This window comes from Sturnus vulgaris, chromosome 1 (genome assembly GCF_052056855.1).
Source record: "Sturnus vulgaris isolate bStuVul1 chromosome 1, bStuVul1.hap1, whole genome shotgun sequence".
In the NCBI taxonomy this organism is placed as follows: Eukaryota; Metazoa; Chordata; class Aves; order Passeriformes; family Sturnidae; genus Sturnus; species Sturnus vulgaris.
Window position 1 is genome coordinate 43,311,429 of NC_142243.1, and position 62,856 is coordinate 43,374,284.

A 62,856-nucleotide genomic window follows, 5' to 3' on the forward strand; every position below is an offset into this window, starting at 1 on the left:
GTCTCAATGCTTTACTAAGGAACTGTAGAGGAAACCCTGGTACTTCACCCTTTCTTTGCAGAAGGTGCAAAAGAGATGGGAAATTAGGGCCATGGGGATCTAGCAGAATGAAGAGAGATTTGGGCTCAGACTGAGTCTGACACTGGGACACAGAAGATGCTGAAAAGCAGATAAGGTGCAAAACTGAGTTTTGCATCTGGTTTCAAAGCATGACATGAACCCAAGCAGTATCCCTACAGGGGACAAGCAAGAGTCCCTAACTCAGAGAAAAATCTGGACGTGGGTGATTTCTTTCAGTTCACTGTGTGTGGGAACTACTCTTGTATCTCAGGTTTTCCTCATTGTTCACAGGGAAATAAGCCCACCCAAGTCATTTATGGAATGCACTGAATTTTCATAAATATGCTGAAGAAGCTGCATACCCCCAATGCAGTAATTAGAGTAAATTAATGCTGCTGGGATGCCTTTGTCACCGTTTGTCTGACTCAAGGCAGAAGGCAGAGAGGTCACATCCTGAAGGGAGAGTAATCCTTTATAAGCAGCGTTTAAGATGCCAGAGAAAACAATAACATCTGCAGAGGAACCACACGTTCCCTGAGTGCACAGGCTTTATACTTCCCACAAATACCTATTGTATCCTCCTTGTTGTCATGACTCAAACAAGCATATGGAGGAAGGGACAAGGAGTTATTAAGTCCTTCAGAGGTGATTACTCATTCCTCCAATTTAACATTTTAGATAAACGCTACAAACTCAGAACACAGTATTGTTTTTACAGAGCATGAGCTGAGTCAAATGAGTTAGGGTTCTCTTTTCATTTTTTAATTTCTAAGGGCTATTTTTAAAGCTCTCCCATGTTCAGCCAGAAAAAAAAAATTACCACACGTGTTCTATGTCCAAGACATTTTATGTGTTCTTACCATCCTCCACCAGCTTTTGGAAACAATTGAACCTCAGCCCCATGTGAAAACAGCTACTGACAGCCCAGCCGTGTCCCAAATGCATAGGTGAGGGTGAACCTTCCAGGTGTCACAACATGGGTGGCCCAACAGGGTTCCATCCCACTGGGTTCCATCAGCAGCTGGTATAACAACTTGGACTCCAACATCGACTTTCTACCTGTATTTTGCCCAGACACCTCTGCTCTCTTCAATCAGTTCTTCCCAAGGCAGAGACATCCCTTTTATAAGCCTTATCTTTTCTTCCTCTCTCTTTCTCCTTTCTAGATGCAAACCCCAGCATTCCAATGAATCTGAAACACCTTTTTTTTTTACTATCACCATGTAAATCAAGAGATTCAGATGTCTATTATTTAGTATCCCACTAATCCTGCACCATCTGCAATCTTCACTAGCAGATAAATGCGTGTGTGTCTGTGTATCCTTAACTTGATCACTGTTTGAAAATACAGGATGTTGGACGAAGAACAATTCCACCCCACCACATATAAAAGCTGATGTCTCATTTTGGGATCTGTTGTTGAGACAGTTTCTCATCTAGCATGTAAAGCAGTCCCTGTAAATTATACCATTTGCCAAATAAGAAGGGCATACGGGGCTGTGCCCGTTGCTTTGGAGACACGCAGGTGTGCCCTGCCAGCACAGATGCCATGCTCTTCTGGGGAGGGTGATGAGTCTGACTGACCACAAAACCACGGTAGCTGGCAATCATCACACCCGTAGCTCCTCACTACTTCTTAACAAAGGCTTTGCCTAGCCATCCACTTGTGCTGATGCTTTGAGAGACTCCCTGGAACAGAGGCTAGACAGAGTTAAAGGAATAAAGTAGGTATCTATTAAAAAGGCCTTCAAAGGATACCCCTTGGGCAGTACAAGAGCCTGGCTGAGGCTGCACCCAAGATGGACTCCAAGTCACTAGTTTTCACACTTTGATAAGTTTTGGTCCACTTACATGTTTGGGTTAATTGTCCAATTACAGCTTCAAGTTATGAAGTCCCATGTTCCCAGTTTGCTTTCCTCAATTCACTCTTGTTTATACTTTTTGGGCCTGAAGCCTCAACGGTGTCCTTGGTTTTCAGGCTGGAAAAGGATTGTTTTGTCTGTCTAAACTGTGAGGAGAACTTGCTAACAGTTATATGAAGTTCAGAGTTATATACTAATTCGGTACAGAATCTGGATAATATGACAGCTAAAACTTAAGGCATCAGTGCTACCACACTTACTGAAGGCAGCCAGGAAAAGTCACTGGAAACTCTGTATCATCACAGAAGGAATTCCTGAACAGTTGCAAAATTAGTGCAACATTAGTTACTTGGCCTTCGAGGGGCTAAGATTTAGGATGGGGGTTCAGAGAGATGCATGGCTGATTCCCTTGGCCTCCTGAGCAGGAGTTGTCTAAGCTCATGTTCTGGGGGTGCTTGGGGAGAGAAAAGGAGGTGTGGTGGGGCTCTGCAGGGAGCAGCTCAGCTCGTCCCTGCCCGCTCTTGCTGCTCACAGACAGGGCCAGGGTGAGCACAGGTTCTCCTGCACCATCCAGAGCTCCCTGCATGGCTTAAAACTGCAGACAGCTTTCAGGAAGCCTGAAGGGGAGCACAGACAATGCCAGGTGGGAGCACAGATATTCACGTTAGCAGCTACTGGCACTGCATGCCCTGCCTCCCCACAGAGTGTGACTGTGGCTCTCCAAGACCTTGCCAGAGGTCCATTCCTACCTCTGCATGTGAACAGGCCACATCCTGGGGGCAGAGCTGCCTTCCTGGGTTTGCTATGTGCCAGTGTCCCAAGCCCAGGGGACATCAAGCTAGCATATGACTTCATTTTCCTCAGAGCATCTCAGCAAACACCTCCAGCTCTAACCTGCAGGATCACACAGAAGCAAGGGGAAAATGAACACAGACTGATGCATGGAACATTTTTATCCCCCGAAAAACGTGAGAGACAGAAGCAATCTCTTTCTTTTCCTGGAAGGAGTTATTGGCATATGCTAGAGTTGGAACCACAAAGACACTCTATTGGCTGTGTATGTACCTTTGCACTAGGGAATGTCCTTTGTCACTGTGATGCCAGGATGGGGGAAGCGTATGCATTAACACATGGAGCAATCAGGCAGCATTTAATCTGAGAGCTCTGAATTGTGGCTGTTGAAATTAGGGTCTGACCAACATATGGGCTCATGAATCTTTCCTGACAGCCCTGCAGTTACAAAAGCAAGAAGTGGAGCCTCCTGGCTATAAGTTGGTCATGAATAAATTTGGATTGACAATTAGAAGGTTTCTAATAATCAGAGGATTAGGTTCTGGGAACTTTCAGACAGGAGAGGGAGTGGGCTGTGAACCTTCGTCACTCCCAGTAGAGCAGCATAGGAGAAGAGAGGAGGGAACTGAACGACATGGACGTTTCATCCTGTCCATGCCCCCAGGGATGGCTTTATATCATCTGCTAATGGCACAAAGCAATAGTCCTGGAGTTGAATTTCTCAGAAGTTTTGAGTGGAGTGGCCAGAAAGAAAGGTCAGATTGTCAGGGTCTAGTTTGTCGGGCATGTTATCCTTCCAAGGACCATGAAAACACCGAATTTCCTGTCTGAGCAGTGACCACACAGGGTTGGTGGCAGTGCCTGTGACCTTGGGCACTGTCATCCTGTGGCATGGTGCTGAGACTTTCTTCTGACCACAATCTCAAATTTTCTATAGGATGCTGGAAATTATTTTGCAGCATGGAGTGTGGATGCTTTTCACTCTCCTGTTGGAATAATTGTCCTGTGGCACAATTGCCTGCATTGACATTTAAATGCAGCTGCCTCCCACTCCAGACCTGCCACACTGTCAGCAAAGACCCAGCACGCCCAGAATGAACATCCTTTCTTCCAAAGTCACGTTCAAGTGTCTGGGAGTTGAGGAAGCCTGCTCACATCTGGGATGAGGATCTGTATGCATCACCAACAGCGGCAGCTTGTCAGCCTCTCCCTGGACCTTGAAAAATGCTTCAAGCAAGCAAAAATGATGCCACTTTCAGCTAGTCAGACTTAATTTATTTCATTATGCCATGAACTCTGGTTTTTTTTGCATTATCCACAGAGACTTCCAGGATGAGCTAAGACTCACATGTGCAATGTGAATGAGACAAGCAGTAGAAATAAATGATAAAGAAGGAACCCCTCCCTGTAAAGTTATTCAGGGATTCCAGGCAGGAAGAGAAGGAAGAAGGAAAATGCCCTCAAGTCTATCTTCCATCTCTTCTTTAGAACATTTTTACATAGCACCTGACTGTGGTAATAACACAGCTAGCAATGGCCCCTTCTTTTGTAAATAGGAGGCTCAAACAGTGGCTATAAAAAGTCTTGACTGGTGAGTTCTTGTGGAAAATACTCAGATGTTGTGCTTTCCCACTGTGTGTCCTTAGGTAAAGCTCCAGCAAATCTCAAAGATAATATTCTTTCATGCTATTTAAATATGCAAACCATTACTTTTTTGAAGTATCTCTCATTTTCATCAGAGCAGAGTTTCTGATAAGATCCTGCCACATCCATCAAGGCACATCCAAAGTGGATGTGAGGGAAGAGCTCAGCTCTGCTGAGGGCTGTGATGAGCAGGTCAGGGCCTCTCCTCACTATGTGTGAGGAACAGTTACAGAAATGAATAATCCTGAAAAATACTCTCCAACCAGGGATCACCAGGGAAATGTTAGAAAGTACTTCCTCTGTAACAAGAACTGGGTCAATGCACTTCAGGAAGGAGGAAGTGGCTCTGTGCTGGTGGCACTGACATAATTTTCATGTTGGTGGCCAGCACAAACAGCTGACTGCAAGTGGAAGACTTCTCTAATTTGGGTGCATACAGTGGTCTGAAAGCTTATGGAGGAGGTGGAGAGTTTGCCAGAAAGGTTTGCCTGGAGCCCACTCAGTTTTATCATCATGAAAGGGAGGTGAGGAAAAGATGACCAACTCTTTGTTTATCTAAAACAAGAATTGTAATACAGGGACAGCTGCACACAGTGAAGGTTGGGCCACATTCCCACTTAAGGACACCAGGAAAGCTGCACAACCCTCAGGAATGAAGCTTGTGCAGGGGAAAGGGTGTGGCTACATCACCAGTACCCACGGGGCCTTTGTCAAGACAGGGACAAGGACTGCAGGACAACCAGGGGTGTCGTGTTTAAACTGGTAAAAGCTGATCTTTCCGCTTCAGTGAAGGAAATCCCAGTACAAACTCAAAAGTACCCGAGTGTGACAATAGTATATGCAACTTCAAACTCAAAACAACATTAAAAATTCCCAAATTAAATCCCCAAACAAACCAACCCAGCCCCCCTCCGTTCCCCCGGAATTATAGAATGGAATAACAAAAAACTGAAGACCTGAAATGAGTAGAACACTGTAATTTGCTCCACTTACCACTTGCTTGCAAGCTGTACTCACTCATATACCAATAATTCTGTGAATAGAAATTAGCACCCCTTCATCTCGAGAAAAGGCAGGCACGTGCAGCTTTCAGAGACACTTTATCAGTGTGCACAGGAGAAAAGCAGAGAAACCTCATGGGGCTGGAAATATTTAAGGGGCACTGTAATTGAAGCAAGACAAAATAAATAGAGCTATAAACTAGACCAGCTTTGTCACAAGTCCAACAGTAAATGCAGAGATTTCTCTTTCAAGTCTATTACATCTCAATGAAAAAAATGAAACACATTCAGATGCCAAACACAGTAACAGACATACTAGTCAAGAACCAAAAGCATGCAAATACAGCATTTTTCGAGAAGAAGAAATATGCATCACCAGCAAATCAGTTGGCCCAGAACTGTGGCTGGTTCATGGTAAGAGCAGATTTTATACCTTTTAACTACAGATCATGCCAAGGGGTCCAATCCTACTCCTAGAATTGCTCACGTCTCCCAGACTGTGCAGCACAGAGATTAGGACTGGCTTTGCCAAGTACTGGTATTGGTTTAGGAAACTCAGCAATTACCTGCTGATCTCAGGGATGGGGTAGATGCCCTGCTCTGCCCCCAGCAAGCGCACTACACATTCTGCATGAAGTGATTTGAGAAAACAAACACAAGGACTTCACTTTAAACTCTTTCTAAACAGCAGACCCCATTTCTTTATGCTCAGCTCCACAAAGCAAAATAAGAAGCATATCCATAGTCCAGTAAAGTACACCTTAGTCAACTATAAAGGCAGAATGAAGAATTGGCTAAGCACGTCCACTGCTCTCAAGTGTTTGTGCCACCCCTTTTGTTTGGCACCATTCCTTGCACGGGAAGGCAGCACAATTGCCTGGCCTTAGGAAATAACCTTACTAAGAGTGAACGTTGCCATCGTGTGGTAACCTTCAGAAATAAACTGCACTCCTGTAGTTCTTCATCTTCTCCGTAGCTTTACGAAAAGAAGAACCAGCCCAGAGATCTGGACAATGTTCATGGACTGAAAGGAAGGTGGCTTGCCCACAATACAGACCTACAGGTTGCAGAGAGGTTTCATGAGTTGCTGAAAGGGGCACCAGATGCTGCTAACATGGAACACCCAGTCAGAAATGCACTGATATATTGTTATTGCTCTTTTCCCCTTTCAGACAAATTGTAAAAAGCAGTACTTCGACAGAAAAACTCCTTGTTAGGTGTGGTGTTACGGAGCCCAGCTTTCTTTTAAGGCACATAATTCTCTCTCTCTCCCCAGCAGCGCCTAAATCTTTAAAGTCCTGCTCTCGTGGTGCAGTGCTAGGGCAGACACAACCCTCTACATGTGTTTTACATTACCAAGTCGCTCTTTAGGACAATCCCAGCTCCCAAGGATTACTGTACGCTTTGTATCATGGAAAATTTTCAGCTGCCTCAGCAGCTGCCGAGTGGTAGGAATAAAAACACTGGATAAACTGCTGCAGTCATAGGCAAAGGTGTTCTGGGGAAGATAGTACCTTTAAAAACAAGTAAATGGTGTGTGTTCAAAAACAAGAGAAAGCATTTCTGAGCTCCTTATGATTGAAGGCATGTCTAATTTCTGTACAGGCACTTTTACCATTTTTTCTCTCAGTCTTATATAACCAAGCTTAACAGTAGTACATAAAAAACTCAAGAACCGTAAGGGACAAATCTTTCACCTTAAAGGACCTCCAGGTTGTTAGAACTTTGAAGTTACTTTCAAGTTAAAGAGTTTCAGAGTAGGTGGATTTAATCACTTCAAAATCCAATTTAAAATCAAGGTCTCCAGACACTTGAACATGCCTTTTAGTTCCAATTTGCATAATTTCTGATTTTTTTTTTCCCTTAGCAATCCCTTCCTATCAACCATGTGCTTGAACTCTATTTCCAAGGATACATAAATAGCTCAAGACAACATTGTATACTTCTAAGGGTTTGGGTGAAAGTAGCACTAACCATGTAAATAGTTAAACCACATTTTAACATATGCTTATCAGTGTATTTGACAACATATACTTGAGTATGTATATGACAATATAAAGGTCTCATAGTCTTCATTTTTTAAGATATATACTTCCTCCTCCAATTTATATTTGACTGAAAAGGTAATTTGCTGTTAAATTACCAGATACCTCAGACTTACAAGATTTCTCCATTGAATGTGAAGAAAATCTCTCTTGCCAAGAAACAAGAGGAGGAAACATAGGGAATTACATGGATGTTGGCACTGAGATTTGTAAACATTATTTTATAATGCAAAGACTAAATTGAGCAGTTGTGTTTCAGATGAACTGGTATTTAGGTCATGCTCTTTTACTTGATTAAATAGTGGATTTAAATTATAAATTATAAATTATAGTTTAAGGAATTGGAGTTAACCTCAGGTCTTGACACAAAATCTTACCCTTAAACATTCTGAAAAGCAAGCATACTGAAATACATGCCGACAATTTTCATCTTGTTAATACATCACAAATTACTGTAACTGTGCTTACAAGGCAACTATGGTGTTTGACATCTGAAGCCAGGTCAATAGTTTGAAAATGTGGAAGTCTTTTAGAAAATAATTTAGTGTTTGAACAGCAATTTGTCAAGTCTTTCAAACACTGACATTGTACTCTAACCAGAACACATCCTTTCAGCATATACCTGAATTTACACAGAACTATTAGTGTAATTCTTTTCATGTATTTTACACTCAAGACTGGGCAAATAATTTTGTATTTGGTTGAATTTGTATTGGTTGAATTCCCAACCAATTCCAATAGCAGACTGCTTTTAAATGTCAGGATCTGACCTACTTCAAATAACTGGGAATGCAATTCTTTCAACTGGCATTAGGTATAGATTACTAGGCATAGCATGCCAAAAGCATTTCTGCATGCTCCTGGGGACTACTAGAATCCAACACTTGGACAAATTAAAAAATGAGACAGACAAGAACTCTTGGTCAGAAATAAAAACAAACATATGATTGCAATTTAAATCAAATGTTTGTAATTTTAAAATCAGAACAAGGACACAGAGTTATACATAAGGAGAAGTTCATTTTATTTCTGTGCCTTCTGTGCCTTCGGTGCTGGTGCCTTCTCTGGCTTCTTAGCCTTGGGTGCCTTCTCTGGCTTTTTGCCCTTTGTTGCCTTCTCTGGCTTCCCTGGCTTCCCTGGCTTTCCTGGCTTCTTGCCTTTTTTAGAAGCCATCCTCTGGAGCTTCTTCATTTCATGCTTGATGATTCTGTTTCTCTGTTAAAAAAAAGAAAATGTTTACACTTTATCAGAATGAAAAGAGCAAGAGTGCCTTAATTCAAATTCTAAGCTTTCAGATTCTGCCTCTTTTCATTCTCACCCTTTACCATGCATTATATTTGAAATGTCAAATTCCACCTAAAACTGTTCCAATCTACCACGTGGACATTATCATTCTAGCTGCTAGCTCTGGCATCTAAATATTTCGTATGTAATGATTTTCATTAGAGGGTGAAATACTAACAGCAACCCACCCAGAATATTTGATTTTATCAGCAGGCAGTTCCTTCCTCAGCTGTAACTTGGGAGGACTGACACATGGATTATACAAGTTCAAGTCTGACCAACTACAGAAGAGAAAGTGGAGACACACAAAGAAGCATGGAAAATTCAAGGTGTTCACACCCATAGTGTCACTCCATAACCCAAGCCAGCTGTGAACGTAAGGCTACTCATACTGGATGTGACTGTAAAGTGAGAGTTACAAGCATTAACCCCATAAAGAAGCAGCACTCAAACACTTACCATTCTCTTCGCTTTCATCACCTTGTAGCGATCAAAGTCAGTCATCTTGGCTTTCTGTGTGGAAAAAAAAAAAAAAAAAAAAATCAGTCACGAAACTCTGATATATACAAATAGTAAAACTCAGCATTCCAAAGCATTCCAAAAGTAACTGATCATCTCCAAATGAGGTTTAGCTGCACTTCTGGATCTAGCTCACAATTTAAGGCCTTTGCACCACCCCACGATGCAAGAAAAGAGGTGCAGGAAGAGGCTGTTACAGAAATAACTGAACAAAACCACATTCACTGTTAAAATACAAGAAGTCTAAGCTAAGTTAAAAACCTATGCATTGTCTATCTTTAATCCTAGCTTGCTATTGAGAACGTGCAGCCTTTAGACTGTATCTAATTTTACAAAACAGGAGCAGTACACGTGCTCCTCATCCAGTGAAACACTGTTACCTTTTCTCGGGCTTCAATCTTCTTTGCCCATCTTGTCGCTGACCATTTTTCATTTATATTTTCCTTCTCCCAGGCAAGTCGCACACACTTCTGACGAGCACTGCATTGGAACAGTCACAAAATCATATTCACAGTCTTTATTAAAAAAAGGTTCTCCCTGATGCTGGCCTCCCAGATTTTATTCAAGGGAAGATGACTCTACTAGATTACTTCAGACACCTTACTTCAAGTCAACGTTATATGCATCTCTGTGGCCTAATTAACGCTTTGTTGACTAAATGCTCTGCTAGCACTGACAGAACCACAGGATGGGTCAGGTTGGAAGGGACCACAGTGGGATCTCCTGGTCCAACCTCCCTGCTCAAGCAGGGCCTTCCCAGAGCACATGGCACAGGATTGTGTCCAGAGGGCTCCTGAGCATCTCCAGTGAGGGAGACTCCATCACCTCTCTGGGCAACCTGTTCCAGTGCTCAATCACCTGAACTCCAGGAGATCCACATCTCTCCTCTCCTGAGGAGCCCAGAACCGGACACAGCACTCCAGGTATGGCCTCACCAGGACAGGATCACCTCCCTCACTCTGCTGGCTGCATTCTTCCTAATGCCCCCACGATACCGTTGGCCTTCTTGGCCATAAGGACACTGCTGGCTCAGGGACAGCTTGTTGTCCACCAGGTCCCCCAGCTCTGCAGAGCTGCTTCCCAGCAACTTGGCCTCAAGTCTGTACAGGTGCTCGAGATTATTGTTCCCAGGTGCAGGACCTTGTGTCTACCCTTGCTGAACTTCCAAAGTTTCTTCTCTGCCCCTCTCTCCAACCTGTCGAGATCCTTTTGAATGGCAGCACAGCACTCTGGGATACCAGCTGCTCCTCCCAGTTTTGTGTCATCAATGCACTTGCAGAGGAGGCCTCTACCCCTTCATCCATCCATACTCATTACTGATGAGTAAGTTAAACAATACTGGGCCCAGTATTGAACCGTGGGGGGACACCACAGGTGACAGGCCTCCAACCAGACCCCACGCCACTGATCAAGGACCGCGGGGATCTGCTCCCAATCCACCTCACTGTTCAAATGAGCAGCTATTCCTACCACTGCTTCAGGATCAGAAGCACTGCCCTTTTTTTGGTTATAAATTACAGAAATTCATATACTGAGTTAAAAGAACAGAATGAGTTCAGCTTCCTGCAATTCCAGTGTAGTTCTGCAGGCAGGGAACTTATGTAATGTCTGAAGGTGACTTAAGCAGTAGCAAAAGGAAAGCTGCAGCAGCATTTACATTGCTTTTCCCCACCCCATCCACCACAGAACTACCTGTGAGATGCCTCAACTGCTGTGAGACCTCCTTTGCCCCTGAACAGCAGCTATCAGACACTACTGGCAATGAAAACCTTAACATATTCAACTATGATATCACAGTCTGCCCATTTTTTACTGTTAACCCACTACTGCTTGAACTTTCTAGACTTAGCAAGGATCAGTCAAGTCATGAAGTGACAGTGTGGGGTTTTTTTACACAGGTCAAAAAAGATGCCAACTCACCTGTGTGGGAACTTCAGGACGAAGTCGGTCAGCTGCATGCACTTGAAGGGCATGGCCTGCCTCCTGACACCACTGCAGGGGCCATCCACCAGTGCCTGAAGAAGGGAAACAAATATCAGGAGTTTGCAGCAGTTTTCCCAATGCGTTTGATTTAGACAACTGCTTCCTAATAATGTATGAACAGTATCTTGACAACACTGACCCAAAACTGAAACACATCCTGTGCAGACAAAAGGGGAGACTGTTAAGTCTTGCCCTTACAACTCAAGCCTCACAGCAAAAAATTTAAAGGCCTTTGACGAAAAAACAAACTGAATTTAAAAAAAAAAAAAAAAAAAAAGGCACATAAAACTAGAATGTGCACAGGAAGAGTCCCCTAGGCCAAATATTCACTTTACACATTAATGCCACTCCATTCATAAGAAACACAGCAGAGAGGGGGATATATCACTTGCTGGCAGGAAAAAGCATGCTCCTAAAGTTTTCAAATAAAACACCTGTTAAATCCTATCCGTCTATCAAATACTTATCTGAAAACAAAATTTCTGTTGAAGTCAATACACACTAGTAAACAAGCTTCTGTTAAGGCAGAAAGGAGGAAATGCAGGTGCAGCACTCACAACTTACCCTATTTTGGTCAATAACATCCACGATGGCCACCAGTTTGCCAGCATGTGGCCCGAAGGAGATGAAGGCAACTCTGCCGATCTCCACGAAGCGCTTGAAAACCTGGGAGAGCAGGCAGGAATGGACAGAGAGTTAGGCATGGACACAGCCAAGGCCGTTTTCAGATTCAAGGCTCCGAGAGCCTTTAGAAGAGCTTCCCCCAAAAAAAGAATCACAGAATGGTTTGGGCTGGACAGAGACCGTAAAGATCACCTAATTCCCAATCGCCCTGCTGTGGTCAGGGACATCTTCCATTTCACCAGGCTGCTCGGAGCCCCATCCAACCAGGTTTTTAACACTTCAAGGGATGGGGCATCCACAATTTCTCTGGACAACCAGAGAAATTCAGTGCTTGAACACCGCCACAGTAAAGAGTTTTTTCCTACTATCTAATCTAAAACGTCTGTCTTTCTGTTTGAAACCATTTCCCCCTGCCCCATCACCGCATGTTCCTGTAAATACTCCTACCCCCTCTTTCCTCTAAGCTCCCTTCAGCTCCTAGAAAGCTTTCCAATTGCACGAAACCCTTACGCTTGAGCAAAGAGGCCACGGTCCCGCCGCGCTCCGAGCCCGGCCCTGCCCGAGGCCGCACAACACGCGGAGCGCGGCCCCGGCCTGGCGTGGGTGAGGCGGGCGCGGGCTCCCCGCCGCCGCCGCGGCTGCCGACGCAGGGAGGAGAGGACGGGAGCGCTGGGGCGGCAGGCGGGATGCGGGGGAGCGCAGCGGGACCGCGGCGGGGCCGCCCGGCCGGCGGAGCGGGGCATGGCAGCACGTACCATGATGGCGGCGGCAGCAGAGAGGGCGGGGCGGTCCCGCCAGCGCCGGAAGCCGCCGCGGCGCCGCCGCTGCGCGTGCGCGGGGCGGAGCGGGGCGGGGCGGCCGCGGGGACGCGCGCCGTGGACGTGGCTGCATCGTGCGCATGCGCTATGGCGTCCCAGCGCCCGGCGCGTTCGTGTCTGTTCCCATTGCTGCCCGTGTCCGTGTCCGTGTCGGTGTCGGTGTCGGTGTCGGTGTCCCTCCGTCGGACTCCGCGGCGCAGGAGGTCTTTTCCACAAGAATCAGTTCTTCCCTAACTACCTGCAGGTCATCCGTAGGCACTGCATTAAACTGCCCCTCTCTGGGGTCCTCCGGCGCCCACCGTGAGCCCACCCCGTACTGCAGAGTGTGGGATACACCGAGGTTGTCTGAAGTCAGAATGTTCTTTGATCTGAGAGGTTGTGTGCTCGTGCCGCTTCCTTCACAATGGCTTGTATGGGGCTGTATTTTGGATTTGTGCTGAGCACAGGGTTGATAATGTAGACATTTTTGTTATTGCTGAGCAGGGCTTGCACGAAGCCAAGGCCTTCTCTGCTTTCCACACTGGCAAGGAATTTGGGAATGCATGGGAGTCTGGGAGGAGACACAGCTGGGACAGGTGACACAGACTGACCTAAGGCATATTCCAGGACTTACGGCATCATGCTCAGTTTATAAAGTGGGGGAAGAAGGAGGAAGGGGGGACATTTGGAGTGATGGTGTTTGCGTTCCCAAGTCACCAACCACTAGGTATGATGGAGCCCTGCTCTTCTGGAGATGGCTGAAGAGCAGCCTGCCAATGAGGAACAATGAATTAATTATTTGTTTTTATTTATTTATGTGTGTGTGGTTTTTACTTTCCCTATTAAACTGTTTTTATCTCAACTCAGTTTTCCAGCTTTTATCCTTCCATTCTCACCCTGATCCTGCTAGTGGAGGAGTGAGCAAGCGGCTGCCTGGGGCTTGGTTGCTGGCTGGGGTGAAACGACCACAACTTTCAAGCTTAATCAGCAGGACAGAAGACGTTATCAGTAGAACAGGCAGCTTATATACGTATACATATACATATACATATACATATACATATACATATACATATACATATACATATACATATAATATATATTTTTAAAATAAAATTTAAAAAAGGAAGAGTGGCTTGCTTTTACCCATCAAGATTTTCTTGCTGAGAACATGGCATTCAGGACATAATGAGTCCTGTCCACTTCAGAACTTGGATCAGTTTTGCAGCATGCAAATTTCCACCCCATAGAACAGCATTTCAGAGATTTCTTACCCATCTTTTAACAATAGCTTTTCTACCAACATGAAAATTCTGGTAGAGGGGGGGAAAAAACTTGCTAAAAATAAAAAATACACTTGGCTTAACTTTTCACAATTTTATTAGTCTTCATATGCAGGCAGTGAAAAGTATAAAAAGATAAATAACCTCTGGTTTATACACATTCCCAAGTGTGGTCACCTTCCCTGTCTCTCCCAGAGACCCTTTCAGTTCTAGATAGCAGGACAGGGATGTGGCCTGTTGATCTGATTCCAGCTCGCACTTCAGGGAGGAATCAGCTGTGGTCACTGAAGCTGCTTGGCTGGAAGTTCAACACCCTCAGCTTTCCCACCTGAAACTGCCAGGAGAGGTACAGCAGAGCAGGTGGGTATCCTGGTGACATTGAGGGTGACTATATACATAAGGACAAGAGGAAACTACAAAAAGAGTAGAACAGGTGGTTCACAGGAAGAATTTCATTCTTTGAACAGATACTGGGCCTATCCAAGTACATCTGGAAGCCCAAATGGTTTTGGAACAAATGTACTTGTTCTTTAGCTGCCAGCTCTGCAGAGACTAACTTCAAGTGTGTTCCATTTGTGTAAAACCACATCTGAATGGCCCTGCCATTCACAAAGCAAATATTTTGTAGGGCAAGTAAATATTCCAGAATACAATTGTCCACAGAAATTTGGCAACTAAAGAAAACATTTTAATCCTCTCATCCAACTGTCTGGGTTTTTTTTCCCCTGTAACTGCAGTTACAGATCCATCACATAAAATATCTCATGACAGGGTCTGTAATGTCCATGCACTCTGAAGTAAATTTTATACTTTATCAGATATAACTTTGATGCCACAGAGCTCTTCATCATCTTATAATACCTTTTACTTTATTGCTACTCCAGTAAGACTGACAAGACTTAGCATTATATCAATAGAGAAGGGACAAAGCCCAATTGATCTGCTTGAAAAATCACTTTTTTCTTCTTTTCATTTGAAAAGATATTTAGCTCCCTTCAAATTATCTGTCAGCCTGTGAAAAAAACACAAAAGAAAACAACCCCAACCCCACAACCAAACATGAGTAAGAAGACAATATAAGAACTAAAGACTGAAATAAAAAACGTTATTTATGGGTAAAAATACTGGCCACTGTTCTCTTATCTATCACCTAATTAATACTGGGAACAGATGAAGTTGAGATAGTCCTATGATTTAAGGGAGTATGAGGTTTGTTGAAGAATGCCTGGGCTTTCAAGGAAGCCAGCTGTTTGCTGCATGAAGGCAGCAGCACTTGCAGGAAAGCTCTGGAGTCAATATGTTCGGCAGAAGCATGTGCCAGGCGGATCCCAGTGCTGATGAAAGACACTGGAAATGACTGCAGCTCCAGCCATACATTCCTGAACCCACACAGAAGAGGTGTTTTACTGGCCTGGAGACTGGCTCCTGGTTCCTCTTGGCCTTGAAAGAAGCACTTAACACGTTAATGGAATGTTCACATCTGAGACTCTATCCAGAAAGCTGAAATAACACATATATGTCAAATCAGTATGGATGGCTACTGTCTGAGACCAACAACATGTGGGGTATAAAGGTCAGAATTTCAGTATGAGAACCTGCAAAAAGTGTTTCTGTTTCACTGAAAACTCCAGTGTCTTTTGGAGGCAACTGTGAGATATTTAAATTTAGGTTCAGTTACTAAACTGTGAAAGCATTTTGTTCCACCTCCAAAACAAATCTTATGTACCACACTAGAGGCATTTTGGGGTCTCCTTGGTACCAAAAGATACAGCTCTGTTTAAGACAGGCTCAAAAGTCCTGAGAGGTCTTGACAGATTATTACATCTTTTTGTGATGGGGATCAATCCATTTGGAACAGCAATAAAAACAATTCTATCACAGCTCTTCCTTTCAGTTCTTGTCATTATCCAGTGCTTGTTCCAGTTTCAGAAATTAGATTACTTCAGGGCTTTTAGTGTCAGCACTGCACACAAGGACAGCTACCATGTTCCCACCTCCCACAGTTGCTACTGCTTGTTTAATTGCCACTGTGATCAAGTCCATCACTACTTGAGCTCACCAGTTAGCACAGTTAATGAACAACAACAAAAAAAAAGCATACCTGGCAGGAAAAGTCAAGTAATGCCTTATAAAGCAAAGTGACATGTTTTCTCCGCTGCACACTGGACAAATTAGGTTTACAGAAACAATGACCAAAATATTTCAAAAGCACTCCAATTCACCATAACACAGATTCCTTTGTGCCTCTTCTCTATTTATGCTTCTGGTCCAGAAGTCATTTTTCCTGTATAAATTTTTTGAAAAATTGGGGGCAAAATAAAGTTCTACTTAATAACACTGTAAAGTTTTTGTCTTGTCTTCAGCAAAGTTCGTTCATTCTGGAATAAATACATGTTCAACGCGAGGGATGTTCTTCCTGTGATGAGATACAATACACAAGTAGACAAGGAAGAGGAGGCACAGCAGTGCTGTAGCTGTGAGGAAGATGAGGAGCCCAGCAAACAGGGAAGGTTTCAGAGGTAACTGGATCAGCTTTCCTTCTGCTGGAATCATGTTGGTGAGGCTTAACATGTAACCGAGTGACCACGCTATACTGCTGTTACCAACCTGAAATAAAGACAGAAGAGTCCTATTCCCATGGAATTTTCAGTCAAAGAGAGTGGACTCCAAAAGCTCAACTGCTGTTAATGGAACTGTCCTTTTAATTAGGAAGGAGAAATCTTTAGTGGTATATACAAAGAAGATACAGAACCATTTAAAATTACTCTTTTTCTGTAGTTCCAGAGGATGGTAATAAAATTGATCACTGCGTTAAAGAAGTGAGAAACAGGTATTGGGTGGGTACAAAGATGTGTGGTCTATATGCAGACAGCCAGTTACGCAATTTTCTGTGCAATAAACACGTTTTAAACAAACAATTATAAAACCCCATCACTACTATGCCAATTCCTAAAATTAGTCCCTCACCTTAGCCAAATCCCAGGATGTCATTTGAGTTCAAGCAAACAAAAAAAGTCCCACAAATAGTTGCACCGAACTGTACAAAGAGGAAGCCAGGATAAAGTTCCCAAAGTAGGAACTCTGTTTATCATCTTTTATTCCACGTTTAGTTTTGAGCCTGCAAATAAACCAAAACTAGGTTCTTCCATTTAAAAAATAAACAAATGAAACACTACTTCAAAATGGACAAAACAACAGCAAAGGGGGTATGTTTGTATTTGCTCCATGGTCCTCCTGCTTTGCTGTCTTTCTCCACTTCTAATTTGAGCAACAGAGTTTACCACTGTCCCTTTCATTAAGTCATCATCCTGGCACTTGATAAGCACAGGATCAGAAGGTAAAGTGTCCTTTCTCTTCCTCTCAGCATGAAGTTTAAAACTTTGAATTTTTGCAAATCATCTAGCTCTGGATCTCGCCCAGATCTTAGCATTAGGCCAAGGTTCTTTTCATTGGTTGTGTTCACTAATTAAAAGCAAATATATACTCCTAGCATGAACAAAAAACCCACCCTCCAGTCATAGTGAGATTGTGCTGTTATCTCTGGGGTATCTTAGTTGATCAGCCAACATTAGATCTTACTATTTTACTAGGGGTAGATCTAATTAATAGAATGTAGTTTTGCCTTTTGGAGTTTCATGATTACCCAAGTGTAAAATCTAGGCAACAAAGGCATTAATTTTATATTAGCCTTTTGGGGTTTTGTTTTGCTCAATATTTTTATAGTCTTGGCTAAATATAGGAAAATTACTGTTTCTGGTTGCTCTTATCTGATGGGGAGAATACAATATATATTTAAATATCAAGACAAATCTACACCTCACCCCCCTGCCCACTCCAGATTAAGATCTCAAAGTAAACTCTATGCTGTTTTTCTGGTGGAACAGCTAAACATTGGACACTCCTCCAGAGCTGCTAATGATTGTCCACCAGAGGTCAAAATAAGGCAAGAAAATCCTACTCGATTCCTTAGTGTACGAGTAATAGATGTGACTGCTCAGAAAACACTGCTTTTGATTTCTCATTCACAGCTTGCCAGCATCCCCTGCATCTAAGGGGATTTAAGAATACACCATGCAGATCTACAGCCTATTCTTTTGTTGGTTTTGCATGCAAGTGCTGAAGCATTTCCAAACTATATGGACATTAGGAAACAGTCTGAGATAGGGTTTTAGAGTAAGGCTTTGTGCAGTACCAGAGAGGAAAACAAAAGCATTTATTGCACAGATATTGTAAGCCTTCTCTGTCACCTGAAAGGCAATACCCTGACAAAATACCTTCTTATTCCAGAGAGCCAGATTATGGCACAGATGGATGAGCTGGGTGAGGATGAAAACTGTCCTAGTTGCTTCATCACCACTCACTGACTACAAACCACTTTGCCAGTTCCTCCAAGGCTCTGCCAGGAGACAGCAAAGCAGAGTTCTGCTCTCGGGGTTAGCTCAAACTGACCTTGACTGGTGAGCTGCTTTAGGCAGATAACTGCCTAGAGCAAAATACTTGGGAAATGTTTAAAACACAAATGTTTGATCTTTGCTAAAAGCTCATTAAAAGAATCTGTGTAGTATCTCCAAGTAATGCTGTGACCCCTGAAAACAGGCTGAGATTGCTCTTGAGGTTTGAAAAGTGGCTTTGTCTTATGCCAAACATTTGACAGTCATTTATTAAGGCTGTTTATAACCATTCTGTTTTTGCAGGCTGCTCCATCTTCTGTCTCCTCCTCGAGCTCTTTGGATTAAAATGACAGTAAGAGAAAATTATTATTGCTCACCTCCTTTTGAAAATGTATCTGTGGCCAAGTTTCTGCATTGAAGTTGTAACCATGTACAAGCAAGTAATAAATGAAATTGGCTGAGAAACAGTAGGATCTAGCATATATTTCTTCAAATTTGGGCAGCATGAACTGGAGCTGAAAGCAAAAGGGGTTTTTAAAAAAATATGTTAATTATGGAAAAAGCAAATGCTTTGGGGTTTTCTAACTAGAGAATATTTGGGTTCTAATTAGAAGTTAGTAGTATTTTTCAGAAACACCAAATAAACGTGTAGACAACTATTAAAAGGGATTCAGAAATACTCTAAAAGTGAAATAGCTTATGTAGTAAACAATGAAAATAAACATAAAACTGCACATTGAAGATTGAGGATGTTATGTTAGGGATGTTAACCATCTCTACAGCATGGTTAGGACTGTGAAATGAAATTTTGAAACCTATTCCAAGTGTTAAGCATGACAGAAATACCACACGGTTTGAAGCACAGTGGAAAAACAAATGCTGATACAGACCTTCTGAAAGGTTCTGAACAAATAGCCAGTCCATATTATTTTTATATCCCTCTTTTAGGGGTTTAAAATGGAAAAGAAAAACCCCAACAGCACCAAAAACCAACCAACCAACGCAATTACCTGTGCCCAGCTCTGTGAACAGAAAAACCACATACTTGAATTGAAGTCATCTAGGGAAAAGTGCCCAGATAAATTCAAAGCATTAATTGTATAGTAGAATCCAGAGAAAGCCTATAGAAAAGGAGTGGATGACAGGTTACTTTCAGAACTACAGAATTCCAAAGCAAGCCAACTCAAAAAGAAACACACTGTATTTGCAAACCTACCACAAAATTCCCTTTTGCTTTTGGCTGATGTATTCCAATAAATGGACATTCCTCTCTGTCTCTGCAAGCAGTGAAGTTAAACAATAAAGAAACCATCTCCTGGCACAGACCTGGGTCTCCTGTTCCATGGAAATTCACAATCTGGTTTGGGTAGTAATTTGCTGGTCTCAGAGACTGTGTACAAAGGCTGCCAAGGAAGTACTTCATCGTTAATGCTGTGTTATAGTTTTGAGGGTAACAGGGATTATCCACACTGGCACTGGCGTTTGATTTCTGGGGGGAAAAAGAATCAAACAGAAACAAACAAGAAACCCCATATAATAAATACTAGTCAAAAGGAAGAAAGACCTAATTTGGCATGAACTACAGGAATCTTTTTAAACTGCAGATGCCTGCATTTTTGTTTATTGACATGACGGGTCAGCACAACACTGCTGATCACTGTAATTCATGGGAACTCCTTTCTCCAGAAGGCATTGACAAGATTAGCAAAATATTACGAGGTCTTTTTGTCAAATGGAGCAGCACTCTCACTAATTTTTAACAAATAAGAAGTTCTTTGTATGAAACCTAAGTGTGTTTGGCCACAACAAAGCACAACTGAGCTCTTACTGGAGTCTCCAGACTCCAGCCAAGGGAAGAGATCACAAGCCTAAGACCCTGCTCAGACAATTACTGAACACTTACAAGAGCAACATAGCAAAAGGTCTTAAACAGACCTGGAGCAGCAATGCTAAAAGCCTTTTCTCAGCTTCATCTCTTCCATAGCACTGGTAGCTGTGAGTGTAGACATTGTAGTTGTAACCATACAACTTCACTTGCAAGGTGCTGTTGAAGTGCTCCTCGGGGTCCTCAGGGATAAATGAAATTTGAGTGGAAGCTCCTCCAAGGTCCAGGGCACCCATAGTCTCTTTTCTGTAAGGATGGACCCATGTCCTCCAAAGGTTTCTCTACATGTAAAATTTTTAAAAGGAAAATTAGAAATATCATCTGCTTATTCTCCCCTCAATCTTTTCTACTCTTTACCTCTTGAAACTTCTCCCCCTGCTCTGTCCTGCACTCTTTAAAAAAAAAAAAAACAAAAAAAACCCATGCATATGTTTTTATGTAAGAGGGATGTACTTTCAGAGAGTGAAATGATCTTGAAAGATGGGAAAACGAATAAAACAAATGCAGCATAGTGTTCAACTCAACTGGCCAGCACAATGATCAAAGCATAGGACTGGCGAGAGCAACACCTATCTACAACATAGGGAACTGAAGTTCAGATACTCATGAGAACTTGAGCAAATCTGGATGGAAACGGTGTCAAGATTTGCTTGTTTCAAGGCAAGAAGAAATATCAAAGGAATAGGATACTAAGAAATCACAGAAATAGAGAATGAAAAGAGAGTGAAAATAGATTGAAGAATGCAAAAATGTTAGATGAAAGCTCCATCAAAGCCAAAAGAACAAGGACCCTTAATCTGCACATTTCCTCCATTGAAACTGCAGTCTGATGCTTTCAGATGGCGTTTTTCCCTGTTACCCAAAATATTCCCCAAATTCTGTATTTGATCTACATAGTCACAGTGCCAAATACAGCTTTTCTACGGTTATCTACGTCAATATTTGCCCAATGAGCATGATGAGATGAATGTATACACAAGAAGGGAAACAATGGCGTTTATGGGCTAGCAAATAGACTCACAATAAAATTCTACAGTGAAAAATTCCTATAAACCATCCCTCACAGAATTTGACTGTTAGCCCGTTGTCACAAGACAGGTCAGAATTTCTCTCTTCTACTAGTGATATTCCACACGTATTTCTTCACAGAACTCTCTAGACTAAACTGGTTTCACAGCATCTTGCAGTCCTTTTTTATGAATTTGTCATATGGAATTTGATATTTGGATTATTAAAATTCATGTGGTAGAAGACTGGCACCACCTTGAAGTTCATTATGCCACTTTGTTGCACGAAATGCACAGAAGAAAAACTCCTACAGGATGGGTAATTCTAATAATTTATTGCTTAACATTGCACGGTCACCATGAGTTATTACTCACAGGGCCAACAAGCAATTCCTGCTTATTTAATGGCCATGATCTGATAGGAGCTATTCAGTCAGGACAGCTAGCAATACTCAGCACTACTGGATGAAATTCATTTCAGCCTCCTAAGACAATCTGGCAGAAGTGCTGTCGATGCTGAGGGCAGCACACTCCGACCACAAATGCAGACGAGTGGTTGTGGGTCATCTTGGTACAGCTTTTACTCTGAATGAAATCACACTGAATACCTGTGCCTAAAAAGGGATCTTCCAACACATCTGACTCCCTCTCTGCTATGAGGCTCCTGCCTGACTCTATTCCAACTTCAAGAACATCATGAGTATGTTTATATTGGTATACTTGGTCTGCACAAGACAGTTGGTGTGGCAGCCTACTGCTCATAGCCTGCAGCTTTTCAGCAGTCTTGGAATGAGTATGAATGATTTCTGGCTCAGCAGAGGCATATTTGACCACCCTCAGTGCTTCAATAGTCTTGTCTGCTTAAGACAAGTGAGCCAACACTGCCAAAAAATTTAGAGACCCCTAAGCCAGGCAGGTCCTTCACCAGTAGGGCAGAAGGGACAGCAAATAAGCAGAAGAAAAGATCTTTAGCTGGCACCATTGTGAAGACAATCAATACCAGTCACACTTAACACACCAATGCATTTAAGAGCGATCTAACTTTTTGGTTTTAGGTAAGGAACCCAACATCATTTAGAGAAGACCTCTTTTTTGTGGGTCAACAATTTTACCTTTGCCACATCCCATTCCCATAACAACATATTCTTTGATTTATATTTGCCCTTTTACTGCCACATAAAGACCCTGTTAGAGACTTCAGGGGAAAACAGAAGTTGCAACTATGACACTTTAACAGGCACGTCCTCTCAAACTTCTCATTTATAAGAGAGAAACAGTGAAAATAAAATCATGCAGTTTTTTCCACACACCTCTAAGAAATTGCCCATTAAATAGTTGGCCGTTATCCATCCATACACCCCTTCCTCTGGCCCAGTTATGATCTGCGCACCCCTAAATTCAAAAGGCTGTGCTCTGAAGTAGTTGTGAATGCTTGCAAGGACTTCATTGGCTGCCGATTCATTTTGCAACCTAAGCAATTCACAAAACATGAGACACTGAGCATCTGGAAAGGCAATTTCATGTTTATTGTTCACTGACTAGCAATTCAAGAAAACTCCTACAATCACCTAATAAATGAAATAGACATCGTTTCCCTAAAGGGGAAGCTTTTTTGATAGGGTTGTATCCAGGGTTGTTTCAGCAAGCAACTCCTTCAGTTTGTAGCAACTTCACTCTTTATCATGCAAGTTCATGGGTGGCTTTTTTCTCCTTATATACACCTTTATTCTTAATGAACTGAGTGTTTGTATGACAGCTTCTCGTTAAAACAGTTCTGGAATCTTTCTTCCAGTTCTATTTAGCCACAGAACAAATATAATGAAGCCAATTTGTACTAGGGCTAAAGCCACAGACAGACCCCAAAAGCTAATCACATCAGATCACATCCACACTCAGAATACAGTGTCTAGCTTCTATCTACCTTTGCTACCCATGGGTGTGCACAAACATTATCTGTTTACATAACACTGTATTTTGTGACAGATGTGAAAGAGAAAATTAAACTCTTGCCTCTTCCAAAATAAAGCAAGTTTCTTTTCAATACAGCATAACAGAGGGGTTTTATGCAGGCACGCTTTCCCTATCAAAAAAGTTAATTAAATTAAATTGGCTGGGCTCCATTTCCTTTTGAGATGGCCAATTTCCAGTGGGTAAAAATGCATCCAGTACATTTTTCACATTCTGTTTTCACAGACTGCTAAGCTAGTACGCATACAGAGTAGTTCAAGTTTCTGCCATACCTCAGCAGTCTCATGCCAGCTGTAGCCCCCAGATAAACAGAAGTGTTTTTATGCAGATGAACTGGTATTCTCTCCTTGACTTTATTCAGACAGTCATCAAGAGGCTTGGCAAGAGCTCCAGGGCTACTCTCATAGCTGGATATACCAGGGCCTGAAAGAGAACAAGGAGATAGATTTCATCCTGCTTTGCTAACTACAAATTAGCCCAATTAGCAAACAGGTGTTAAGAGAAAGACATTTCCCCCTTCCCCCCCTTGCTGTAACTGCAAACAAGGGTAGGAAGGCTGAAGACTGGGAGTGCTTATGGAATAAACATTGTGATGCCTGTGCATTTCAAGATGCACAGAAATGTCTCTTGAATTCATAGAGGCACAAGCCTGTTCTGGTGCATGAACTAGTAAACAGCTTTCCAAATTTCCAAAGCTTTCAAAGAGCAGGAATATTTGAACAATTAACATCAAAGTCCTGCCTTGTTCAACGCTCCAAGGACCATCAGGATCTCAACTTGTTCAGGCTCAACTTGGGTGAAAATAAAACATTCCTTACTAAAATTCCTCAGCTGAGGAAGTTGCACGGGGAGCAATCCAGGCACTCCCATGAAGCCATTGCCTTGCAGAGAACAACTGCCAGGACTCCCTCTACCTCAGCCATGTCTTGCACAACTGGTCCCAAGCCAAGCAAAAGATGGCTCTTACAGAGTTGAACTGAGAAACCATTTATGTTCAGTCACATTGCATTGACAGAAATAGAAAAAAAAATATGTGAGCCTTTAGAGATTTCACACTCCAAAACTTCTTTTTTTCGACTGTGTGAATTTAAGCATAAACATTACCATGTCATCATTAGATGTTCACAGCCCTGGATTTGAAATAAGACTTTCTGAAAGTCTTAAGTCTAGCACAAACAGGCCTGAAGCTGAAAGGAAAGCTGCTACCAGAGGAAAACAGAGCAGCAACATCCTCAGCATCTGCCATTGCCTCACACTACTTTGGTGGCTGCAACCTCCCATCTTCCAGTTTTCAGACAGAGCAGGTCACAAGGCAATGACTATTTTCTTCTGGACAACTGCCTGTTTTACCAATGCTTAGAGCCTTACCAGGTCAGATTAACTGCACTGTAAAGAAAGGATTTGGATTTGAGGCTGGTTCCTAAACACAAATGCAAAGGTACTTAATAAAGGCAGAAATTAAATCATAAAAGCACCACAGAATTCACAGTGTAGTTGATCATTTGACCTTCAAGTTCAGTAGGTATGCAAAAATCTGCCTTTTATTATGCGCAGAACCATCCCTCAATTTAAGTGCTGAAGACTATGGTTGGAGGGTCACTAAAGAAACACTGACAGATATGTTCAGCACCATCACCCACAGCTTAGCTGGGGACATCTCCCATGAGGCAGCCCTCTGCAGTCTCCTCCAGTGCAGAGTTATCCTAGACTAGAAGAGTGTACCTTGGTGATTTGGTACAGTCAGCGATGAGGAGTACTTGGTTGACCATGGCTAAAGACATGAACTCAGACAGTTCACAGTAATTTGGACTCCTCTGTTTTGTAATTTATTTGTATTCCCCAGAGGTAAAACAAAATCTAAACCAATTCAATTAAATTCACAAAGCACTGCCGGGTTTTTTTGAGACAAAGAATAGTGCAGTTTCTCTGTGCCTTTTTCTCTCACCAGAATTCCTACAGGGAAACATTCCTAATGAGTCAAGATATTCATTAACAGAGTGTATCCTTCACGTCAGCAGGCTGGCCACCATTCCAGCAGTTTGTAAGGACATTTCATCATTAGAGACATGACAGTGCATTACTTCTGTTCATATTACACTTGCTTTCCTTTCCTTGTTCTAGAATTGCTAAGAATGTCTACATGTATGTTTAACACTGAAGATAGAAATGCTGATGCTGTTAAGAAACCATTGCCTTCTTACTCCCTGTTTCTCACGGGCCTCTGTGGTTACATCTCCAGCATCTATTTCCAGACAAAAAGAGGGACACAAGACTTGGCAAGATCATGACTGAGAGAGAAGGAAAAGATTCTTTCAACACCGCAGTTATTATCAGAGAACAGAAAACCTGATTTCCCTCCCCTACCTGGCCATCTGTCTTCACAAAATATGTGGCATTTTCATAACTTTGAAAGCTGAGTCAGATGTCACTGAAGTTGACTAAGATTTTCTACAAATGAATCCACAACCACCTAACCATACTGGAGTGTGATCAGAAGTCAGCCTAGTCTGTCTGTCTGCAAGGAATCAATTCAAAACTGCAGACAAGAGACCGAGCAGGTAGCCAGAGGTACCTGTGGGACATCTAGCTGTGCACAGACACGTCTTCCTGAGACAGAGGCTACACCTACATATTTGATAGAACTACAACACCCTGTCAGAAATAGTTCTGTCAATTTAGCTATTTTACTTAATAATTTTATTAGCTACTTCCTTGTTCTGTAGTGTAGAGAAGCTTAATTAACAACTAACATTTAACAAGAGCTAGATTCTCATTCTTCTAAAACTCTTTTTATTCCAAGCTATTTATATATATAAGACTCTTATTCTGAAAGAAACACAAGGACTGAACATTTACAGGTCCTGACTCTCTTGAGATTGAATTCTGCCTGCACCAATCATGCACTATCATGGAGTAAATAAAATTTTGCTACAATACCTTTCCCTGGTGCAATGATTGGAACACCTTACTGTATCAGTAGGAAAAGAACTAATGCTGACAGATACAGACATAGTCTTGACAGTCTTCCCTCCACAGCATGGAAAAGGGAAAAGAGAAAAATAAGCAGTACAAGCAAGACTAAAAACAACTAAGGAACTTTCCTTTGAGCTCACCTTTTACATTGCACTTGAAGGTTTGGCTCACTATTCCTGTATTGTTCTCTTTTTCCGCTGGCCACTCATAGACATAGACTGTAGTACGAGAGGATCCAGCATCAAGGACTATTCCATACTAGGGATTTAAAAAGAATACATTAGATGAAGAAACAAACAATGACAGCTTAAATGCCTATATGCAGCTGAACTTCACTGCACCACCAGACATTTAGAAAATACATGCACAGTGTATTATTTACAAGAGAGATTAATTCTAGTGTTAGGCTCTTAGGCATGAATCCAACAGCCAAGCACAGAATGAATCTGGCTGCAAACCAAGGAACATACTACATATCTTCAATAATTAATTCAGTGGGGATGGAGAATGTTCATCTCCTTTCAGCATCAGGTTCAAAACCCACACTGACAAATAGATAACACTGTGTTAGGACCTGATTTTGGAGCAGGTTCATTTCCCTTTATCCCAGTCCACTCCCTGAACACTGAAGGGTTTGATATCTAAGCACAGGCTTTAGATTCAAGGATGCACAAGGGATCCATAAAGCTATGAGCAAAGAGGTAAAGTACATAATAGTTGACAGTAAGAATGATGTAACAAGTCTGGTTCTTTCCTAATTGCCCCATAAACCTCTCCCTTTGAGTGGTTTAGTCCACCAGAGAGTTTGCCTCTGAGAATAGGCTGTGCCAGAGTATAAGACAACACAGAGGGCAAGAGAATCAATATTACCCGATGATTATTTATTAAATAAATGAGAGAGATTTCAATTACTTGCCCCAGATCCCTTGGACTCTGAGATTAAAGCACAAGTTTCTCCATCCTGTCCCACTGCTCACCAGACCAGTCTTTACTTCCCCCCTTTACCATATTTTACGGCAGGAGAAAATTGTAGTAACTAGGAAGGCAATCTCATCTCATAAAGGGAAGCAAAATGCAATTTTGGTATCCTCTTTATGATCCCTGAAAGTATGTTTAACTCTTCCAAAGTCACCTAATCGTTAGGAGTCACACAGTATAGGGTTCATTTTTCTGTCAGCTTTTTTCTTTCCAAACAGACACATGCCCAGGAGCCTGACAATACTGAAAAATGAGAGCCTCCATCTGTCTGCAAAGCAATAAGAGCCCCTGTAGCAGGCTGATAAATTTCATTCCACTGCCTCTCTGGGGCACCAACAAGTCTGACTAGGAAATATCACTGCTTCGGTGGCAAACCATTCAGCTTCCACACCTGATGATTCACAGCTTCTACTGGAGTCCTAAAAACTCCTGTCCCCCAAAGAATACCAGCAATACCAGCCTGGTCTGTTTCATAGAGGATTGTTAGATAATGAAAATTTCATTTATATTTATGCAGACAATATTTACCCTGATCCACTAAAAGATTAAAGGCTCCACAGATACTATCAAACCATTACATCATCAGGTTCTGTTTCAGTAACTACTTTAGCAAAGATAATTTGAGTGTATTTCCTCTCCTTGGAAGAGATGAGCACCCTGGAGGTCCATAGCACAGTAATGGTCAAGCTGCTTAAGGACTACTAATTAAATCTAGTCTCAGTCAGCTTAAAGTACCAAACATAAGCTTTTAACTTGGCTACTTTTAGAGTTAACTCTCAGGCCCAAGGAGAGCTGGAGGATAATGGAAGTATTTTTACCTCAGTTAACTGGGCTTTTTGAGGTACTTCCTCCTTCCCCTGCATTTTCCAGCCTCCTTCTGGAAGCAAAAGATTTCCATCCCAGAGAGTAGTGATACGCTTATCTGAATCAATGTGACAGACAATTTTTTTAAATCTTTCTCCCCATCCTCCTCCTCTATGTTTCCTATACAGCCTCTTACTTCCTTAAGAGATGCTCATTTTTGAAAAGGTCTCTTGGACCCATTTTGAGGTGACTCGTGAAGCTCCTCAGGATTTGTATGAGTTCACTGTGTGCAAACTGGTCCATGCAGCCTCAAAAAGTGGTGATCTGTGACAACTGTGCCACATGTGCCAACTGTGCCACATGTGCCACAGGACCAAGATTAATTTTAAAACCGGAAGTGACACAGGATGCTGCATCTTAAGAAGGTGAGAGAATTCTACAAGCCATTTCTTAGCAGGCTGCCAAAGACAAACTGGCTGGATTAAAATTTTCTAGGGACGTTAAATTTGTGTCCAAGCTGTACATTGGATCACCTTTGGTTGCCCTGTAAGGACAAGCAATGCCTTCCTACTTTGAAATGCACTGTGAAAGCGTAGGCAAACCCTTATCCCGGACTAACAGCTATTAAAGAACAGAATTACTTTTTCTCCCTTCTTTCCTTGGTACTTCAACTGTCTCACTGAGTATTTCCATCACCTCAAAGGGCAGGTGATTCCCTGATATCCAAGAACTGCACCGTCTACTCAATGGACTAGATTAGTCAGACAAGACAGGGAGACAACATTAATGCAGAAAAGCTTCAGAGTTCTGTTTTCTAGTCCAGAAGAAAAAAGGAATAAGAAAGGGGGAGAAACAAAGTGACTTGAAAGAAAATGCTTATTATGGGAATATAGCTTTGTAGGTACATCCTGAAGATTAGTAATCTCAACAGATAAGCAAGCACAAGCCCCAGGATCAATCACCTTTTCAGCCAGAGTATCATTCCAATAGGAAGAAGTAGAGAGGCACAAACCCTTAAAGCAAGCACAGTTATGATGGGCCACCTGCCTTGCAGTCACTTTGAAAACTGCCAAGAGAAGCTAGCAAGCTAAACCAGTTACAGGGCAGATGGAGGTCACAAAAGTGGATGTATGCTAGATCCATGCTACAATTCAGACACATAGGTTTGGACAATTTTTAATCAAGTACAACATCCACAAACAATGTAAAACATTTCCTAAGAGCCAAAAGAGACATGAAAAATTTAAGTATTGAAAGCTGAAGCACCTCGAGGGGCAAATTAAAGAAATACAATAATGAAGTGGGGTTTTTTTCTCTAGGGCTCACAAAACAGCAATAGGTAAACAGATTTTTTTTTTTTTGACTGGTACATTCAACGCTATCATAGTTTACAATTGCAGACTTCACCACTGAGAACGTTTGTGTTTTCTTCATCACTCTTCTCACTTCATGGTGTGTATGAGTGAATCATGAGTTCTTTCAGTGCCCCAGTGTCATGCAATGGGCAGGCCCTTCCTTCACTAATCACTGGCTCAGTCTTCAGATAATCCAACCATCAAGGACCCAAAATATTCAATTTTGCAACAACAGTTTAAAACACCAGTGGCATATCATATAATTTATTTCTTAGGCCACAATGGATGCTCTCAACCTACCTCTTGGGAAAGAGCTTTTATGCCACAGGTAATACAAGCAGTAGTAACAGAAGAACAAGGCCATTTATAAAAAATAAATATGCTTTCGTCATGTTGCCATAATTAATTTTAGTCAACCATAAGTTCAGGACACTTGTTTCCAGGCTCCATCGTATTAGCCAGGTACTGGAGGGTTTTACTAGCATACCTCCTTCTACTGTGCATTTCTTGTGAATGTAAATTACTCACTGAGGACTACTCAGTGTCTCAGGAATCAAACTCAGGGTCCTCCATATCACTTGCATTAGCAGGCTTACAGCCAAGCTTCAAATCCAAAGCCAAGGCGCATGCAGAAGAGGAAACACCAGCCTTCCTACAGCAGCAGCCATGAAGCTGCTGTGATTCAGTGAGCAAACCTCCCCACTTATACCAGCTCCAGATAGTCCAGGTGGTTCCAGTGCTTCCTCAAACAGTGAGGTAAACAGTTTTATCATTCTGAATGTGAAATTGAATTAATGACAAACACAAGAGGTGTGTAGGCTGTCTTTTAGATAGTGGCTTCAGCCTCGTCCTGGCTTCAGCTGGGATACATGTCAGTCCAGTCTTGCCTTGCATGGAAATTGGTGGGATGTGAGGCTGCTGCAAGCAGACATTTGGGGCTCAACAGAGCACATGCTTGAGGCACTGTGGCCCCATGCACATCCCAGCACACACCCCCTGCCACACCACACAAACACATAAAATGGGTATCAGAATTACAGTTTTATCTCATTGCCTGACTCACACACCACCAATGATTCAGACAAAGCCAAAAGTGTTTATAATCCCATGAAGTGCAACGAGGCATTAACCTATCGCTGTCAGTATGTGAACTATCCAGTTAAATACACATGCAGGTGGAAAGGTAGAAGGGACTTCAAAGAAAAATCTGACAAGAGGATCATGGGAAAAAAACAGAAACCTGCATGCCAGGCTGCACAGCTTCTTAGAAGGGTGTTTTCTACAGCTTTTCCTCAGTTGTGCACATCTCTCATTGAAGAACCTGCACACGTGTTCCACAGCAGAAGGCAAAGCCTGATCTTCAAAGTATTTCAGTTTGTCTTTTGCAGTTTGCTCTGCCCCCCTTAATGAAGTTAGTTTGCTTCCATTAACATCCAGCAAGTTCCAACATGTGGTAAAGGATCAAGTGCATACTTAGAGCCCAAATGCTTTTGATACACAGGAGCAATTTGCAAAGATGTCAGCATAAACTTCCCAGCTGTGCTTGGGGGCAGAGTTTAATCTCTGGGTATTTCCCATTTCCAGATTTTTTTAAATTACTTCCAATTTCTGGCAAAACTGAAAAAAAAAAGGAGTGAGATATTCTTCCCATTTGTGTGATAGCCACCACAGAGAAGGAATCAAGAAATACTTTTTCTTCTTTGCCACTGACTCTTTACCAATTCTCCTTTTCTCTCAGCTTCAGTTTTCCCATGATGATAAGATTTGACATTAATTGACGCCTTAAGCTCATTTGAATCACCCCATAAAAATGAGTTTAGAAAGGCACAATATTAAGTATCAGTTCAAAACATCATTTTACTTTCTGAGGTATTCTAAGACTTACCTTAAGCCCTGGGGAGAGGATCTGTTGCTGATTTATCTGAATCACTGCAATAGCAATAACAAGGACTATGCTTAGAAGAAGGAACACTTGGGCAACAACACTCGGGGTTCTGGTGGGCATCCTGAAACGACAAAGTGGGAAACACTAAGGGAATTTGAAAGGATTTGGCTATTCTCTCTTAAAGCCTGAAGCCCTGAATCAGTTGAAACTCATAAAATCTAATTTCATCAACTGGATTACTTAGTGGAAATTCCATCTCCTCCTCAAGAACTGCCTGGTGTTTTGCAACCACAAACTTTTCATTGTCTGGAAGGGCTGTGTCTGTATTGCTATGCCAGGCTTCACCTTCAGCCTGCCCCATTTTCCATGGTGGTGCCTACGTGTAGGTGCCTGCTTCCCACCTCCCATGCCTGAGGAAGTGCAGGCTGTGGCCAGGCAGGCTGGGCTGGAGCTCACCCAATGCTCCCCTGTGCTCCTACAACACTGGCACAACCACACGTGAGGAAGACTGCTCCACTGAGTGCAGCTGGATGCTTCTACAAGAGATGCAAGGTCTACAAGAGATGCAGGCTCCTTCAGGAGGCTTCTAAAAAAGGAGCTTTTTAGAACATTAAAGTAGGTGTCTTTATTAACTTTATTAACTGCTTTATTAACTTTTATTAACTTTATTAACTGCTGATGAAATGCGTGTGTGTTCATATTCCTATTGTTATCACTCTGCACTGCACATAAAATATAAAATATGCACTTTAACTCAGAGATTTTGCAATGAAAAGTTACTAAATCTAAGTAAATCTCACATAATTATGTTGGACAAACCCCAAGGTGGCATGAAACATGCATACTAACAATAAGGCTATTTATATGTTCATATCCTCTAGAAAAGTTTCCTAGAATTCAAATGTGGTTGAAGTTTCCTGGAACTTCCGCTCATCCTTTTCCATGTCCCTGACCAGATATCTCTTAACCCCAAGAGATCGTTCAGTACCTCTGAATACTGACAATCCACATATCAAAAGTCCTTATGCTCCCCAGGGGCTGAGGAGGAAAGAGGCAGCTGGAGGGATATGGCAAGCTCAGAAGTGGAACGCAACAAGGAGAACTTGCCTGCCTTTGTTATTTCAGAAACCATTTGTTTTGGCACAGAAATATCAACATAGCCTGGCGTGATCTATCCTGAGTCACATCTCCTAATTCTTCCATACTGATTGCTGTACACACCAGTGGCTGCTCAGGACTGTCCTGCTGTTTCAGCAATCACCAGTGCCAACCTGTGCTGAGGACAGGAGCTCAAAGGTGGTCTCCAGTCCATGGCCAAAGCACACTGGGTCAGCCCCATTGTACCTGCAACAAGTGGTCTTGTCCTTAGCTCCAACCAGAGCCCAAGGGCTGAGGGAGAAAGCAGAATAAATGCTTCTCATACAGCTTCCCTTTTCTAAACCCCATGGGCTCTTCAGCCCTTCAACCCCAGGGTACCCATGGTTCAACATCTATGTTCATGTTCAAAAGAGAAGAAAGAAATTTGTTTTATTCTGGGACTAGCTTCACACTGAGCTTTGCCTATGACTACTGCTTTCCTTCTTAGTTTTCACAACAGAAATAGCAAGACAGTCTCAGATTGGCTTTTGGAAACACTTTTGACACATCTTACTTCCAAAACATATTATTTTACATTCATTAACTGCCTTTTCTAAATCCATATGGGCTCCTTGTTTACTGCCTATCTACTCTTCCAATACTTTCTTTCGTGGCTTGGTAATAGCTTTATCATCTTAATCACCAGTCAGTTTAAAGAGAAAATTACCAGCCACATTGGTGCTCTATTTACTTCTTTGCTTTGCTATCCTGTGGCATTGAAACATCATGTACACAGTGCACAAATGAAGAAATGAAATATTTATTTTACTATTACAAAATATGTTAACACCTCTACTGTAACCTGCAGATAATGTCAGAACATACTAACTAGAAGTATTTATACAGCTCAATTCCTTTTTGAAAGGAGAGAGAAGATTCTTACCTACACATTTATGAATAAGTACCTGGATAAAATACTTTAGAGGGACAAAAAGTAATTTTCTTTAGCTTCAATTGTTCAATTTCAAATGGATACATCTATATAATATTATAAAGTGACTGAAAGAGAACTATCTGCTCACAACCTAATGTATACCAATCACTCCTGGATCAAAGCACTGATGTTCAGTGCTGGAAAAGAACAATTCATCATCAAAGAGAAAATATGCAGGACAAATGACTCTTTGAAAAATTAAAACATTACTAAAAAACAAAGCAATAATGATTATTAGATTCTTAACACTTAAGTTTTGAATGATTAAATATTTTCTGCTTCCATTTCTGGAAAATGGAAATCTTGGTTTGTTGAATTTCTCATGTGCTTCCCTGGTACTGAGATTTGTCTTCATCAGAGGCAATTTTTCTCATTTCAAAAATCTTTTTTGGGAGGCACTATGTAAGGTAAAGGCAGATCTCTTAAGGCATTCCTCATACAATCTTGCCCCATCAGCAATCAGGATAATTTCATCAGAGATAATCTGCAAATCCTGATTTACACAATTGCTTCTGTATCAAAAGGGCACCTTACACTCTGTGACCCCTTGAAGTCATCACACAGCTGACACCTTTGCTGTCTTGCCATATAACTGGATCAGAAGCACAGGGTTGTGTATGGCTACACTCAGAGCTAAGTCTCACACGCCAGGCAACACAGTCACATTTGCCCATTCAGTGAAATCTGTAGAGATATCAGAGAGGAGTTCATTCACTCCGCAGTTTAAACAGACTTGTAAGGTAAGGAACTCTTGCTATCATTGTGCACTTGTTGGCAAAAAGACAAATAAAAGATTCCAACTGAGTATCAAAACCCAGTTCCATTCCATTATTTAGACAACGTCATCCTGAAGCAGGAAACAGCATAAATACATGTTTTCCACACCTAGTTAATTGTGCTGGGCCACACGTGAGCACACTGGAAGGATCACTTTCTTCACCTTACCTGCAAGCAAAAAGAATTCCTGCCTGCAAAGGAAAGCACACTCAACTTCTTTATGCCACCAACATTTTAACTAAGTTAAATGCACACCAATAAAAATCACTGTGCTGAAATTCCTTTTCCCAAGTAAATTGAAACACCAAACCCTCTTCTTTTAGGTACTGACCTGTTTGTTCATAGGGTGGGTAAGCATGCACCTTTCTTTACACTATAACCTGAAAGATGCAAACATGTTATTACCATTGATTTCAGACGAGGTCGTTAGGTTAATGTTTTGAGTGCTGTGGGAAAAAAAAAAAAAAAAACAAACAACCAAACATAAATCCCATAGCACCGAAAGCCCAACATCCCCAGCACTTTAAACCCCGCGATGAAAACCTGCGAGGAGGTTTCACACGCCTCCCTTCGGAGGAAAAATTAAGTAAAAACAAGCACATGGTCACAAAATTGCGGGTGAAGCTTTCTCTCAGCTCACCGCCGTCCCGGATGAGAAAGCTTCGCACGATGACTGTGATTTGCGAGAAAACACCGAATTATTCCCCCAAAATAAGAGACAGAGCGACACCGGCGCGGCAGCCGCCCACCCCCTCACCTCGGCCGGGCCTCGCTCCGGGGATCCCGGCCCCCACCGCATCCCAAGGTACCTCCGCAAAGCCGGGCTTGCCCGCCGGGCCCCGGGATGAGGAGCGACGGGAGCCGGCTGCACCCTCGGAGCGGCTGCGAGCGCCTCTCTCCCGGGGGGATTTGGGGAGAGTCACCGGGCTGGTGCCCGCCCTCTGTTCCTGTACTTCTGAGCAGATGGAAAACTAACGAATGAAAAAAACAACTTGCCGGTTAAAAAGGAGGAAAAAAAAGAAAATCCGGATGAACTGACTGAAGTGGAGGGAGGAGATCTGCGGCGAGCGGCCTCGCCCGGGGCGTCACCGCCGCCGGAGATGCGGCAAGGGATGCGCCCGGCGGGGGATGCGCCCGGGAGCGGGGTCCGGAAGGCACACAGTTTCCGCCGCAGAACCCCCCGTGGCACGGCCGTGCTTCCCTCCCTTCTCTTCCCTTTCCCTCCTCCGGCGGCTCCCCGCTCTCCGGAAACGCCGCTCGGGATTTGACGGCAGCTGGTGCTGCTGGCCGCTCCTAAATCACATTCCTCAGTTCCCTCCCAAAGCGAGGGCAGAAAGGGGTTTGTCTAGAGATGGGTGAAAGAAGCCCTGCGTCTTCTAAAAGGAACAGGTGCTTTCTCAGGAAGGCGCTTCTCAGACCCTAGAAATCAGCAGTCCCTCCACTCTTAGGGCTACCTTTCCATCCAGGTTTTAACATACAGACACCACTTATATTGTAGTTTTACTGGAGTTCTTGCCTCACCTAGGCTGCTCAGTGGACCTAGTGCATTCCCAGACGCATGCCCTGTCCAACCTGTAGTGTGATCAACTAGAGCCAAGGATCATCCTACAGCCTGCAGGATGGATTTGCCAGGGACACGAGCTCTGGAACTACAGTGAGACACTTCAGCTGCTTTGCCACCATTTGCTCATTGTCCTAGGATTCAGAGTCACATAATGTAAAAACCCAAATGCAGCTCTCTGATTCTTTTTCTCACAAAGATCTTGAAGAATTACAGCATCTTTGATTTTTGAATAAAGGAGAACAAGAAAGCAGCTGCAGCCTTGTGAACCATCTGTAACCATCTTTTCATAATCTACTCGTTTGGGGAGTGGAAGCAATTTTCTCTTTTTGATGACAACACATTATTAAAGCTGATTTAATGATGATCTTGGGAGATCAGTTCAGTTATTTCTAGCACATGAAGACAAAGCCTCCCATCCCTCCTGATTGCCTGTCTGTTGCATGCAATTTATTTCTTTTGTATTATTTCCATTCGTGTGGCGTAATTTCCTTCTCCTATCCAAATATACTTAAGGCCCTTGGTCCAACGGACTTCATTGGTCAGTGACGTGAATCTGCTCAGGTGTCCATTTAAAATTACAAGTGAGCTGGATTGTGTTCCCCACAGAAAAGCTTTTTATTTTTATATGATCAAACATGAACATTTTGAAATAGAAAGCAAAATGTCAACCAGTCCTACACCAGTGACTAAAATTTAATGGTTGCAAAGACAGCAAACCCTCCCTTCTGTATCATCTACTTCTATAAAAATAGACATACAAGATTGTTTTCTTTCTGCACCATTTCCAGGAGCTGGGCTGTTGCATGAGCTGCTCTTCTCGTAACTATTATTGCCACACTAAAATCATGATAGCAGCATAAGTGGTATGGGTTGTAAAATCCCCCAGCTGGTTTGAAGTCCAGATTCCCTTCCAGGCACGCCCAGTGACTGTGTTTCATTGGTTCTTCTGCTTCAATCCAGGGGACCCACCTTAGATCCACTACTTCATCTTCTTGTTTTCCTAAGCTGTATTCTTTGGCTTTTCTTCAGTGTCTTCCTCAGCCTGGTCCACCCTTCTGTAGTCCTCCTGCTCCTCCATCCCTTCCTCATTCCCAAGGCATAGATTAAGCTGGGTGCCATTTCCCCAGCCTGCAGCACACACCTCTCCTCTCCATAATTTTCTTTGCTGCAGCACCTTTTCCTTCTCCCCCCTCAGATATCCTTATTCAGATGCACTTAGTGTAACTAAATGTATTGATTTGTTTTGCTTGGGCAGAATCTACCCCAAGTGTCTATTTAAAAATGACAAATTACCTGGATTGCCAACAGTCTCAAGGAAAACTTTATTACTTTTTCTGCCATTGAACATAAATCTGTGGAGTAAAAATACAATGACTGTTATTGGCAAATTCTTATTTGAATACCAGTGTCTATGATCAATAGCAAGTCTCTAGAAGCTAAAACATTATGGATATGAATAAAGTATTTGTTACAGACACATTTCTGCAATGCATTTATGGTATCATGTTTACACAGGACCCAGCGCAGATACTGCTCCATTTCCCTATGGAGTAATAGCAGCAACATCAGGAAAGAGGATGGGTGATTGTACATCCCAAAACACCATGGAATTGAATCTGTTCCTTGTGTAATGCTCATGCAGGATTGGACACTGGAATATCAAGAGGCCTCAAAATATTCTCTGATGAGACAGCAAAGGGTGAAATGGGGAGAAATCTTGATGTAAAAATGGAGGTAAGAAGCCATGGTGGCTGCAATAAGAGAAGTTTGATTTGTATGGTACAAGTTTGCATTGTACTTTGCCAGTTCATAGGAATAAGATCCTTCCTTCATTTCTGTGCATTCTTTGCATGGTCCAGTAAACAGAAGGCTTCTCCTCTTCATCCTAAGCTTTTTGCACCATTTGTGTTGCTTTTTGCACAGCCTTGTCCACCACTTGTGTTGTCAGCAGATTGGTGTGATGCCCTTCAGCACATTGGTTCATGCCCTTCAACTCAGCTCATCACTTCCATCGATCTTCCTGGATACTTTCCCCCCGGGACTTTTCCTCAGTGTTGACTAAGAGCCTTCATTCAGTTTCTGCTCTCAAAGACCTCCTACCTCCATGTTCACCTTTTCACCTCAGAATCAACTGAGACAAATAGCAGTGCAGGCAGAGCTGTCTAAAGAATTTGGACCCCTCTGGGCCAGCAAGAGTCAGGACATTGAACTGAGGCCTTTATTTGTGACTAACATGTTATTCCAAGGCAAAAAGCACTTCTTCTATTTGTTTCAGACAAACATTCTAAATGTTATGCATCCAAAGCATTGCAACAAAGCTGGTGGAGGATCTGGAGCACAAGTCCTGTGAGGAGCAGCTGAGGGAGCTGGGGTTGTTTAGCCTGGAGAAAAAGAGGGTGAGAACTTATTGCTCTCCAGAACCTGAAAGGAGAGAGTAGCCAGGTGGGGGCTGGTCTCTTCTCCCAAGGAACAAGTGATAGGACAAGAGGAAATTATGTCAGGTTGTGCCGGGGAGGTTTAGATTGGATAAGAGGAAAAATTCCCCCATTGAAAGGGCTGTGAAGCATTGTAACAGGCTGTGCAGGGAAATGGCTGAGTCATGTTGGGGGTTGAATGCTTTGCTTTTCTTTCTGTGGAATTTCTCCCATTGTTATGCTAAGTAATTGTGGCTACACCTTAAAACGACAGATAATGTTCTCTCGTAGGGGGGTGGCTGGAGGGAGGGGGGGGGGGGGGGAACCGGAAAAGGAAAGGTGGGATAGGGGGGTCTGGAGCGGGGGACTGGCTCTCGCTTGGCTCCTGGAGTGGGAAGAGAACCTGGGCTCTGCTCTGGCATCTTCCCCTGTCATCCCAGCGCTGAGATCCACACTCCCTGCCTTTGGACATCGCTCTGCTGCTCTCCCAGCTCACCCTACTACCTCCGGACACTCTGCTGAGCACCACGACCGACACCGTGAGGGGGGAGTAACTTTCCCCATCCCCTCTCTCCCCTGGGCCGCGGCCGCCATCACCCAGCCCTCTTCAACTGCGCGGGACCTGCCCTGCCCCCACAGCACCGGTAACAGCACAGGGAGACGGCCTGCGGCCAGAAGGGACTGGAGCGGAGCTAGACTGTTTCTGTTGCCAATTTTTATAGCTGTTGTTGTTTTTTTCCTGCTTTGTTAAATACCAGTAAAGAACTGTTATTCTCATCCCCATATCTCCTGCCTGAAGGTGTCTGAATTGGACCTAAAATAATTAAAAGGGAGGGGGTTGCACGCTGCATCGCAGAAAAGGGGCTCCTGCCTTTCCTTAGACCATACCTGTCTTTCAAACCGAGACAGATTTTGGCGCCCGGAACGTGGGGCATTGCCTGAGGGCATTGAGAGAGGGGTAGAAAAGGGGATAACAGTTCTTAAATTACCCAAGCTTGTGGTAGGTGACACCATGCTGTCCAGCTTACCCTGGATTGGCCTCCATGTGGTCACTGCTATATCTCTCCCATTTGCAAGCCCTTTTTTAAACATGAGTTTCATAACCAAGGTTACTGTGGCTATTATCCAGTTTATTATGTGGGTTGATCAGTTGAGGAATTCATGGATTTTTAATTTTCTCTGGAAGATGGCCACATGGATTCAGAGCTATCACACTCTAAGTGTGTGTTTCTGGGGCTACTTCAATAATGGTACTTACTGTGAGGAAGTGGCAGCAGGTGAAATTTTTTCTCAACCCATCACAGGGTTTTTGAAGTTCACCCCACCAGTCTTCAAGGGGTTCCAATCCACTTTAAATGCTAATGACATTATATTGTGGCTAGTGTTGCTTATATCCCTGTTAAACCTGTTCTATCTAACATTCAGAGATAAGGGGAGATTGACTTGGATAACAACCCTGATACCTACCCGAGGAAATAGTGATGTTACCCCAGAGCCTGATCCTGTCCCAGAGACTAGGGAGGTTACCCCAGAGCCTGATCCTATCCCAGAGACTAGGGATATTACCCCAGAGTTTGACCCTGCTCCACAGCCCACCTCGGAAAGGAACCACCCAGAATGGGTGGGGGTGCTAGCAAAGGAGATACGTGAGATGGGCCAGATGCTGAAGGAGTACCTCTCCCCAGCTGGTGAGAAACCCTCCCCCTGCCTTAAAGAGGGAGACTCTGGTGGTGCAGCAGTGGGACCCACAGATGTTACATCTGTCCAGGTTCCAGCTGAACTGCAAGGGCACTCACAGCCAGCAGCAGTTGCCCCTGTGGAAACTAGGAAGTCTAAGATGAAAACAAGGCACCTAGATAATAAGGGTCAGGAAGGGGGCCCCTCACAACCAGCAGGGGAGCCAGAAGTTGAGATCATCACCGAGTCCCTGTCATACGAGAGTCTCCGTAACCTGCGAAAAGACATTGTACGACCGTGAGGCTTTTACAACCTGGTTACTGCGGGTCTGGGACCTTATGGGTACAGGTGTGCAACTGGATGGTACTGAGGCAAGGAATTTGGGAGCCTTGACCCAGGACTCAGGTGTGGACCAGGTATTTGTAAGGGAGACAGGTCTCCTTTCCCTCTGGGAGCGACTTTTAATGAGTGTGAGAGAGAGATTTGTCCACAGGGAAAGAATGCAGGAGTACCACCAGAGAACACGTTGGAATACCCTTGAGGAAGGGATCCAAAAGCTGAGAGAAGTGGCAGTACTGGAGGTGCTCTTTGGGAGGGATGGACAGCATGACAATGACCCTGACAAGGTCAGGTGCACAGGGCAGATGTTGTGGAATCTGGCAAACCTGGGCCCATCTCAATATACCCCCTTTATTGCAATGATTGATGCTGATACCAACCAAGTGACAGTGGGTTCTGTTGCCAACAGGCTCAGGAATTATCAGAGTATGATGGCTGGCCCAGTGCAGGCTCATGTCTCTGCTGTGGCTAAGGACCTCAGAGAGGAGTTTAAGGAGGAGATGAAGGAGATAAGGGAAGAGGTGAGGAAGATCAGTGCAGCACCAGTGAGAGTCATGGACCCCAAAAGTAGAGCCCAACGCCCCCCAGCTAGGGAGAGAGGGTACACCCCACGTGCTGACCTGTGGTTTTTTCTACGTGACCACGGGGAAGACATGAGAAGGTGGGATGGGAAACCCACTTCTGTCCTGGCAGCACGGGTGCGCCAAATCAGGGAGGGGAACACCAACAGAGGGAACTCCACTAAAGTGAGGGTAGCCTCAGCCTCCCATGGAGGTGCAGGGTATTACAGAAGGGAGGATGATCTGTCAGATCCCCTTGAAGGAACCTCCAGTATGTATGCCCAGGAGAGAAATAATAACCAGGGCTAGAGGGGCCCTGCCTCTAGCCAGGGAGAGGCACGGGAAAACCGGATCTTTTGGACGGTGTGGATCCGATGGCCTGGCACATCAGAGCCACAGGAACACAGAGCATTGGTTGACACTGGTTCACAATGTACATTAATACCATCAGGACATGTCGGAAAGGAACCTGTTTCAATTGCTGGGGTTACAGGGGGATCTCAGGAATTGACTCTGCTGGAGGCTGAGGTGAGCCTGACTGGGAAAGAGTGGCAGAAACATCCAATTGTGACTGGCCCAGAAGCACCATGTATCCTAGGCATAGACTTCCTCAGGAATGGCTATTACAAAGACCCAAAGGGACTCAGGTGGGCTTTTGGAATAGCTGCTGTGGCAGCAGAGGGCATTAAGCAGTTAAACACCCTGCCTGGGCTATCAGAAAACCCATCTGCAGTGGGACTCCTCAGGGTGAAAGAGCAACAGGTGCCAATTGCTACCTCGACAGTGCACCGCCGGCAGTACCGGACGAATCGAGATGCCGTGATCCCCATCCACAAGATGATCCGTGAGCTGGAGAGCCAAGGGGTGGTCAGCAAAACCCACTCACCCTTCAACAGCCCCATCTGGCCTGTGCGTAAATCGGAAGGAGAATGGAGATTGACAGTGGACTATCGTGCACTGAATGAGGTGACTCCACCACTGAGCGCTGCCGTGCCGGACATGCTGGAACTGCAGTACGAGCTGGAGTCCAAGGCAGCAAAGTGGTACGCCACCATTGACATCGCCAATGCATTCTTCTCCATTCCTCTGGCAGCAGAGTGCAGGCCTCAGTTCGCTTTCACCTGGAGGGGTGTGCAATACATGTGGAACCGACTGCCCCAGGGGTGGAAACACAGCCCCACCATCTGTCATGGGCTGATCCAGGCTACACTGGAGAAGGGTGGAGCTCCAGAACATCTGCAGTACATTGATGACATCATTGTGTGGGGGGATACGGCAATGGAAGTATTTCAGAAAGGAGAAAAGATCATTGAGATTCTGCTGGGAGCCGGCTTCGCCATTAAAAAGAGCAAAGTCAAAGGGCCTGCCCAAGAGATCCAGTTCCTGGGAGTAAAGTGGCAAGATGGACGGCGCCAGATCCCCAGTGAGGTCATCAATAAGATCACTGCAATGTCTCCACCAACCAGCAAGAAGGAAACACAAGCCTTCCTAGGTGCCATAGGCTTTTGGAGAATGCACATTCCTGAGTACAGCCAGATTGTGAGCCCTCTTTACCTGGTCACCCGCAAGAAGAACGATTTCCACTGGGGCCCTGAGCAGCAGCAAGCCTTTGCCCAGATCAAGCAGGAGATTGCTCATGCAGTAGCCCTTGGCCCAGTCAGGACGGGACCAGATGTGAAGAACGTGCTCTACTCTGCAGCCGGGAACCATGGTCTGTCCTGGAGCCTTTGGCAGAAGGTGCCTGGTGAGACGCGAGGCCGACCACTGGGGTTCTGGAGCCGAAGCTACAGAGGGTCCGAGGCCAACTACACTCCGACGGAGAGGGAGATCTTGGCCGCCTATGAAGGGGTCCAAGCAGCCTCAGAGGTGGTTGGCACGGAAACACAACTCCTCCTGGCACCCCGACTGCCAGTGCTGGGCTGGATGTTTAAAGGAAAGGTTCCCTCAACCCACCATGCCACTGACGCCACATGGAGTAAATGGATTGCCCTCATCACACAACGTGCCCGTATTGGAAACCCGAATCGCCCTGGGATTTTGGAGATAATTACCAACTGGCCGGAAGGGGAAGACTTTGGCCTTGCCGACGAAGAGGAACAGGAACAGGTGACCCGGGCCGAAGAAGCCCCACCATATAACCAACTGCCAGCAGATGAAACATGCTATGCTCTTTTCACTGATGGTTCCTGCCGCATCGTGGGGATGAACCGGAAGTGGAAAGCAGCCGTATGGAGCCCCACACGACAGGTTGCACAAGCTACCGAAGGAGAAGGTGGATCGAGTCAACTTGCTGAACTCAAAGCTGTTCAGCTGGCCCTGGACATTGCTGAAAGAGAGAAGTGGCCAAAACTCTACCTTTACACTGATTCATGGATGGTAGCCAATGCTCTGTGGGGATGGCTGGAAAGGTGGAAAAAGGCTAACTGGCAACGTAGGGGAAAACCAATCTGGGCTGCCAATGAATGGAAAGACATTGCCACCCGGGTAGAGAAGTTGCCTGTGAAAGTCCGTCACGTAGATGCCCATGTCCCCAAGAGTCGGGCTAATGAGGAACACCGACACAATGAGCAGGTAGATCAGGCTGCACAGATAGAGGTGTCGCAAATAGATTTAGACTGGCAGCACAAGGGAGAGTTGTTCCTGGCTCGATGGGCCCATGATGCCTCAGGTCATCAGGGCAGAGATGCCACATATAAGTGGGCACGAGACCGAGGGGTGGATCTAACCATGGACAGTATTTCTCAAGTTATCCATGACTGTGAGACGTGCGCTGCCATCAAGCAGGCCAAGCGGGTGAAGCCCCTCTGGTATGGGGGGCGATGGTCCAAATATAAGTATGGAGAGGCCTGGCAGATTGACTACATCACACTGCCTCAAACCCGCCAGGGCAAGCGCTATGTACTGACCATGGTGGAAGCCACCACTGGATGGTTGGAGACCTACCCTGTGCCTCATGCCACTGCTCGGAACACCATCCTGGGCCTGGAAAAACAAGTTCTTTGGAGGCATGGTACCCCTGAGAGAATTGAGTCAGACAATGGGACTCATTTCAAGAACAGCCTTATAAACACCTGGGCTAGAGAACACGGCATTGAGTGGGTGTACCATATCCCCTACCATGCACCAGCTGCAGGGAAAGTTGAACGGTGCAATGGCCTGCTTAAAACCACCTTGAAGGCACTGGGTGGGGGAACTTTCAAGAACTGGGAGATTAATCTACCAAAGGCCACCTGGTTAGTGAACACCCGAGGTTCCACTAACCGAGCAGGCCCTGCCCAATCTGAGCCCTTGGGAATATCGAATGGAGATAAGGTTCCAGTGGTACACATGAGAGGTATGCTAGGAAAAACTGTTTGGGTGAATCCTGCCTCCAGCAAAGACAATCCCATCCATGGAGTTGTATTCGCTCAAGGACCAGGTTGCACCTGGTGGGTAATTAAAAAGAATGGAGAGACCAGATGCATACCCCAAGGAGACCTTGTTTTAGGGTGAAATACCTATAGTACTGTGCCTATGTCTCTAACTGCATGTATGTATATATAATGTAACAGTTTAATTTGATATAGCATATTAGTATGGGAGAAATTCAGGGGTGGATAATGTTGGGGGTTGAATGCTTTGCTTTTCTTTCTGTGGAATTTCTCCCATTGTTATGCTAAGTAATTGTGGCTACACCTTAAAACGACAGATAATGTTCTCTCGTAGGGGGGTGGCTGGAGGGAGGGGGGGGGGGGGAACCGGAAAAGGAAAGGTGGGATAGGGGGGTCTGGAGCGGGGGACTGGCTCTCGCTTGGCTCGTGGAGTGGGAAGAGAACCTGGGCTCTGCTCTGGCATCTTCCCCTGTCATCCCAGCGCTGAGATCCACACTCCCTGCCTTTGGACATCGCTCTGCTGCTCTCCCAGCTCACCCTACTACCTCCGGACACTCTGCTGAGCACCACGACCGACACCGTGAGGGGGGAGTCACTTTCCCCATCCCCTCTCTCCCCTGGGCCGCGGCCGCCATCACCCAGCCCTCTTCAACTGCGCGGGACCTGCCCTGCCCCCACAGCACCGGTAACAGCACAGGGAGACGGCCTGCGGCCAGAAGGGACTGGAGCGGAGCTAGACTGTTTCTGTTGCCAATTTTTATAGCTGTTGTTGTTTTTTTCCTGCTTTGTTAAATACCAGTAAAGAACTGTTATTCTCATCCCCATATCTCCTGCCTGAAGGTGTCTGAATTGGACCTAAAATAATTAAAAGGGAGGGGGTTGCACGCTGCATCGCAGAAAAGGGGCTCCTGCCTTTCCTTAGACCATACCTGTCTTTCAAACCGAGACAAGTCACCATCCCTGGAGGTATTTAAAAAGCCTGTAGATGTAGGGACATGGTTTAGTGGTGGATGTGGCAGTGCCGGGTTAACAGTAGGACTGATATTAAAGGTGTTTCCAACCTGAGTGATTCTATGATTATAGCAGCATACCATGTGAATTGTCAAATTTAGGAAGATAGTTCTCCAGGCTTTCAAGCAAGGAAGTCACAAACCACATGTGGATTCTACATTTAAAGGAATGCTAGATGCAATTCTTTTCAGAGGTCATGAATGTATTTTATTTTCTTTTACACCATTGCAAAACTGATTTTTAGTAGTCTTAAAGAATCTGCTGCCCTATAGTTTTCTACCATTACTGACACACACTACCACCACATCCCCATAGAGATCCCATAAAGTAAATTCATACCTATGGCATGAGAAATTCAGTTTGTGTAGTGCTCATACATTCTCATTGCTCAGGAGATATTCTCATTGTTTTGAGTAATGGCTGGATACAAACATTGCCTCTCTTTCAGCATTTCACTGATGGGTTCTTTGAAATGCCTTAGACAGCTATTTGTTGGTTTATGCTTTTATTACTGGAGCCCTAAAGCTAATGATGGGTCTAAGATTTAGTTGCTGAATCTTCTGCCTCATACATATGACTCTGTACTGTAGCAACAATTTTCTGGTCCACATCATCTTGGGAGGCCTGGAAACAAATAAAATTTCATTCTGAGGCTGAAACAAAATATTTTCTAATTTATTTGTTTCCCTTCCTGAGATTTAGAGCTTTATACCTTGCCTCTCTTGCCGTAAGAATCAAGAGTTGCTTCAGCCAATTAAAAACCCTCAGGAACAGCATTCATCACATGGTTGTGAACCAGCACAAGTTGTAGGCACGTAATTAGGGCAGCAGATTGCTGGGGCAGCAGAAAAAGACAACCCTTTTGTCTATTTTGCTATGTCTGAGTTTTAGCAAGCCAAACGAGCTGCTGCAGCAGGAGAGGGTGTGTACCAGCCATGCTGTGCTGCTGAAAGGAGTGCTGCTTTCCAGGAGTAACAGTGGCTGCTCCCATTCCTTTCCTCCCTGCAAGCCAGGCTCATGGAGCTTTTCAGCAAACTTGTCCCTTTTTTTTAGCCATGCCTGCGAATTTATATGTTATGTCGTGTCTTATATATCCCATTGTCACAAAACCAGAAGCAGGAATCTGATAAAGAAATACCATTCTCTTACCAGAAATTCACTATTGGACTCAAAGACACACACCACCTCCAGTGAATGGGGATAAATTTACAGAAACTACTCCTTAGGATTTAATAATTTTAAAATTGCTGTGTGAAAAACTGCTCAACATCGAAGATTTCTGTGCAGTTGACAACTCTAAATGAATGTTTCACTTTCCATGGCTCAGAAGTAATTTCTGACAAATTGCTAGTTCAGGAGAAGAGACTCACCCCTTATGTTTTCAAAAAGTATGAAGTAGTCCTTGTAGCAACATTTCTGCCACGTTTTTGTCCTCTTCCAGGAATGGATCAAATCAGCTGAATAATTCTAAGAGTCCTACATTAAATCCTTTCCATTGCAACTCCATACAGATCAGGTTATCTCTTTGAGTAGATCTGTGGATGAAAAAAAATTCTATTACATCTCTTTCAAAGTTCACCTGCCAGTACTGTTACTCATTTGTAGCTTTGTTCCCATAACTCCGGGCTAATATAACAAGTTCTTTTTTGCTTTTCATTTACATTAAACTGCAGTTGTTTGGCACCATTCACAGATTGAGAAATACAACTGCAGCCATTAAAGTCAGTTGCACGGAAGAAGAAGCCAGTGAGACAAAACAAGCAGTATACGGAAGAGTGGAATGATCCCTAAAATAGTGATTCTAAAAACCATTCCTAATTTGCAGACTCGCCCTTATGCAGTTCCTGCTCGAAAATAGCCTGCACTAAACAGCTTGTTTTCTCCCTAACTGAACAAATATAGAGACACTTAATTAAATGCCTGGTTTGATTCCAACAGATTGAAAAGCTTTTTCTTTTCCAGTATGGGGGAAAAGAACTTCTTGCTAAATGGAGTGCAAGGCCGGGTTTGGTGGAGGGCATGAAGTGCACATTGATTGGGATGTTCCTACAACCTTGACTGTGTTTCATTATCTTCATTCACTTTTGCAGCCACAAATACAGCCATCATCTCTCAAATTCATGGTAGTAATAGTAAATAATGCACCTGATGTGAAAAATATATCCAGGTTTTGATATATCTGTGAATTTTTCTTTTTTTTTCATTCCTTTTGTCTCCATTCTGATGCCGAGTTTTTATGACCTGCGGAAGGGCATATCACACACACACACCCCACACACCATTTTAACATTAATTGATGCTTTGTGAACCTTCCAGGGAGCACCTCAGGTGGGTTTGTGCCTTGACTCAGCCCCAGGTGAAAGTGAGTGCCAGAAACAATCTAACATCTAAACCACAGAGGTCCTGCCTGCAACTTGAGTCTGTTATGGTGGTCCTGAGCAGTCAGTCCTGCCAGCCTCAGGATTTACTGTGCATGCACAGTAAAGCCAGACACGTTGAAGGCAGCTGCTGCATTGGCCAGCCCCTCATGAGAGCCCTGTCTCTGTCAAACACTGAAGTTACTTGCTTGGCCATATCAGTCCTGTAAGCACAAAGTAAGAAGTGTGATAATTTCATATGGATGCTTTGAAAGTTGGTGTCACTTTGCCAGGTCTTTGTTTCTTTGCCTCCCCCAGTCAGGTTTCCTAATGATAGCCTGTCCATTTTTCCTCCAAAGCCAAATCCACTGTTTGGCCCCTCTGCATGGCAGTCATCCTGTACCATCTTACCTGTCTTGCTTTGCTCCTCACTCAAGTTTCTTCAGCTCTTCCCAATGGTTTTGCTGTTCTGGTTTTTCTCCTCAAATGACTCACACATGTAAGACCTCCCTCCAAAATGTTCCTACCTACTAGTGGTAGCAGGTTCCTTTAAATAAATTCAGGACCAAAAGATCCTTTCCTCAAAAAAGCATATGCATACACTGAATAATCTGTGCCAACAGACAGGGCACTCTTCTCTGATCTTCCCCCAGTCATGGTCCGTCCAGAGAGCTCTCTGAGGGAGGGAGGATTATCTCTGAAGTGGCAGAAGCATGGTGCCAAGAATAGTGGAGCCCTCATTTGGCCAGGGTACAGGACAGAACTATGACAAAATACATTAATCATCATAAACCTGAAACTGGGCTCCATAAAACCACACATGCTCTTAGCTGAGCTGACTTGGATTAAGATCCACAAGCACAAAAGCTGACCTCCCTGGGGTCACTTCACACCAGTGCAAGCAATTATCACCCACAGGAAAACAAATCACTTCTCTATGGTTTCCAATCTATTTTATTTGCCAAGAACAGATTAGCTTCATTTTGCACTCTATATATACAGCTTTTTACGTAAACCTGTATATACAAGGTTTTACATGTGAGAGGCTGCCAGACACGCATTTTCATTTTGACTTCTATCTGCTGAGCAAGGTTAGCTGTATTTTAGTAATGTGCCTCTGCCTACTTTAATACTGTATTTTTCAGTTTGCTTCTCTTTCTTCAACACAGTAATTTAACCCTGCTTTCCAAGACTAATACAAAAGAACTAACAGATGTACAAGATCAGACAGAAGGTGGATGTGCTTCTTTTTAAGCATCAGTAGAAGCAGATGTCGATGAGAAGGCTGTTGGGACAGGGCTACCACATGTGGATAATTCCTCTGAAATACCCTCTCAATTTCTGCCATCTCAGGCCTTAGAGACTCCTTGAGCCAGATGTTATATCTGGTCTAATAGCACCTCATGGACCTCTCTTCCTCTGAATGTATTTGATGGCTTTTTGAGCAAACACTTGTGCAGCAGGCAAATCCACAAGGTGCCTGTCTGTTTTTTAAAGGTTCAAATGGAGCTTGAATGCCAGAAGGGATCTGGTTTAATCAGCTTGGCTCTCTCAGCAAACTCCAGACTTGCACAGAGGAACATGTCCAAAAATTTCTTTTTTCAAATTATCTGAGACATGCTTAATTCTTTCATAAACTTAGATGCTTATCCAATTTTATAACTGGTTTTTAGGGTATATTTGTGTTTGCCTACTGCTTATGATAGGGTTATTAGTTTCAGTGTACAGATGAAAAATGAGAACATGACTTGCTCTAATGTCACTGCTTTAAATTCTTAAGTCTGTTTGTGAAAGCCCAGGTCAGACTAGAAATGTCTGTACACTAATAATTGGATATTGAACTTTAAACCCCCTCATGTATTATCTGAAGGAGCCTCGCCAGAGAACACTGGACTCCAACAGCATCTCAGACAAAACCTGAGTGCTTGTATGTGGCCTTTGCTGTGCATGAAATATCTTTTCATGGGGTGTATACAGCAGCAAAAAGAGCTTAATTGGAATGTGATGGGGTACACAGGCTTTTGCTGGCTCCCTGCACAAGCTGATTTCCTCAGTACTAAACAGTCTCATGATCAGCTTAATACATGGATCACTTTTATAGCCATACCTGGGCAGAGCTTTCTGCCCCAAATGTGAATTTCAAACTTTACATCTTTTTAGGACTCTGTCAGCACTTGTCCCGGGCCTGATCTGTGACCCACATGCCCCTCCTGCATGTCCCTCTGACCACTCCTTCATGTTTCTAGCAGACTTTAATTCACACGAGGTATAACTTTGCAAGACTTTTGGACAATAAAACACACTAGAAAACCGTGTGAATTAGGGGCTCCCGGGGTCAGAATTTAACAACCAACAAGAGTTAAAGTCTCAGCCTGTACACTCTGAGAAATGTAAGATTCACCTTTGCATTAAATTACATTTGCGTGACTCTTCACAGACTTTTAGAACAACCTGATCTTATGAGGAAATTGCCTCTGTTCCTGAATACAGTTATAAGAAAAATGTAGCAGGAGAGCTAGACTGTTAGTGTTACCTCATCCTATTAGCAAACAAACAAACAAAAAAAAAACCAGAGAAAGAAAGTTCAAACATTCAAGAAAACCTACAACGTTTCCATTCTGGTCTCCTTCAGAAAAGGGCCTCGCAGCTGTCACCTGGGAAGGGTCGAATATTAAGAAACATGACACCTACTACTGTCATGTGTGCCTGCAGTGATCATCCACATTTATGCCACTATTCACCAAAGGTGACAGACTGGAAACTAAGGGAGTGCTCAGATGAGAAGTGCTCTCCTGAATCGACAGGCTCCCAGTGAAATACACTGAGTCAGACTCAGAGGCAGCTTGCAGAAATGAGGCCAGTGGCAGCTCCCCATTGCTGACACAGTATGCATGTTTATTGAAGAAATAAGTGGGAATAGAAGTGGTACAGCAAGACAAGGAAAAAGAAAAGCATGTTTGTGTCCAGCACATCAGACAGATCACCAAATAATTGTTCTGTGAAGATATGACCTCTGTACTGCTGCCAAGAGCATGGAAACATGGTATTATGAGAAGCAGTTCTCATTAAGGACCTCATATTTCTATAAGACAAAAATGACAAAAAATGCACAGGAAAATTTGTTGCTGTCAGTTATTTCAGCTGTTTTCACTCCAATTCCCAACAGCACCTGTCTCATCCCTTTTACCTGGAGACACCCAATACGCTTTCCAAATCAGTAGCAATTTTGCCTCATTTAGATCTGGGTACACGAAACAGAAAACCCAAACATTCTTTCTAAAGCTTCTGTTAGAGTTGTTTACAGTTATTCCTGATTTCCAGAGAAAATGTAGTTGATTTCTAGGAACTGACAGCCCACTGACAAACTGGTCTGTTGAGACCATGGGATATTCATTCTTTTGAAGTCAAATTCTTTATTGATTCAACTCTACTGACTTTATCGAATTCTGTAGTCATAAATCTTACAAAGCAAAACTTCATAGACAAAATTTTCCCATTCTTTGCAGATTTTTTTTAAACACAGAAGGTAACTATGTGAACTAATTGCTTTATGCAACAAATTCATGTGACTCTTTTTTCTTTACTGATAGTTAAAGCTCCTTCTGATACATTTTCTCTCTAAGGCTGGAAATGAGAAACTCATTCCACTCAAAAGAGTCTCATGTATTCTTCTTTACACTAGTAATAAAAATGACATCAAGGTCTCTTCATAAAATGAAAATTTAATTTCTGACTCTGCTTTCTGCAGAGACTTTTAAAAATCTCCTCACCTAAAAGTGTTTTTAAAAATAAGTGAAAAGTTGTCAATAGGGTTGGCATTTTTTGACCAAAATTTTCTTTCCAAATCAAAAATATCCTTTTCAGAAAAAATGACATTAAATCAGTCCATAGATACAATGGTAAAAATGCAAGAATAGGCTGAGTTCAACAGGAAAGACTGAAAGTGCTTCCCTAGCCCTCCCCTCACAATAGTTAATTGCCTGTTGATCCCAACATTGTTGTGGGAAATAGAAAGTGTCTATGTCAATCCTCACTGAAGAAAACAATAACTGGATCTGCGTCTCTCATGCCAGGGAAGAGAGCTTTTAACAGACATTATTTTTGGCAAAAAGGATAAAACACCTGCCACCTGCTTAGTTTCAAAGAGTGCTTTTCCTTTGCCAGTTTCCAAAAAATACCTTAATACCCATTTGGAGGAAAGGAGACAAGCCACCCATCCTGAATGGAACAAGGTGGTTGTCTGTGACACAAAGTTAGGCTCTTCCCTCCTGGAGACAAACAGGAACTAAGACTTACTCCTCTGTATTTTTCTCTGTTTTCTGTGGCTGTCATTTCTGAGGAAGATGTCATAGAATTGCCATGTACAATCTAGAGAGCCACGGGGACAAGCTGATGGCTGTGCTTTTCATCAGGAGATAAATGTGTGGGAGATACCTATTTTCTCTGCTAGGTCTGGACTTCTACCCTTAACCACCGACTGAGTGAGGACAGTAAAGGGTTTCACCACACTATCTTGTCTCTGGATACAGGTAGCAAGGAAATAGCTACGGCGAAGCTTCATTTCCTTCCCAGGGTTTGTGGTCAAGGCTCTTGGGTTAGACTGGTTTTGCCAGCTAATCCCACCCTGAAAGGCAATATAATGTGGTCTGAGCAAAGAGGAAAAAACACCCATTTTTTAAAAAAGTGAAGAAGATTTTGTCTCCTAAAAAATACAAGCATTTCTTCCCAGAGTCTCTTTATGAATGCATTAGCTTTATATCTAGACCTTCAATATGAGACCACATGCAACCAGGACAGAGCTATGCCTCTGTGAACACCTGGGGGACCAGTTATTTCATAGTCTTTGTGAATTGGAAGAAGAGTTTTAAAATGGTAACTCCAGCTAGCTTAGAATACAGCCAAGCTATCCACAACACTGCCCGCACAACTATCCACTGTGACCTGTCAGGCTTGGGATGGAAATGGGGGAGAATAAAGGTTATTCAAGGGGAGAAGAACAAACACAGGTGGGATGGTGAGCCAAGCTAAGAAACACAAAGATTTTGCTTCTTTGCAGGTAGTTTCCTTGCTGGTTTCAGAATGGTATTTAGATGTTGGGGTCAGTTTGAAAAAAAATTTCCTTTGTATCCTCCCAACAGGTAAAAGACCTGCCACGTCTTGCATTGAACCACTGGTGGGTCTAATTCACCTGGTGAAACCTGCCTTCAGATGCATAAATACTGAGAAACTAATGAGACCATATTCAGATACAAAAAGGATCCCAGAACATTTTCCCACAGCTCTTGGAAGCTTTTGTTAACTTCGTGCCAGTGGCACTTTAAAATATAAAACCTATCCCTTCCAGGAAGAACGAGAAGATTTAAATCAGAACAGGGCCTGTTATGCAATACAATATTGCATTAGCACAGAGACAGCTATTTAAGGTTTGGCAGCTTGTGATTAATGCCAAGCTTAGTCCACCTCCCAAGAAAGATATTTTCCAATTGATTTCTACGGGTTTTGGCCAAGGCTCACACTGCACATACTGTGGATTTTTCCTCTCATCCTAGTCTCTCAGAAGTAGTAAACAAATAGGAATGAACTTAGAAGGTGATGAAGGGTTCCCAGTTTTTCCCTATTTTTGCATTGACCAATTCTATGGGACTAGGTAACTTTCTGATATCCTCTAACTTGATGTCTCTTTTACAGTTATGAGAGTTGCACTGTGACACATTTGAAACATCCATTCTCTATGCCCGACTGGTTTAGTAACCATAAGTAATAACCTTGTTCCATTGAGGTGCAGTAAAAATATACAAAAGCTGCAATTTTTCTGATTACACACCCCTACTCTTAAAACAGCAAAAAGACCAAAGTCTTCTGTAGGAAAAAAAAAAAGAAAAGCAGTTAAATTTTAAATTTTCTGTACTGCTGCTGCTCACTGAAATTTCCTTCTGACAGCAGTTCAATAGTAACAGAATTGAACAATATGCTCCACAGGAAAAGATAACAAAGGATCGATGTCTAAACAATTCCAGGATCATCTCTGAATTTGATGTCCAACAGATTAGTTTATATCATAATGGTTCCTTGGTCCTATTTTAAGCATCTTAGAGAAGAACACTTTGTAACCTGGTTAAAATCCTCTCTTATTGGACAGAAATCAATATCCAACAAGGCAGCAATGACCTCTCCCAAATTTTATTAATGCTCACTACAGGAGCACTTAAAATATTAATCCCAGGGAACCTACTGAAAAATTGAGCAAGTTTTAAATAATCCAGCATAGTAAAATGAGCTTCTAGCAATTCATTGAGAGAAAACAAGATTATCTGTTCCTGGGAAGAGCCTGGGAAAAGGAGATTGCCTGTTCTTCCTTCACACAGGCTGACTAATTCTGGGTGGCTGTGCTTGCTGGGTCTTGAGACAAGGCAACTCTCAACACCTCTTGGAAATACAAGAGAATAGTTCCTATATATTTCATACATATATGCACATACACATTTATATATATATATGTATGTGTATTCTTTACAGATATATATATATATTCCTGTGTCCATTGGGTATCCTCACCTGTGATTTTGGAGGAGGGCTCCTAGCACAGTGGTGTGCTTGATTCCATGCATGGCCCATAAATCTCCATTGTAGTGGCTGGACATATTAGCATACTAACAGTACAGCTACAGACACATTAAACGATGGCCAATACTGACAAGCTGAGTATTGCACACAGCTCTCTTGGATTTAGTCATATTTGACTTGATTCATCATTATACTCATTCTTCTTAACATTTTGCTGAGGTCCACTTTGCTTCTACTTACAATTTCCTGATTCTTACATCAATGACCCTCATCAGCTGTTTTGTTTTTTTTAATTCAGAGCAGCTCCAGCTACCTCTGTTACATTCTGCAGATCTGCATTCCAACTTAGCTCTATTCTCACGTCCCTGGGGTTCGTTCAATGTTCTCCTCTTGCCTAGCTATCCATAAGGGTAGCTGGACCTACAACACTTAGTGCAGTTGTGTTCCCACCTTCCAGGACCTGGTATCCAATATAACAAAACACAATGCCTTTAGCTATTTGGAAAAATCCTCTCTCTCTTTTCTTAATGCACCTGAGTGGGCACCAGCTGACACTCAGACAGTTTCCCAGTCTCAGCAAAAGCCAATATAGGAAAGAGAAATTAAGGCAACCTGGAAGAGAGGGATTTGGTCTGAGACAAGCATAAAGATGCTCACAACAGCTTGAAGAAGAATGGAAGAAATTATCTGCTTTGTGGATAAAACAAACCAAAAACTATTCATCTTGCATGGCCTTTGCACAGCAAAGTGTTCACAAGGGGAATGCTCCTCATCCCTCTCCCTCTAAACCAGAATGGATGGAGCATTCTCCTGCAAACACTGCAGAAATAAAAATGAGATTCTCTTGTCCTGATCATCCAAGTACATTTTTATCTGTGGCAGCAGAAAAAAATAAGTGCTGGAAAAAGTATTGCACAAATTGCAACTTAGGGGGCTTCACAATCAATCTTGTTTATTACAAGTTGTTTTAAATGATCCAGTGGATCACTGGGATCACTGACGGAATGGGGAATAAAAGGGATGATTGTGTCACATGCTTGAGAGATGAAAGGTACATAGATTTACCTACTTGATGTTCCAGGACAGGCACTGAGAAATTTTGTACTGCCTAATTTAGAAACAGACAGACTCTGGTCCTTTTTCTCAATTGCAAGAGTGATTAAATTCTGAGCTAATTAAACTGCATAGTAACTACCTTGCTTGTTTTAATGCGTCCTCTAAAAATTGTACTGCTGTATTTGTCATACTGATGAGTACTTATAAAATGCTTCGCTTTTCTGCTTCTGCTGTTCAGAGGGAACTCCTGGGGGATCCAACACCTTCATCCTTTGCTGCTCAGACTCATTTCTGCTGGGCAGCAGAGAAGCTGCAAGCACCAGTCAGGAATGGAGAAACTCCCGGGAACCCTGAAGAGAATTCTCCTGTTGGTGAATCTGGAAACAGCAAGAGAAGAATATTGTCTCCATGAGGAGGCAACTGTGCATGTCCTTCTGGAAGATCAGCGTGTCACTTCTGCTGCCTGGCCCATGAGCTGCAGGGCTCATGTGAGATTGGATGGCTCCACGGGCTGTCACACCCCGTGCCTGGAGCAGGGTGTCTGAGTAAGGAGGACCATGGCTCTTCCTTGCCCTCCTCCTTGCCATCTTTGGCCCAACCAATGACCACAGGGCTGGGAGGGCAGAGGGGAGAATACCAACTACTTCCAGCATGTCACCCCTATCTCCTCTCACAGGGAAGTGAGTAAGAGTGTTTTCATACTCTCCCCTGCTTATATCTTTGCTTGCATTTCGTCTGCGTGTCATCCCACACAAAACCAGCTCTTCCTTGGGCAACATCACCCTGCCTTCAGTGGGAGTTTGAGTGGAAATGGAGTAACAATCCACATTTGGGTTATAGCTTTGGGAAAACAACTTCACTCTTATAAAGAGTTTGGTTATAACCACATTTTCATATTGGTAAGCTATTTAAAGCATAAAAGAAAATGTCTCTCTTCTGCTCAGCTGTGGTATCTTAGGCTGTGTTCCAGCCAAGGAGTGCCTGATAAAGACTCTGTATTTTTCCATTAATTAAGATGCTTTAATTAATTGGGACAGCTAATTTGAATTAGCTCTAGAAATAGGTATAGCCCTCAAGAGAGCAAAGAACAATGCCTGCAGTTAATTCAGAATAGATGAGGGAAAGCTCTGCTTTAGAAGAGGCATTCAACCTTACAGACCAAGGCATCACTGGATGCACAGCTGGTCATTTAAATGCACCAGGTTTTGGTTTATTTTATTTTTTTTTTACAGGCAGTGCTTGTTTGTCCTTTCAGGAGTTACAGTCACTAGGTTTTTTCCCATTATGTGATCATAGCGAGGTTTTTGTCTGGACAAAAAAGATACTTTTGGCAACCCTGTATTGACAACCCTATATGATACAATAAGTAGAAAGAACACCCAGGCTTTGTCTTTCCAGTGCTGCCACACTGCATTTCCCCCAGCCCTGAGACATGAGTAGTTCTTTCCATTACTGCCTTTCTTTCACTACACTGAGGGACCACTTGTGAAAATCCAACACTCTGATGGCACACACTGGGCTCACCCAGCTTGTTGAAGCAGTGATCAGGGGAGAGGAGATCAGAGGAGTCTGAATGAGCAGCAGATCCAGGGCTAATTCCATAGATGATTCCTGATTCAGAATGGGCAAAGAGTCTTTCCAAAGAGGCAAGCTGGACTAGATGCAGAAGACAATCAGAGGTATTTGCTTTCTCATTTGCACAAGAACATTTCTCTTGGGAACAGAGGTGAGAGGGGAAAACAAAGTGCAAATTTTGATCATCTATTGTGATTATTCGAGCAATGGCTTTGCATTTTAAACTCCCTGGCCTGTTTATCGCTGCAGGAAGAACTTGTTCTGCAGAACAGGTAGGTCTGTCTGCAGGTGCAGACAAATCTATAGGTGATTGTTCTCTACACTGAAACACAACAGTAGGCTGGCCTGTAGAAGGATTTTGATGCTAGATACTAAACAGAAAGTGCTCACTCTAGAGTGAAATGTTCTAACTAACTACAAACTGCCACAGTCAGGATAAAGTCCTTACCACTGGCACAGGTGTGAAGATAACAGCAGCCTCCAAGCCCAACAAAATACTACTCTTTTAGAAATAGCAGCAACTTCTCCTTCTTGTACAAACAGCTGCAGTTGGACATTGTTGAAAAAGCCACAGCATACTCGCTTTTTTCCCCACTCTGCCATGAATCCTTCACACTGGATATGAAGCAGGATCCCAAGCCAATGACTTGGGTTTCTTGAGATTATTTTTTTTCCCTAGGAAATACCACTTCGAGCTCAACAAACCCATCACCCTTTCCTAATAGAAACATAAGTTCTGCAGGACACACAAGTAAAACATAAGACAGCAGATTAAAATATTTTTAAGGTTTCTGCAGATCAGCTAACCTAGTTTTCTCCAGGGAGCACATCAGAAGAAGAATATGAAAATATGCTTGAAAAAGTCTCCATTGGGACAACCACCCTAGATTCAGATAAGGGAATTGCATTCCCCACTCTTCATCCTGTAAAATATGATAAACTCCTATTAGCCCTAAATGAGGTACCTCACTCACTACCTGAAGGACCCCAAATCCAGTGTCAACATGAGACTGACAGTCCTCAACAGATTTTTCAGTTCTTCATTTTTCCAGAAAACCTGGATTTGTTTGGATATTTCTTTGCTGATGGGGGGTGGCATTTTTTAGCTCTTTTGTTTAAAAATAGTAATCTATTTAAAAACCTGATTGCCACTAAATACATCAGGAAGGCTCTTTCAAGTAAACAATTAAACAATTACAATGGAAGATATTAAAATAAGGTTTCTGTGATATGATGGGATTGATTTAAGAAGGTTGCAGGAAGCTAGAGCCTGCTGTTCTGTGACAAATGATTTCCCTGAGAAAATTCAGTAAGGGAAACATAATCACATAATGGAATTGATCTTGAAATATCACTAGCTCCTGGGTTTGGAAATCAGCAGCCCCCAGTGACCTTGTATTTAACATCTTTATTCATGAACTAGGAAGAGAAAAGGTAAACACATAAAGGATAAACCAGTAGACAAGAAGGGCAATGTCAGTCTTGTTTAGTCCATGGGGAACTCAAATGGAAAGAGATCTGATTAGAGAAGTGAATTGGCATGTTACAGGCTACCTCAGAAAACAAGTCTAATGAGTCATTTAAGGGCAGGACAGAATGGAGATCTGCAGAAAGGCAGAAATAAGACAAGCACAAGGCAAAACAGAACTTATTGAAGTGAATTGGGGTTATATCAGAAGTACACTTGGTGCCCATCTGACCCCAAGAACTCTAGAAGCCCTTTGCTTCTCAAATATTGCTGCACTCAAATATCAGCCCAAATCACCAAAACAAAGAAATCAGGAGTGGAAGTACAAATTGTGCTTTCCCACCCCCTTTAGCTTGAAAAATGTTGTTGTTTATGACACACCATCACAGGCTGTCCCCTGGAGCCACTGGTAACACCAGTTAGCCTTTGGGACAGCTCTCATGGTGGCAACCAGGTAGGAAAATCTGCTTTTCTCCATGAAAACCAGTGTACTTGGGGCCCAAGAGACTGACAGTGGCTGTGGCTCCAGGAGGGGTTGATTTCATTCAGGAGTGAATGCGTGGACCAGAAATTGCCAGGACCATGTTTCCTAGCACACTAAAATTGTGCCCGCAAGATGAGCAAAACCAGGAAGGCTACATGGTGGAAACCTCAGGCTTGAATTCCATGGCCAGAACTGAAGGGGTAAAACTTGCATTTAAAGCAACTACAAAATCTTTGTTCAGTGCTAAACAACACTACAGGGTGTTCATTAAAATGGGGGCTGGAGGAAGCACCAACTTCCAAATGAGGAGATGGTCAAAGAGGCTGCAGCCCTCTCAAGCAGCAGCTTTTCAGCTTTCCATCTACATCTCTGCCTCCCTGTGCAAAAAAGCTGCTGGCAAACAAACGTAGACCAGGGTGAGTGGTACTCACGGTTTTCCAGCATCCTTCTTAGTGGAGGATGGGGAGAAGCTGCTGTCCCAGCTTCCTACAGCCGGTAGGAAAATCCAGAGAGGGACACAATGAGTGATGGCTGCCCGATTTGGCTTTTCCTGCCAGCCTTGCAGGCTCCTCGTATTCCCCGTGGAGCGAGAGTGGCACCTGGTGGTCACATAGCCCTCGCACTCGCCAGGCGGATTTTTTTATTACTATTTTTTTGAATGCTTGGTAAAGTGAAAATGGCAGTGGAGCACTTGGTATAAAGCAGTCATGATTAACTAGATCAATGAAAACCGCTGGCTGCAATTAGTCCTGTAACTCATTCTTTTCCAACGTCCCTTGTAATTCAAGATGTGCCAATTCAGAACTGTTTTTGTAACATACCCACAGCACTAGCCTCCCTGCCCACTCATTGTGTTCCTGTGAGTGGAAGGGAAGGAATGAGGACCTGTCCTAGCTTGCTGAAAACATGTTTTCATTTTCTTTTTTTTTTTCCTGACTCCTTAAAAAAAAAAAAAATCAGGGCTTTCTGTGCAGGCAGAAATAAAATAAGTCTGTTTCCAATCAGCTACCAAATGTACATCCCTAGAGATGCTCAGGGCCACATGTGCCTTGGAAGAAAATATTGTTATTCTCCTTCTGTCTGTCATTGAGACATTCTGTGCCTTGGCAGGACATGACTTCTGTATATCCCTGCACTCTGCAAACCCTGTGAATAATAAATGTGGTCTGAGGCAGAACTTCTGCCAAGGCTGCTCCTTACATCGTTAACTTGTCTGGCAAGCTGAATTTCTGGTGCAGAAGGGCTCTTTCTGAGAGATGAACAGAAAAACAAGCCCATACAACTCACTGAACCTAAGACAACTTGTTTCCATTGAATTCAGATCTTGTGGCTGAGTGATTTTTGTATGACTGAAGGGTGAGTGCTTCATTAGAAATAAGATTCTGATGGATTATCTGTCTCTTTACTTCTGACAAACCAACTTGTATTGGAAGTTTTTATGTAGCTGGGCCCCTCTCTCTCTCCTGGGCAATCTTTGCTGTCTTAGAGCAGCTTTCTCAAACTGCTGCCTTTCCCTGCTTGAGACTTATTTTTTTCCCCAGCTGCACCTTTCCTAGAATCCACAGGAACAAACAGTCTCAGAGATCAGTACCTGTCTGCAGGCTTGGTAGGAGTTGCCCAACGTGTTCAGCAGTCACCAGGATGGGCAGTGAAGGATACACACACCGGTGTGGGCATACAGTGTGGCAGCATGAGCTGCACTTCCACAGACTACAGACCTGGGACTGCATGAAACAAAATCCATCTCTCCATAGCTGTTGTTCTGCAAAGAAATTATAACAGAAAAGATGAGGCAATTATACAGCAACTGCCACAGCATGGAAGCCACCAGGGCTGGCTTTCCTACGGGAAGGTGGCCAGGGTCACCTTCCCAAGCACCATAACTGCATTCAGAGATGGATGCCCACTGCTCCAGCACAGGCAGCAACTGGAGAAAAGGTTACTTTATGTGAACACTGCTGTCCATTTTAATGAAGAGTGGGATCTGCAGATACAGCCTGAGGATGGCTTTATAACATGAAAGACCTTCTAGGTAACAGAAATGGTACATGATGTATCTCGGATGTATCCCAGAAGGTTCTTCTGGTGAAGAAAACTACAAAGTGCCAGCACCCTTCCCACCACAAAGTTTTTCCTCCTGTTCTACTCCAGGGGTTGCATCCCTGATGCAAGGGCAGAGGCTGTGGAAGAAAGAGCAAAATTAGAGGAGAGAGGTGGTAAGCAAAGTTCCCCATCACTGGGAACAAGTGCTAAGAATACAGTAATTAAAAGGCAACAATGTAGAAGTGCAAGAAGAAAAGAAAAACAGCTTTGAGAGACAAAGGATTTACTCTTTCTTTTTGTTTCTCCTTGAGATGTGCCCGTAGATGGCAGAGGAGCGTTAATATTCTTGCCCCAATATCTCCCGAGTTACAGAGCTTGCTGTTCTCTTCCACTCTTGGTTTTGCATTGTATCATTGTCATCAGTGAATCATAGAATGGTTTGGGTTGGAGAAGACCTAAAAGATCCTCTAGTTCCAATCCCCTCCCATAAGCAGGGACACCTTCCTCTACACCAGGTTGCTCCAAGCCCCATCCAACCTGGCATTGAACAATCCCAGGGATGGGGCACCCACAACTTCTCTGGGCAACCTGTTCCAGTGTTTCACCACCCTAACAATAAAGAATTTCTTACTAATTTCTAATCTAAACCTAACTCTAACCCAAATCCCCCTTGTCCTGTCACTACATGCCCTTGGTATAAAGTTTCTCTTCATCTTTCTTGTCAACTATCTTCAGGTACTGGAAGACCACAATAAGGTCACCCCAGACTATTCTCATCTCCAGGCTGAACAATCCCAATTCTTTTAGCATTTTCTCATACAAGAGGTGCTCTGTTCCTCTAATCATCTTAGTGGTCCTTCTCTGGACTTGCTCCAACAAGTGAGGAAGGGAGGAAAATACTGCCAATCCCCTAACCCCAGTCAAGTTCTGTGCAGCTGAGCTGGACCAGGTCTTGTCACCAGTTCAATGATCTGCTTACACAGAGGAGCAGAGCAATGGCCACAGCGTGAGCTCAAACTGCTGTTGTCCCTCCAATGCAATGCTCAGGGTAAACCTCTTTTTCTGACACACAGGGATTTTTCTGGTCTAGCTTATGTCATGCTAAAATGAGTTAAAAATAAATGAAAAAACAGTGCCGCCTTTATTCCACAACAAAAGCATCCAAACAGGCCACCAGCCCAATGGAAGGACTGAACTGGATTTACCAGTAATTGTTACATTTCTGTCCAGAATCACTCGGTGGGAATCCATACCGTGTTTTGTGAGGTCTTTGCAGAACTAGGAGGAACAGTACAACCAGGGCCTGTTTTGACATCCCTGTCACATGCTCCTGCAACTGCTCTAACACTGCTCTTACAAACGGAAATACTACTGCCTCTGTCCATCCCAACATCTGATAGCTGCCCTCAGAGTTCAAGTTCAGTGATGTTGCTTCTGGGAAAGGATGTGGCTGTGAGACACATTCCTACATCGTGGCTGGAGCCATGTGATGTCTTCTGCAGGCTGAAGGTTTGCAGCACAGAAATAGTTACAGACATGGCAGTACAAAAGGAGAAGTATCAACGTGAAATACACTGCAGGGTTCAACTGTAAAGCCATAGGGTAATACAGGACTGGAAAACACCATCTGGAACTGACTTTATTTGATAATTTTTCTGTGTGGGAAGAGAATAAAAGGAGAAATAAACAAGACTACCCTCAACCTACAGAAGGTAAAAGGACGGGAATAAAGCAAATGAACATAAACCTGTAAATAATACTAAGTATTAAAGATAATTTAAAAAAAAAACAAAGCCAGAACACATTGTAAAAATAACACTAAATAGCAAAGCTGCCTAAAGACAGCAGGACATAGCCTTTTCATCTGCTAGTCTGCATTTGATAGTCATAACTTTCATGGGAAAAAAAAGGTTCAAGTACTTGACAGACTTGAGAGAAAATCTGTTTGGTATTTGGTGAGATAAAAGCCCCTGCCGGAGCCAGATGGCAAGGTGAACTGCTCCTCTGGAAGGAGCAATCACTTCTGTGGTGGGAGAAGATAATGCACCCTGAGACAGCAGGACACAGAAACATCACACTGACAAATCCTCTTGACACAGCAAACTGAGAGATTTCATTATCGAGGGATTGAGAAAATCTCCTGTAACCATTTGTGTTGTATCAGTAGAGAACGGCTATCATTCAGAAGAGCTTTACAATGAGGGAAGTTAAACACTAGGTCCTAGGAAAAAAAAGGACAGATTTGGAATGTACTTCCACAAAGATGACCAGGGTCAACCTCTTTTTTCTGACACACACGGGATTTTTCTTGTTGTTCATACTGTACATTCATACACAAGATAAAAAACACTGGGTGCCAGGTACAGCCTCTGCAGCACAACACAG

At 43.4% G+C, this 62,856-nt stretch overlaps 2 protein-coding genes across 6 annotated transcripts; both read right to left on the minus strand.

Annotated features, from left to right (window-relative positions):
* Window positions 1-8,354: 8,354 nt before the first annotated feature.
* RPL14 (ribosomal protein L14) lies at window positions 8,355-13,250 on the minus strand. Its single transcript, XM_014878460.2, has 7 exons — window positions 13,246-13,250; window positions 12,570-12,699; window positions 11,755-11,856; window positions 11,128-11,222; window positions 9,588-9,687; window positions 9,148-9,201; window positions 8,355-8,619 (listed from the first exon to the last, which is right to left on the minus strand). The coding sequence occupies exons 1-7, from the start codon at window positions 13,248-13,250 to the stop codon at window positions 8,428-8,430; spliced, it is 678 nt and encodes a 225-aa protein (XP_014733946.2). The 3' UTR covers window positions 8,355-8,427.
* A 723-nt stretch (window positions 13,251-13,973) lies between these two features.
* On the minus strand, window positions 13,974-58,998 carry ENTPD3 (ectonucleoside triphosphate diphosphohydrolase 3). 5 transcript variants are annotated; one of them, XM_088164714.1, is made up of 12 exons: window positions 58,860-58,998; window positions 46,295-46,459; window positions 34,320-34,368; window positions 31,141-31,261; window positions 26,259-26,376; window positions 23,418-23,568; window positions 22,488-22,647; window positions 20,221-20,451; window positions 19,502-19,774; window positions 19,296-19,406; window positions 18,663-18,800; window positions 13,974-16,501 (listed from the first exon to the last, which is right to left on the minus strand). In XM_088164714.1, exons 4-12 carry the CDS (start codon window positions 31,258-31,260, stop codon window positions 16,268-16,270), a joined length of 1,536 nt encoding a protein of 511 aa, XP_088020840.1. In that variant the 5' UTR covers window position 31,261; window positions 34,320-34,368; window positions 46,295-46,459; window positions 58,860-58,998; the 3' UTR covers window positions 13,974-16,267. The 5 variants fall into 5 exon arrangements, with proteins under 5 accessions (XP_088020840.1, XP_014733945.1, XP_088020869.1 ...); XM_014878459.2 differs by lacking the exon at window positions 34,320-34,368; XM_088164743.1 differs by lacking the exons at window positions 46,295-46,459; window positions 58,860-58,998 and adding an exon at window positions 34,985-35,086.
* Window positions 58,999-62,856: the final 3,858 nt, after the last annotated feature.

Excerpts from the sequence above, each read along its gene's own strand:
- RPL14 (XM_014878460.2), bottom strand. Across the intron at positions 11,223-11,754 it reads ATGTTATTGACCAAAATAGG|GCACTGGTGGATGGCCCCTG; the intron begins GTAAGTTGTGAG and ends TCCCTTCTTCAG. Across the intron at positions 8,620-9,147 it reads TGATGAAAGCGAAGAGAATG|AGAAACAGAATCATCAAGCA; the intron begins GTAAGTGTTTGA and ends TTTTTTTAACAG.
- ENTPD3 (XM_014878459.2), bottom strand. The coding sequence starts at position 31,260 with ATGCCCACCAGAACCCCGAGTGTTGTTGCCCAAGTGTTCCTTCTTCTA. Across the intron at positions 19,407-19,501 it reads AAGCAAAAGGGAATTTTGTG|GCTTTCTCTGGATTCTACTA; the intron begins GTAGGTTTGCAA and ends CCTTTTCTATAG. Across the intron at positions 16,502-18,662 it reads AGATACATTTTCAAAAGGAG|GTTGGTAACAGCAGTATAGC; the intron begins GTGAGCAATAAT and ends TCTTTATTTCAG.